The sequence below is a fragment of the Ptychodera flava genome, unplaced genomic scaffold (genome assembly GCF_041260155.1).
Source record: "Ptychodera flava strain L36383 unplaced genomic scaffold, AS_Pfla_20210202 Scaffold_155__1_contigs__length_80287_pilon, whole genome shotgun sequence".
Taxonomy (NCBI): Eukaryota; Metazoa; Hemichordata; class Enteropneusta; family Ptychoderidae; genus Ptychodera; species Ptychodera flava.
The window spans coordinates 18,363-80,309 of NW_027248337.1; the positions used below are offsets into that span (position 1 = coordinate 18,363).

The window sequence follows — 61,947 nt, forward strand, 5'->3', positions numbered from 1 at the left end:
GATCCAGAGTAAATACAATAGGGGACAAGCCCCATAGGGCTTTGTCCCCTAAAAAGTAGAACTTCAGCAATACCAATGAGGGCGCTCTGCCCCTAAAAAGCCAATGAAAGCAATAGGGTAAAGCTGTAGGCATATGGGCCATGGTACACATAGACAGGGATATGCTGTTGAGATGCTTAGGTCAAAGGTAGAGCTACTAGGTCAAAGGTCATCCGTTACCCACGAAGATAGTCCGGTTCAAAAAATAGTGCGTGTCTCTATGTTTGAATAGGAGCTGATCAGCACTCAGCTAGTGGCTTACAAAGATAGAGCATGGGTTGTAAGCTGATTTTAGAGCCAACATGAGATTCATTCCAAAATCAGATCAGTGTTTCAGAATGTGAAGCAAGCGAGCTTCATCTCTTAGAGTTACGAGGCCAGCCTATAGCTTATGAATAGGGAATATGCTCAGCCAGCATTACTGCACAGGGGCTGCTAATGCCAATGCTGGGCAAGCCAATAGAGCTAGGGTCTGATTTTTGGTACATGGGGAGACGTGTGGAAGCCACGATTTTGGGCAAAATGTCACGTGACCAGGATGACCTTTGACCTCGATTTCACGAATAGGCCTGTAAATCAGTAACCACAAGTGCTACGCCTTGATATTTGGTAGGATGGAAGACAATATAGTACCACATCATGTAGCTCATTAATTATGCGCATATCTAATTCCGGGCTAGCCAATAGAGCTAGGGATCTGATTTTTGGTACACAGGGAGAAGTATAGGAGCAAAGTGTGTTGACAAAATGTCACGTGACCAGGATGACCTTTGACCTCGATTTCACGAATAGGCCTGTAAATCAGTAACCACAAGTGCTACTGCCTTGATATTTGGTAGGATGGAAGACAATATAGTACCACATCATGTAGCTCATTAATTATGCGCATATCTAATTCCGGGCTAGCCAACAGAGCTAGGGATCTGATTTTTGGTACACAGGGAGAAGTATAGGAGAAAAGTGTGTTGACAAAATGTCACGTGACCAGGATGACCTTTTACCTAAAAAACTTTGTTTGCCTCATTATAGCAAAAATCAGACCTCTTGCTGTATCTGGTACTCCAGAATTGCATACGTGCATGTTTAATAATGTGCTAAATGATGCCAAGTTCAAATGTCAAGGGGCATCCCCAAAATTTCGGTGTTCAATGTGGTCCCCAAAAAGGTCATTGTTCAAGACACGCTAGCCTATTGGGCCCCTTACATAGGCCAGAATAAGCCATTGGTATAGCTTAGCTGCAGAGGTATAGGGGCGGTCAAAGGTTATTGAAAAATCAGAAAAATAATACTTTAAAAATCTTCTTCTCATAAACGGCAAGGTGAAAATTCCTGAAATTTGGTATGTAGCATCTAGGTAGTATGGTCTAAAAAGTTTCTTAACAGATTTTCGATTTTTCAATTTTTATGCAAATTAGGTGAAATTAAAATTTTTAATAATTAATAACAGCCAGGTCATGTATCAAATCAAAATATGAAGGGTCAGGTGCACCAGTACTCAGTATGCTTAATATGCCCTGCAAATTTGAAAGGCTGCGCGCAACGGTTTTGGAGATCTAGCTTTGCAAAGAATTGTCGGAAGAAGAGGAAAAAGAAGAAGAAGAAGAAGTGATCCAGAGTAAATACAATAGGGGACAAGCCCCATAGGGCTTTGTCCCCTAAAAAGTAGAACTTCAGCAATACCAATGAGGGCGCTCTGCCCCTAAAAAGCCAATGAAAGCAATAGGGTAAAGCTGTAGGCATATGGGCCATGGTACACATAGACAGGGATATGCTGTTGAGATGCTTAGGTCAAAGGTAGAGCTACTAGGTCAAAGGTCATCCGTTACCCACGAAGATAGTCCGGTTCAAAAAATAGTGCGTGTCTCTATGTTTGAATAGGAGCTGATCAGCACTCAGCTAGTGGCTTACAAAGATAGAGCATGGGTTGTAAGCTGATTTTAGAGCCAACATGAGATTCATTCCAAAATCAGATCAGTGTTTCAGAATGTGAAGCAAGCGAGCTTCATCTCTTAGAGTTACGAGGCCAGCCTATAGCTTATGAATAGGGAATATGCTCAGCCAGCATTACTGCACAGGGGCTGCTAATGCCAATGCTGGGCAAGCCAATAGAGCTAGGGGTCTGATTTTTGGTACATGGGGAGACGTGTGGAAGCCACGATTTTGGGCAAAATGTCACGTGACCAGGATGACCTTTGACCTCGATTTCACGAATAGGCCTGTAAATCAGTAACCACAAGTGCTACTGCCTTGATATTTGGTAGGATGGAAGACAATATAGTACCACATCATGTAGCTCATTAATTATGCGCATATCTAATTCCGGGCTAGCCAATAGAGCTAGGGATCTGATTTTTGGTACACAGGGAGAAGTATAGGAGCAAAGTGTGTTGACAAAATGTCACGTGACCAGGATGACCTTTGACCTCAAAAACTTTGTTTGCCTCCTTATAGCAAAAATCAGACCTCTTGCTGTATCTGGTACACTCCAGAATTGCATACGTGCATGTTTAATAATGTGCTAAATGATGCCAAGGTCAAAGGTCAAGGGGCATCCCCAAAATTTCGGTGTTCAATGTGGTCCGCAAAAAGGTCATTGTTCAAGACACGCTAGCCTATTGGGCCCCTTACATAGGCCAGAATAAGCCATTGATATAGCTTAGCTGCAGAGGTATAGGGGAGGTCAAAGGTCATTGAAAAATCAGAAAAATAATACTTTAAAAATCTTCTTCTCATAAACGGCAAGGTGAAAATTCCTGAAATTTGGTATGTTGCATCTAGGTTGTATGGTCTAAAAAGTTTCTTAACAGATTTTCGATTTTTCGATTTTTATGCAAATTAGGTGAAATTAATTTTTTAATATTTAATAACAGCCAGGTCATGTATCAAATCAAAATATGAGGGTCAGGTGCACCAGTACTCAGTATGCTTAATATGCCCTGCAAATTTGAAAAGGCTGCGCGCAACGGTTTTGGAGATCTAGCTTTGCAAAGAATTGTCGGAAGAAGAGGAAAAAGAAGAAGAAGAAGAAGTGATCCAGAGTAAATACAATAGGGGACAAGCCCCATAGGGCTTTGTCCCCTAAAAAGTAGAACTTCAGCAATACCAATGAGGGCGCTCTGCCCCTAAAAAGCCAATGAAAGCAATAGGGTAAAGCTGTAGGCATATGGGCCATGGTACACATAGACAGGGATATGCTGTTGAGATGCTTAGGTCAAAGGTAGAGCTACTAGGTCAAAGGTCATCCGTTACCCACGAAGATAGTCCGGTTCAAAAAATAGTGCGTGTCTCTATGTTTGAATAGGAGCTGATCAGCACTCAGCTAGTGGCTTACAAAGATAGAGCATGGGTTGTAAGCTGATTTTAGAGCCAACATGAGATTCATTCCAAAATCAGATCAGTGTTTCAGAATGTGAAGCAAGCGAGCTTCATCTCTTAGAGTTACGAGGCCAGCCTATAGCTTATGAATAGGGAATATGCTCAGCCAGCATTACTGCACAGGGGCTGCTAATGCCAATGCTGGGCAAGCCAATAGAGCTAGGGGTCTGATTTTTGGTACATGGGGAGACGTGTGGAAGCCACGATTTTGGGCAAAATGTCACGTGACCAGGATGACCTTTGACCTCGATTTCACGAATAGGCCTGTAAATCAGTAACCACAAGTGCTACTGCCTTGATATTTGGTAGGATGGAAGACAATATAGTACCACATCATGTAGCTCATTATTATGCGCATATCTAATTCCGGGCTAGCCAATAGAGCTAGGGATCTGATTTTTGGTACACAGGGAGAAGTATAGGAGCAAAGTGTGTTGACAAAATGTCACGTGACCAGGATGACCTTTGACCTCAAAAACTTTGTTTGCCTCCTTATAGCAAAAATCAGACCTCTTGCTGTATCTGGTACTCCAGAATTGCATACGTGCATGTTTAATAATGTGCTACATGATGCCAAGGTCAAAGGTCAAGGGGCATCCCCAAAATTTCGGTGTTCAATGTGGTCCGCAAAAAGGTCATTGTTCAAGACACGCTAGCCTATTGGGCCCCTTACATAGGCCAGAATAAGCCATTGATATAGCTTAGCTGCAGAGGTATAGGGAGGTCAAAGGTCATTGAAAAATCAGAAAAATAATACTTTAAAAATCTTCTTCTCATAAACGGCAAGGTGAAAATTCCTGAAATTTGGTATGTTGCATCTAGGTTGTATGGTCTAAAAAGTTTCTTACAGATTTTCGATTTTTCGATTTTTATGCAAATTAGGTGAAATTAATTTTTTTAATATTTATAATAACAGCCAGGTCATGTATCAAATCAAAATATGAAGGGTCAGGTGCACCAGTACTCAGTATGCTTAATATGCCCTGCAAATTTGAAAAGGCTGCGCGCAACGGTTTTGGAGATCTAGCTTTGCAAAGAATTGTCGGAAGAAGAGGAAAAGAAGAAGAAGAAGAAGTGATCCAGAGTAAATACAATAGGGGACAAGCCCCATAGGGCTTTGTCCCCTAAAAAGTAGAACTTCAGCAATACCAATGAGGGCGCTCTGCCCTAAAAAGCCAATGAAAGCAATAGGGTAAAGCTGTAGGCATATGGGCCATGGTACACATAGACAGGGATATGCTGTTGAGATGCTTAGGTCAAAGGTAGAGCTACTAGGTCAAAGGTCATCCGTTACCCACGAAGATAGTCCGGTTCAAAAAATAGTGCGTGTCTCTATGTTTGAATAGGAGCTGATCAGCACTCAGCTAGTGGCTTACAAAAGATAGAGCATGGGTTGTAAGCTGATTTTAGAGCCAACATGAGATTCATTCCAAAATCAGATCAGTGTTTCAGAATGTGAAGCAAGCGAGCTTCATCTCTTAGAGTTACGAGGCCAGCCTATAGCTTATGAATAGGGAATATGCTCAGCCAGCATTACTGCACAGGGGCTGCTAATGCCAATGCTGGGCAAGCCAATAGAGCTAGGGGTCTGATTTTTGGTACATGGGGAGACGTGTGGAAGCCACGATTTTGGGCAAAATGTCACGTGACCAGGATGACCTTTGACCTCGATTTCACGAATAGGCCTGTAAATCAGTAACCACAAGTGCTACTGCCTTGATATTTGGTAGGATGGAAGACAATATAGTACCACATCATGTAGCTCATTAATTATGCGCATATCTAATTCCGGGCTAGCCAATAGAGCTAGGGATCTGATTTTTGGTACACAGGGAGAAGTATAGGAGCAAAGTGTGTTGACAAAATGTCACGTGACCAGGATGACCTTTGACCTCAAAAACTTTGTTTGCCTCCTTATAGCAAAAATCAGACCTCTTGCTGTATCTGGTACTCCAGAATTGCATACGTGCATGTTTAATAATGTGCTAAATGATGCCAAGGTCAAAGGTCAAGGGGCATCCCCAAAATTTCGGTGTTCAATGTGGTCCGCAAAAAGGTCATTGTTCAAGACACGCTAGCCTATTGGGCCCCTTACATAGGCCAGAATAAGCCATTGATATAGCTTAGCTGCAGAGGTATAGGGGAGGTCAAAGGTCATTGAAAAATCAGAAAAAATAATACTTTAAAAATCTTCTTCTCATAAACGGCAAGGTGAAAATTCCTGAAATTTGGTATGTTGCATCTAGGTTGTATGGTCTAAAAGTTTCTTAACAGATTTTCGATTTTTCGATTTTTATGCAAATTAGGTGAAATTAATTTTTTTAATATTTAATAACAGCCAGGTCATGTATCAAATCAAAATATGAAGGGTCAGGTGCACCAGTACTCAGTATGCTTAATATGCCCTGCAAATTTGAAAAGGCTGCGCGCAACGGTTTTGGAGATCTAGCTTTGCAAAGAATTGTCGGAAGAAGAGGAAAAAGAAGAAGAAGAAGAAGTGATCCAGAGTAAATACAATAGGGGACAAGCCCCATAGGGCTTTGTCCCCTAAAAAGTAGAACTTCAGCAATACCAATGAGGGCGCTCTGCCCCTAAAAAGCCAATGAAAGCAATAGGGTAAAGCTGTAGGCATATGGGCCATGGTACACATAGACAGGGATATGCTGTTGAGATGCTTAGGTCAAAGGTAGAGCTACTAGGTCAAAGGTCATCCGTTACCCACGAAGATAGTCCGGTTCAAAAAATAGTGCGTGTCTCTATGTTTGAATAGGAGCTGATCAGCACTCAGCTAGTGGCTTACAAAGATAGAGCATGGGTTGTAAGCTGATTTTAGAGCCAACATGAGATTCATTCCAAAATCAGATCAGTGTTTCAGAATGTGAAGCAAGCGAGCTTCATCTCTTAGAGTTACGAGGCCAGCCTATAGCTTATGAATAGGGAATATGCTCAGCCAGCATTACTGCACAGGGGCTGCTAATGCCAATGCTGGGCAAGCCAATAGAGCTAGGGGTCTGATTTTTGGTACATGGGGAGACGTGTGGAAGCCACGATTTTGGGCAAAATGTCACGTGACCAGGATGACCTTTGACCTCGATTTCACGAATAGGCCTGTAAAATCAGTAACCACAAGTGCTACTGCCTTGATATTTGGTAGGATGGAAGACAATATAGTACCACATCATGTAGCTCATTAATTATGCGCATATCTAATTCCGGGCTAGCCAATAGAGCTAGGGATCTGATTTTTGGTACACAGGGAGAAGTATAGGAGCAAAGTGTGTTGACAAAATGTCACGTGACCAGGATGACCTTTGACCTCGATTTCACGAATAGGCCTGTAAATCAGTAACCACAAGTGCTACTGCCTTGATATTTGGTAGGATGGAAGACAATATAGTACCACATCATGTAGCTCATTAATTATGCGCATATCTAATTCCGGGCTAGCCAATAGAGCTAGGGATCTGATTTTTGGTACACAGGGAGAAGTATAGGAGCAAAGTGTGTTGACAAAATGTCACGTGACCAGGATGACCTTTGACCTCAAAAACTTTGTTTGCCTCCTTATAGCAAAAATCAGACCTCTTGCTGTATCTGGTACTCCAGAATTGCATACGTGCATGTTTAATAATGTGCTACATGATGCCAAGGTCAAAGGTCAAGGGGCATCCCCAAATTTTCGGTGTTCAATGTGGTCCGCAAAAAGGTCATTGTTCAAGACACGCTAGCCTATTGGGCCCTTACATAGGCCAGAATAAGCCATTGATATAGCTTAGCTGCAGAGGTATAGGGGAGGTCAAAGGTCATTGAAAAATCAGAAAAATAATACTTTAAAAATCTTCTTCTCATAAACGGCAAGGTGAAAATTCCTGAAATTTGGTATGTAGCATCTAGGTTGTATGGTCTAAAAAGTTTCTTAACAGATTTTCGATTTTTCGATTTTTATGCAAATTAGGTGAAATTAATTTTTTAATATTTAATAACAGCCAGGTCATGTATCAAATCAAAATATGAAGGGTCAGGTGCACCAGTACTCAGTATGCTTAATATGCCCTGCAAATTTGAAAAGGCTGCGCGCAACGGTTTTGGAGATCTAGCTTTGCAAAGAATTGTCGGAAGAAGAGGAAAAAGAAGAAGAAGAAGAAGTGATCCAGAGTAAATACAATAGGGGACAAGCCCCATAGGGCTTTGTCCCTAAAAAGTAGAACTTCAGCAATACCAATGAGGGCGCTCTGCCCCTAAAAGCCAATGAAAGCAATAGGGTAAAGCTGTAGGCATATGGGCCATGGTACACATAGACAGGGATATGCTGTTGAGATGCTTAGGTCAAAGGTAGAGCTACTAGGTCAAAGGTCATCCGTTACCCACGAAGATAGTCCGTTCAAAAAATAGTGCGTGTCTCTATGTTTGAATAGGAGCTGATCAGCACTCAGCTAGTGGCTTACAAAGATAGAGCATGGGTTGTAAGCTGATTTTAGAGCCAACATGAGATTCATTCCAAAATCAGATCAGTGTTTCAGAATGTGAAGCAAGCGAGCTTCATCTCTTAGAGTTACGAGGCCAGCCTATAGCTTATGAATAGGGAATATGCTCAGCCAGCATTACTGCACAGGGGCTGCTAATGCCAATGCTGGGCAAGCCAATAGAGCTAGGGGTCTGATTTTTGGTACATGGGGAGACGTGTGGAAGCCACGATTTTGGGCAAAATGTCACGTGACCAGGATGACCTTTGACCTCGATTTCACGAATAGGCCTGTAAATCAGTAACCACAAGTGCTACTGCCTTGATATTTGGTAAGGATGGAAGACAATGTGGTACCACATCATGTAGCTCATTAATTATGCGCATATCTAATTCCGGGCTAGCCAATAGAGCTAGGGATCTGATTTTTGGTACACAGGGAGAAGTATAGGAGCAAAGTGTGTTGACAAAATGTCACGTGACCAGGATGACCTTTGACCTCGATTTCACGAATAGGCCTGTAATCAGTAACCACAAGTGCTACTGCCTTGATATTGGTAGGATGGAAGACAATATAGTACCACATCATGTAGCTCATTAATTATGCGCATATCTAATTCCGGGCTAGCCAATAGAGCTAGGGATCTGATTTTTGGTACACAGGGAGAAGTATAGGAGCAAAGTGTGTTGACAAAATGTCACGTGACCAGGATGACCTTTGACCTCAAAAACTTTGTTTGCCTCCTTATAGCAAAAATCAGACCTCTTGCTGTATCTGGTACTCCAGAATTGCATACGTGCATGTTTAATAATGTGCTAATGATGCCAAGGTCAAAGGTCAAGGGGCATCCCCAAAATTTCGGTGTTCAATGTGGTCCGCAAAAAGGTCATTGTTCAAGACACGCTAGCCTATTGGGCCCCTTACATAGGCCAGAATAAGCCATTGATATAGCTTAGCTGCAGAGGTATAGGGGAGGTCAAAGGTCATTGAAAAATCAGAAAAAATAATACTTTAAAAATCTTCTTCTCATAAACGGCAAGGTGAAAATTCCTGAAATTGGTATGTAGCATCTAGGTTGTATGGTCTAAAAAGTTTCTTAACAGATTTTCGATTTTCGATTTTTATGCAAATTAGGTGAAATTAATTTTTTTAATATTTAATAACAGCCAGGTCATGTATCAAATCAAAATATGAAGGGTCAGGTGCACCAGTACTCAGTATGCTTAATATGCCCTGCAAATTTGAAAAGGCTGCGCGCAACGGTTTTGGAGATCTAGCTTTGCAAAGAATTGTCGGAAGAAGAGGAAAAAGAAGAAGAAGAAGAAGTGATCCAGAGTAAATACAATAGGGGACAAGCCCCATAGGGCTTTGTCCCCTAAAAAGTAGAACTTCAGCAATACCAATGAGGGCGCTCTGCCCCTAAAAAGCCAATGAAAGCAATAGGGTAAAGCTGTAGGCATATGGGCCATGGTACACATAGACAGGGATATGCTGTTGAGATGCTTAGGTCAAAGGTAGAGCTACTAGGTCAAAGGTCATCCGTTACCCACGAAGATAGTCCGGTTCAAAAAATAGTGCGTGTCTCTATGTTTGAATAGGAGCTGATCAGCACTCAGCTAGTGGCTTACAAAGATAGAGCATGGGTTGTAAGCTGATTTTAGAGCCAACATGAGATTCATTCCAAAATCAGATCAGTGTTTCAGAATGTGAAGCAAGCGAGCTTCATCTCTTAGAGTTACGAGGCCAGCCTATAGCTTATGAATAGGGAATATGCTCAGCCAGCATTACTGCACAGGGGCTGCTAATGCCAATGCTGGGCAAGCCAATAGAGCTAGGGGTCTGATTTTTGGTACATGGGGAGACGTGTGGAAGCCACGATTTTGGGCAAAATGTCACGTGACCAGGATGACCTTTGACCTCGATTTCACGAATAGGCCTGTAAATCAGTAACCACAAGTGCTACTGCCTTGATATTTGGTAGGATGGAAGACAATATGGTACCACATCATGTAGCTCATTAATTATGCGCATATCTAATTCCGGGCTAGCCAATAGAGCTAGGGATCTGATTTTTGGTACACAGGGAGAAGTATAGGAGCAAAGTGTGTTGACAAAATGTCACGTGACCAGGATGACCTTTGACCTCGATTTCACGAATAGGCCTGTAAATCAGTAACCACAAGTGCTACTGCCTTGATATTTGGTAGGATGGAAGACAATATAGTACCACATCATGTAGCTCATTAATTATGCGCATATCTAATTCCGGGCTAGCCAATAGAGCTAGGGATCTGATTTTTGGTACACAGGGAGAAGTATAGGAGCAAAGTGTGTTGACAAAATGTCACGTGACCAGGATGACCTTTGACCTCAAAAACTTTGTTTGCCTCCTTATAGCAAAAATCAGACCTCTTGCTGTATCTGGTACTCCAGAATTGCATACGTGCATGTTTAATAATGTGCTAAATGATGCCAAGGTCAAAGGTCAAGGGGCATCCCCAAAATTTCGGTGTTCAATGTGGTCCGCAAAAAGGTCATTGTTCAAGACACGCTAGCCTATTGGGCCCCTTACATAGGCCAGAATAAGCCATTGATATAGCTTAGCTGCAGAGGTATAGGGGAGGTCAAAGGTCATTGAAAAATCAGAAAAAATAATACTTTAAAAATCTTCTTCTCATAAACGGCAAGGTGAAAATTCCTGAAATTTGGTATGTAGCATCTAGGTTGTATGGTCTAAAAGTTTCTTAACAGATTTTCGATTTTTCGATTTTTATGCAAATTAGGTGAAATTAATTTTTTTAATATTTAATAACAGCCAGGTCATGTATCCAATCAAAATATGAAGGGTCAGGTGCACCAGTACTCAGTATGCTTAATATGCCCTGCAAATTTGAAAAGGCTGCGCGCAACGGTTTTGGAGATCTAGCTTTGCAAAGAATTGTCGGAAGAAGAGGAAAAAGAAGAAGAAGAAGAAGAAGTGATCCAGAGTAAATACAATAGGGGACAAGCCCCATAGGGCTTTGTCCCCTAAAAAGTAGAACTTCAGCAATACCAATGAGGGCGCTCTGCCCCTAAAAAGCCAATGAAAGCAATAGGGTAAAGCTGTAGGCATATGGGCCATGGTACACATAGACAGGGATATGCTGTTGAGATGCTTAGGTCAAAGGTAGAGCTACTAGGTCAAAGGTCATCCGTTACCCACGAAGATAGTCCGGTTCAAAAAATAGTGCGTGTCTCTATGTTTGAATAGGAGCTGATCAGCACTCAGCTAGTGGCTTACAAAGATAGAGCATGGGTTGTAAGCTGATTTTAGAGCCAACATGAGATTCATTCCAAAATCAGATCAGTGTTTCAGAATGTGAAGCAAGCGAGCTTCATCTCTTAGAGTTACGAGGCCAGCCTATAGCTTATGAATAGGGAATATGCTCAGCCAGCATTACTGCACAGGGGCTGCTAATGCCAATGCTGGGCAAGCCAATAGAGCTAGGGGTCTGATTTTTGGTACATGGGGAGACGTGTGGAAGCCACGATTTTGGGCAAAATGTCACGTGACCAGGATGACCTTTGACCTCGATTTCACGAATAGGCCTGTAAATCAGTAACCACAAGTGCTACTGCCTTGATATTTGGTAGGATGGAAGACAATATAGTACCACATCATGTAGCTCATTAATTATGCGCATATCTAATTCCGGGCTAGCCAATAGAGCTAGGGATCTGATTTTTGGTACACAGGGAGAAGTATAGGAGCAAAGTGTGTTGACAAAATGTCACGTGACCAGGATGACCTTTGACCTCAAAAACTTTGTTTGCCTCCTTATAGCAAAAATCAGACCTCTTGCTGTATCTGGTACTCCAGAATTGCATACGTGCATGTTTAATAATGTGCTAAATGATGCCAAGGTCAAAGGTCAAGGGGCATCCCCAAAATTTCGGTGTTCAATGTGGTCCCCAAAAAGGTCATTGTTCAAGACACGCTAGCCTATTGGGCCCCTTACATAGGCCAGAATAAGCCATTGGTATAGCTTAGCTGCAGAGGTATAGGGGAGGTCAAAGGTCATTGAAAAATCAGAAAAATAATACTTTAAAAATCTTCTTCTCATAAACGGCAAGGTGAAAATTCCTGAAATTTGGTATGTAGCATCTAGGTTGTATGGTCTAAAAAGTTTCTTAAACAGATTTTCGATTTTTCGATTTTTATGCAAATTAGGTGAAATTAATTTTTTTAATATTTAATAACAGCCAGGTCATGTATCCAATCAAAATATGAAGGGTCAGGTGCACCAGTACTCAGTATGCTTAATATGCCCTGCAAATTTGAAAAGGCTGCGCGCAACGGTTTTGGAGATCTAGCTTTGCAAAGAATTGTCGGAAGAAGAGGAAAAAGAAGAAGAAGAAGAAGTGATCCAGAGTAAATACAATAGGGGACAAGCCCCATAGGGCTTTGTCCCCTAAAAGAGGAAGTGGAGGAAGTAGTAGAACTTGAGCAATAACAATAGGGTCCCAGCCGGTCGGCTTGGGCCCCTAATGAGTTGAGCTTCAAAGGTAATCTAGGGAGTCCGATTCAAATAAGTCGCAGCGCAAAGCGAATGCATTTCAAGAGAGTTGCATGAGGTTCGAGCGAGTTGCATGCAGGTTCGCGAGTTGCATGTAGCTTCGTGAGTTGCATGCAAGTTCGTGAGTTGCATGCACGTTCGTTAGAGTTGCATGTAGCTTGGTGAGTTGCATGCACGTTCGTGAGAGTTGCATGTAGCTTGGTGAGTCGCATGCAGCTTCGTGAGAGTTGCATGTAGGTTGGCTCAAAATGCAAGTTCGTGAGTTGCATGTAGCCTCGTGAGTTGCATGCACGTTCGCGAGAGTTGCGTGTAGCTTTGTGAATCGCATGCAGTTTCGTGAGAGTTGCATGTACCTTCGTGAGAGTTGCATGTAGGTTGGCTCAAAATGTAAGGTGTTAATTTTGGCATGGATTACACGCCATAGTTTACATGTTATAGTTATATCCGCTTTTATGTCATGCACACTCATGCAAACATGTGTGTGAAAGTCAAAAACGTACTCGGCCATATTTTACGTTTATCTTATCATTCACAAATCACGAATGATTTAATTACAACAAAACCAATCTGCAACAAACGCGGCTCATGAAGTGTTAAATCTCAACACAATGATACAGAAAATCCATGTATTCTCGATAAGGTACAGGTAATTGTTTCATATAGGTAAAACTGACTCATGCATCTCCATAAAACATTGAAGAAATTAACATAGGATCATCTGAACTGAAAATTAAACTAATCTGACAGACATATCACAATAGAGGGCTGATATGAGAACCGGGACGACTCAAATGTTATTTAGTTAAGACTTGTCAAAGGCAGGATAGACAATATATAGCAAAATATTGAAATGAGATCTGAGCATAATGCGTCTGACTAAGCCTAGGCTCACCCATACTATAATAGAATGTTCCAAATGTCTTATGGGAACTCTACCCAGTTGCTTACGTGTGTCGTGTCTGTCACAAATTTCCTGAATTACTAGGACAACTAGTTAAAAATGTGGCTGGTCGCGGTTTTGGCTCTTTAATCATCACTAAAAAATCGTCTTGCCAATAGTTCAACGCGTTTTCGATATAGAGAAAGAACAGCACATGTGATATGCCATCGGGTCACATAAGGTCATGCACGTCCCACCTTTGCTTGCAAAAGTCTCTTGTTCGGGTAGCATGGATGTGGGAAGGTAACGGACCCTGCGAGCGATCGATGTGCACATCTGAGCACACTGTGTAAATAACGGTTACAAATTTATCTCTTGTACTTTGACATGTAGGTTTGAATTGTGCGGATTAATGGTACAAATTTATTACCAACTTACACGACAATATTAAAAACATCATGCGTGACTATAGCAGAATGGTCTGACTTCCTTTTTATGCAAACATACAATTTCTGCCGAACACAGTCGCAGTCTCGCATGCCAGACTTCTCACATGCGGTCTTGATTTGCGCATACACCCGCATGGCCGCAGGTTTCGACCAAATGTGGGTGCGGCTGCTCAAATTTCCTCAATTCAGTGGACTGTTTTCTACGGTTATTGATTGCTGACAGGTGAAAAGTGCGAAGTGCAAGTACATGAACTCATCTGTCTCAATTATCAGCATAAAGGGATAAATTAGAATCATCAGCCTGAAAGTTTGCCATTTTAGCCATTCTTAGAGAACGGGATAAAATAGTTAGCTACACTCCCGTGTCAATAATTTGGTAGCCGACTCTGCCGTCAAGATCTTTCAGATAACTAACAGTCTCTTTTGTGAACTCTGTACAGCATGGTGAAACATGTCCTGAATCGTTAATTGTACAAACTGTATGTCACGATTCTTCTAAGACACACCGAGTCTCCAACTCACCTTTTATCAATTGAGGCATTTGATATAATATGGGACAGAACTGCACTGATCACAGTTCATTCAAGCATGGATGTTTACATCCATGATTCAAGTGTATTCACTTTATGGAGACACCTGTAATAAGTAGTGAGAACATCATTGTAATTGATGGTCACGCAGTGCTGCGCTGAGAATTTTCAAAAAGCAAAATGCACCCTGCCAAAATCTTTTCAAGTGTACAATATAATCGGAGATAGACTCTCTCACAGCTGGCTTCACCTCTGATCATAATACCGCCACAGGCGCTCCTTAGCTGGGTAGTCTGCTAAGTAGATCGATTTTCGGATCGATCTATTGATCCCGTAGTCGATATGCCCGCCACTGCAACCTAAATACTCACAGGTTGCAGTGGCGGGCATATCGACTACGGGATCAATAGATCGATCCGAAAATCGATCTACTTAGCAGACTACCCAGCTAAGGAGCGCCTGTGAATACCGCCCCGGCAGTTGAGCTGATGAAAGCTCAGCTCAGCGAGCCGGCGGTGCCGCTACGCTGTAGTATGGTTGGCTCAGGCGCTGCACAAATCAACTGCGCAAAGTTGTGCGCATTCTTGGACAATTGTTCGTCGATTGTAATAGTAGGGGTGGTCAATCTGTATGAATTACCGTTGAAATCAAAATAAGAGTCATCATATGGAATAAAATCACAACTTTTCTTCGATAAAAAGTATATGGTGCATTCAATGGTGAAAAGATTTATATAAGTCACTTTTGCTAAATTATCACTTTTTATCAAAAATTCGTACAGTTACTTTCGTCCCTCCTTTTTACACCATAAGGTTCTCTTCTTTACATGCCCTTAGTTTTTACGATTTCCTGATCCCAAATCAAATTTCTTGATCATATTACTTCTCCAGTTTGAAGAATATTACATGACTCAAAGCCGTTTTTATGCCCCCATAAAACTTCGAATGCCCCGGTATGTTTCGTTTCACTCATCTGAACATCACCATAGCAGATCATGCGATGATTTGGCGTAACCATTCTGCACGCAGCCAAATTATGCGACGTGATTTTAATTTTCATAGACAATTTCACATAAAATATTAATTTTGAGACCTAACTCAAGTTTTTAAAACAGAATACACGCCGTAATTGTAAGTAAACCAACGGCATTTCGAGATATGCGGGTTACTTCGTTGGTATAGGGTGACCTCGGATTTTTTGGGTCATATTGCGGGTTGTCGCATCAGGTTACGTTCGATAAACACTGAAGGTCATGAACGTAGTCGTATGGAAATCCGGTCACGACATGCGACATGCGACCTGCGACTTCAAAACTGCGACCTGCGTCCTGCGAGTGTGAAACATGCGACCTGCGACGGGCATTTAGACCTAGCCCTGACGTACGATGCTGTGTGTTCCGCTACAGGTAACCGCCCCGCTCACCACAGCGGTTAGCTGTAGCGGAACACACAGCATCGTACGCACCACAGCGGTTAGCTGCAGCGGAACACACAGCATCGTACGCAGGGCTAATTTAGACCTTGGTGTAACCTGCGACTTCACAACAGCGACCTGCGTCCTGCGTGTTCGTCAACTGCGACCTGCGACTTATGCGATGTAATAAAGGGAAAGTGGCTTCACACATCAGCCATCTCGCCTTGTATGTGCTTTGGTGTTTAGTGTCTGAGTTGTGTTTTGGCTGTTAGTGTGAAAATTAACAAACGAATCGTTAATTTTAAAATAAGCCATGGCGAGACGTGGGCGTAGTCGAGTGTGTCTTAGACAACCGTGATCCTTTGACCCCACGTTTCGAAACCAGTTTGGTCTCTTCTCTTATTTTTATATATTGTGTCTATGATGTTGATCTCTTGTTTTTATAGCAGGGAAACTAGAATATCATGTTTCGATCGTTTTGTGTATATTTGTTTCTTGCCTTGTTCCAAATGCCGTGGACGTTGGCCTGTACCAGTATATCGCTAATCATTCTTTTGTATGCGATGATCGGTTGTTGTGAAAATATTTCATTCGGGCTATAGTGTTTCGTCCTTGTCTATGTGTTCCAGTTTTCGCTCATTGCTGTTTTTATAGCTTGTGTTCTTATATATATTGTTGCTATAGTTTTCGTTGTGAAGACTAGTGTTTTCTTTGTTTCTTCATTTGTTCGCTTGTGTTCTAGTTGCGTAATTCGTGCGGCGAACTGTGCTTGCGATGTGACTGGACATTTCCTGTTGTTTTAGCCACGTTCGATTAATCTTGCATTAAGGCTGGGTGGGGTGCATGGTCACCGAATCGAAGTACACCAACCACAGAATACTTCTTTAGGCCTAAACAAGGTCATTTCGATCTGTGAAATAGCCACCACTTTAGGAAACAACATATATAACAACATGCTTGTTGAAGTAGGCCTATCAAAACAAATTTTATTCATGAAAATTGGTGATCAGTTGAGCATTGTCCCTTTGAAACCGGACTTTGAAATCATGGATCAGGTTGTGATCTCGCAGGTCGCAGTTTCAAACTCGCAGGTGGCAGCTAGGCCAGAGCACCCGGAAGTCGTAGCTCTGCATGGCAGGGGAAAAGAGGCCCATAACGCCGGTAACACACAGCCCTGCCACGCAGAGCTACAGTACCATTAGCAATGTCTGTCATTGAGAATAAACTTTACAGCACAGCTGGCTGGGGTTACATTGAGTGACAGAAAATGCGGCAAACAATGAAATATTTCCAACCATTAAAGATTGTCTCTGTAAAAATGCTTGTAATTATATTTTCCTGAAAATTTAATATCTACTTGATCTGTCATGAAAATTTATTTTCGTGACGTTGTAATAACAAAAGTGCAATTTTATTGAGTTACACAAGTATATGCTAGAGTACAGCATTATGTCATGGATATTGCCTCTTGATAACTTTTCCGAGGTGTTAAAAAATAGCTGTGATGATTTGCCAGTGTTGCAACATCTTTGAAAACAATCATTACATTTGTTTTTGTGTGCAATAAAATGATTAATTTTTGCCTTTTAAAACCTGCAATAATCTCTTATTTGTACTAAGGTACAGTGTACAGGGAAGTGATAAAGCAATCAAAATTAGCATAATTAGTGACTTGCAATTTGGGAAAATTGCATTCAAATACATCATACAACCAGTATTGTGACTTATACATGACAAAACAGTGCTCAATGGCTATTCTTTTTTTTATTGAAAACTGAAGGTCAGTGTGCAAAATGTGAAAGAACTTTAGATTCTCTTCTTTTTTCCACTGTATAAAGTGTCAATTCATGAGAAATTAAGCTGTTCTCTGGAATCAAATACTAAGTAGAAAAACATACAGTCTGGAGTCATTCACTTTCTTCTCAAGTTGGTAAACATTTCTTGCACTTTCTTACGTCACATAGATTTTGAAATGCTCACACAGTACAAGAATGCAATTTTCAAGATTTCCACAATGCAAATAAACTATGCAGTAGAGCCAGTTTCATGAATAAAACATTTTAAACTCTAAACTCAAGTTTTCATTCATTCATCATTGACTGTATTATAAAGAACGCCAATTGCAAATCAATATTATTAAGAATTTCTAATAAATCAAATTTTCATATTAAGATGTAAAAATGTAATCTATGGTCTCATGATTTTCAACAAAGTAGCACTTTCATAGTTACATTTCTTGGCGATGAGCTCTAATAAAATTCTAACCAAGAACAAATCTTTGAAAACAATCTTTACATTTGTTTTTGTGTGTAATAAAATGATTTGACCACATCACCAGTTACATAGCGCTGCCAAAGGGTTTTGCTTTCTATTTATCTTTAGGTGTTTCATGCAATATAGATTCATTTCTCTGTAAAATGATGGCATAGATGAGAGCTGGTTTGAGGCAAGTATGTTTGTTTTATTTTCTTTACATAATTGCATAATGGACTCAATAAGGGTGTATATTACATCTAGGTTGATGTCACAAAGATATCCAACTTGGTTGCAGATAATCCATACTCTGGTTGTTCTTAAGTAAATGTTTTGAGTAAGAAAAGGGAATTTTTAAAGGCCTTTGCCAGCGTCAGATTTTTCTCACAGGGAAGGCTACTTATTAGATTACAATTTCAATGGGAAACAAAAAGGCTATGACACTCAAAAATCCTCTTATAGACTAAAACAAACTTGATCCCGGGGATCAAGTCCCTGGCCTTTATTAAAGATATATGAAAAAAGTTATATTGTACTATATAGCTCTCTTATGCTTGTACTTTGTTTCTTATACATGATGCCTGATATACATGATGAACAGCTACACTGGTATATATATATATATAGTACTATTGTTGTTAACAATTTGAAGTTGATCCATTGTCCCTCAGATGTTGTGTATGTGACCAAATTATTTGATAATGAAAGTACCCAGTAACATGTCATGTAAAATCATCAGTACTGACTAGCTTATAAGTCTGAAACACTCTGTAATTTTACAGAATATTACCAAAGTTGACCAAAAAAATCCACATATTTTACAAAATTAAAATACCATGGTACATCATTAATATGACAGCACAGTGACATATTTGAAAAAAATATTTTATTTCACAAACTGAGGTGTATATGAGTAAAGATTATCTTGTTAACAAATAGGGATTACAAAAGTGGATAAAGTCTGAAACAAATAATTACTGTTACTTTCAGCAATATGCAACGTCCAATCTCAGTGACATGTGTTGCATGTATGAATTCTCACGAAAATTAATGAATGCATGGCATCAAATCTAAATTTTGTTTGCTTTAAGCATGAATTTCAAAGCTTAGACTCTTTCTCACCATCTTCATATATAATACTGGAACATGATCTTCTCCTTATTATTCCATCATAGCATAAGTCTCTGTAGAAGAGAAAAAAATTGACAAAAAGCTCTAATGTAAGGGATGATTAATAAGAGGACCAAGCTTCACATCTAAGGATTAACTTTATGCCATAGCCTACAATGTACTTGAAACACTTTTGTTCAGAAAGACCAAAAGACTTGACACATATATTCTACCAGTTTAGCGGGTATATTTTTAAATTTTATTACTTGTAAATTTTCTGTTTCACTGATCAAAAACTGAATTAGACTAATGACCTACTTCAATATCTATCATTTTTATGTGGATACATAATTATAATTTCAGCAAAATCAAAATTATGTACATTAAATGTACACGCAATATTCATTCATCTTTCTCTGCTAACCAAATCACGCTCATATATTATTTACTCTACCAACTCTGTTCTCATGTGTCATGTTGTCAGTTATCTTTTGAGGCAAAAATACTCTCATAACTTTGTCAACATAATCATATAAACAGTTTTCATATAAAATTGATGAACAGTTTTTCAGTTTGCTCTTTTTAAATCCTTTGTGTGAACATTGATTAGTACAAATTGAGTTGATTGAATCATATTTTACTATTATTTCAAGTATTTCTTCTACAACATATGGCCAATTTTAAATATTTTTTTCTTAATTTAATGTATTTTGTTTTCTATGCTTCTGTTAAACATGAAAACACGATTTGTTATTCTATGGGATAAAAAACAATGCTTTTGAAAATAAAACCAATGAATTCAAACTATTTCACCTAACTGCAATTTGTTAACACTGGTTTAAAAATCACCAGTAAACCTTATTGATTTTAAGTTTATTTCAACAGTTCACACTTATGGAAATAATAAAATATGGAAAACAATATCCTAAAAATATGCAGAAAGCATTGATATGTAAAAATTGTGTTATGCAATATTTTTCTTAGGTGTAAAAATGTTATAATGCCAGTGTTTCTGCATAAAATATCACGACTTTAAATATATACCGTTGTACTATAAAGTTGTCTCATCCAATCGGAAATGATATTAAAGAAATGTCTCGACAAAGGATCTGGTATGAATAGATAGCCGACTTTCCCTCGGTATAATGAAGTGTCTGCAAAGCAGAGGGTATCTCAGGCCAAGCAGACCTAACAGCACACTCGCTGCAGTGCTGTAACTCGAGGTTTTGTCTGGGTTATCTGGGTCGGGCGACAAAACCGTCCGATCCACATCCCAGACAAAACCTCGAGCGACAGCACTGCAGCAGACAAAACAGACCTGCCACACACTGCACTATAAAATACTCACATAGCGTAATCTCGGGCGGTCGTGCTCTTCTGGGTTTCATCACAACTACCTTGACTGGTAAATCCCATGCGAAACATTATGGCAACGTGATAGAAGAGGGACAGCGGTTATAGACAGGGCGAGATCGACGGACAGGGGGCACTAAAAGTAAAACATGTGTAAACACACTGAAAGCCAGCGAACAGAATCAAAGAATACAAAACACACATCAGGCCAAATAAAAAAGTATTTTGTTTCCGTAACCCGACCTATCCTATTTAGAACCTCTCCGATACTGACGTGTATTTAAATTTTCTCATTCAAGAAAAAAGCATGCATGATTTTGCCGAATTTTGCTGTATGAGTCATACTGAAATAAGGAAATTAAAGAAATAAAGTTCCCGACTGACCGCACACTGTTTCCAGAGGGCTTGTGAACGAAAAGCTCCATTTTTTGTTCCTTACGCCTGGATTTTCAAATCTAGACTGCCAGTTTCAGAAGACAAACTCGGAGTTGAAGAAAGACATACATTGTATAGAAAATATAACAAGACTGAATTTCTTTGATTTGTCATTATTTCAAGTTTTTGGGACGTTATTTGTCTACACCTTAATCCAATGGAAGTTCCTAAGTACAATGCTGGTTTAGTGGTATTATTTTCATAGCACTTCGACTTGAAATAGATCACAATATATTCCGCCAACGCCGTATGATGTGTTCGATGTGTTGCATATCACAAAAAGTTTACGAAAACTGACGAAGTGGGTGAAAAACAGTGGGTTTGCTGGTATTTGTCTATTTATGGCAGAGGAAGTCACGTGAACCAATTTTAGCATTTGCGCCCATCATGTGCACATGGATAAGGACACCAGTTGCTGTGCATGTTGGCAGCAAAGGCGCCCTCTTCAGTTGCGGGCATACTTTTTCTTGGAAATAATTTTAACTCTTGAATATGCGCCCTGCATAAAAAAACTGAACTGTATTCTGAAATTGTCTACAATGATGAAAACATGAATACAAATGTGCATTCTTACAGAAGCTGCATAAGCTGGAGTGTAGATCAATGGAGACTCAAGACACCACGTTCCGTTGTGAATAGTGATTTTTGCCTTGTTTCTGGCTGTAATTGTAATTTAGGGGCCTAATTTTTTTCTATAAGTTGGGGTGGAAATGAGGGGATTGAGTTTTAAAAAAACTGTGATGGAGACCGGGGGAGGGTCAAATTTTACAACAGATATTTTTGGGGAGTTGGGTCTATATTTGACAATAGATTTGTATTACCAAAGTAGAACCAAATATTCTAACTTAAAGCTTATAATATAGGGGAACAATATTCCAAGGTAAAGTGTTCGCACGTACACGGTTTTACGTCGGTCTGGGTTGCCCAGTGGACATCTTGTTGGCAATGGGGAATCCCAGTTGTAGGGGTAGGGCAATGGGGAGTTTTAACTGTTTTGGGGACTGGGGAGCGGGTTTCAGACCATAGATACTGGAGGGCAGTGGGCATCAAACTTCCTGGCAAACTCACAAAGGGGAGGGTATATTTTTGTCGTATATCATCAGTGGGAAGGCAGTTACGAATAGCTCTACTTTCCCCTCCAAATTTTAGTTCAAGGTCAAAAATAAGTAAAATTGATATATCAGCCTTCAAAGCATGTTTTGTGATGATTTTTCGAAATCGATTAACTTTTGCGGCACCTGCTACGCGCATGAGGTGATAGCTGGACTAGGTCCGTTCACGTCCGGGGCTCAGAGTGTTTGAAGTTACCCACAATGCCTCATCAGCTGATTCCAGCAAAAAGCGGAAGTCGGTCTGAAGTCGAATGGATACGTCGCCCAATCAACATCTTTTTCGCAGTCAGCTGGTACAAACACAACAGCGACCCACGATTATTTCTTCAGTTCAAGGTTATCTCGCCGAAAGGCGTCGACTGTGATGGTGTAGCACAGGTAATGTTGAAATCTTTGCAGTCTGGTCTCTATCACGGCCCGGTCCCTCCACAAATTCGGAGTAGTTTACATAATCACGGTCCCTCGCAGGCGGCAGAAGTTGCAACTGAAAAATGACCTGAGGGCAGGGCTGCCCCAAGGGCAGCTCAGCAGAGTGGAGGAAACATGTGCACAACATTCAATGACGTCACTGATGAACTGTATATCTGCCCTGAGGGCAGCTCAGATATATTGCTGCCCTCAGGGCAGATTGGCAGATAGGATAGGAAATGTATGTCTGCCCTAAGGACAGCTCAGATATATTGCTGCCCTCAGGGCAGATTGGTAGATGGGATAGGAAATGTATGTCTGCCCTGAGGGCAGCTCTGATATATTGCTGCCCTCAGGGCAGATTAATAGATATACAATTATGCAATGATGTGTGAGCATAGCAAATGTGTGTCTGCCCTGAGGGCAGCTCAGATATATTGCTGCCCTCGGGGCAGATTGGTAGATAGTATAGGAAATGTATGTCTGCCCTCAGGGCAGATTGATAGATATACAATTATGCAATGATGTGTGAGCATAGGAAATGTATGTCTGCCCTGAGGGCAGCTCAGATATATTGCTGCCCTCAGGGCAGATTGGTAGATATACCCTATGCAATACTTTCGGGATAGGAAATGTATGTCTGCCCTGAGGGCAGCTCAGACATATTGCTGCCCTCAGGGCAGACATATATATATATCCCATCCTTAAAGTATTGCATAGTGTAATCTACCAATCTGGACTTACAGCAGCAATAAGTTTTGCATAGTGTATATCTACCTATCTGCCCTGAGGGCAGCAATATATTAGAGCTGCCCTTAGGGCAGACATACATTTCCTATCCTTAAAGTATTACATAGTGTATATCTACCGATCTGCCCTGAGGGCAGCAATTTATTAGAGCTGCCCTTAGGGCAGACATACATTTCCTATCCTATCTGCCAATCTGCCCTGAGGGCAGCAATATCTGAGCTGCCCTCAGGGCAGACATACAGTTCCTCAGTGACGTCATTGGATGTTGTGCACATGTCTACTCCGCTCTGAACTGCCCTAAGGGCAGCGCTGCCCTAAGGTCATTTTTCAGTTGCAACTTCTGCCGCCTGCACTGTCCCTCTGCTCATACAGAGCTGGACGCCGTACGCCCCATCCATTCATGCCATATGTTGCCATCGTGGAGCTACCAAAACGGTTGCCATAGACACAGGTCGAGTAGACATTATTTGTGATGATTTTTCCTATTATTATCATAACAATGATTATGAATATTAATAAATTATTAATATGAATGTTACAGAATATTAAAACTTTTTTACAAACAATGTCGTCTACTTTGTGTAAATACCGTCTGGAAACCCATTGTTGTGATAATTATGATTGTTCATAAATTACAATTTAATTATGATAAATAAAATCATATTTTACACATTGTAATCTGCTTATGTGAACAGCCCTCTGTAAAAACCCTTATATAATTTCACAATCTATGCCAAAATGTACAAGTGACACCATTGCCCAGGTTCAGTCTACGGCGAGAGTTACCATTGCCCAGGTTTAGTCTACGGCGAGAGTTACTACACAGTGTATATAATGAGAAGGTAGCCAGCTCCACTCGACAGTAAACTGACATACCCATGAATTACTCCGTTTTCTTCACTTCTGCATGTTGATTCTCAAAATTTCTCCCGGTGTTGGCAAGTCCATAAATCAGCCATCAAATCTACCCAGTTTTGACCACTTAGACGGAAAATTTGTGAAGTTTGGGGCTGCGAAAAGGTATATATCGCCAAAATAATGATGCAGTCCTCACGGAATCGACAGCATCTTCATGCTCTGACTGATCGTAGTAAATAAAATAAATGGCTATATAGCCTAATCTAGCCTCTTGACTCTTTATTTATTTTACACCCCATTACAAGGACGTTTATCTCTCATATACACACATCTTATAATTAATTAGTCAACACAACTAATTATGCTAATCCGTGAACTTATCAGGGATTTTATGGGTTGGTCGAATTCGCGGGTAACAATGATAGCGTTGCGGTGAGATCGAAAGGGTTGCGGGATTGAACAATAGCGTCGCGGGCCGCGACGCTGTTTAGGGCTGGGGAGAACCCTCAGCTGCCATGAATGTGTTTCTCCTGGTATATACACAATGATACTTGCCATTCATCTTGAAGGTAATACATGGATGGATTTACTACAAGCTTGTGGTACATCTATCAGTCACGGACAATCATATAGCATGACGTACCACACATAGAACATACCATCACACTGTGCACAGTCATTAAGGATGTACGATCGGAAAAAGTAAAAGTAATATCAACTTTTTCAAATGGGTTTTTGAATACCTACATATGAGAGTAGTCCAAAACTAGGAAAAAAGATGGGGTCACCGCGCTTGTTTTTTTAAAAAATGACATTAAAAATTCACGGTTTTTCACAAAATCACTAAAAATAAAAAAAACAGGTCATCATTTTCATATATATATCATGATTACATTTTCACGTTTACACTGTAAAAGAACAAACAAATGATAAATTTAAGCTACTTTGAAGATTTTACTTACATTGAAATTGAGTTAAAAAGTCACGATATTTATTTTTTAACCAAAATTGCAACAAATATGCCCCAAATTTTAGGAATGGGAGAGGGTAATTTATTAATTATTGATAGTTTCTACTAATGTCAATTTTCTCAAACTTCGCTAAATAATAGCCCTTTTTGTGAATTTTTCAAAACCACATTTGTTTAGTAGGTCACCGAGCTCGATTTTCCACAATTTTGCAAAATGTAACTAGGATTTATAGGTTCTGGCGATAAACCATGCTCTCCCGGATTCGTCGCGCGAGGGCGCTCTTCAAATGCTGCTGACCTGCAGTGGCCCTGTCCACGCATCATACTTTATTTAATGAGAGGGAAATGACAGAACAAAGCAATGACTTTCAGATTCTTCTACTTTTTAGAGTCTATATATTAATACAGCATACAAAAAATCACGTAATATTTATTGCCGTGACGCTTATCGGTGGGGATTAGGTTGACTTCGCTGCAGGCTAAGTTGTCACACACTACGTGGAGCCAGGAGCCGAGGCCGTGAATCGTTTCCCCAATACACGATGACAATCGTAAGGCAAGCCCACAACTGACACAAGTGTCAAGATTTTCGGCTAGTACACTCAAATCGACAATGCGACGGCCATTCTTCCATTCTCCGGTAGGTCTACTAGCGACACTATCATTGGGATTATAATACTCGTCTTTCACATTGTCCACTACCTCCTCTTGTATAGCGAATCGGACGTCACACTTCTGACTTACGCTGTACAGGCTATGGTCATGTTGCATTTTTTATCTCTTTGCTGAATTCTCGTACCTTCCAGCGTGTTTTGAGGGCACGCTGAACATTTTCTCGTCGCGATTTTTCTCCGCGAGATAGAAATTTTCCTTTACCTGCAGACGACATTTTGTACAACGCAAAAACGTTCGGAACGTCACTATGCGCGCGTGGTTACTATGGATACATTTCTGCGCGGAAATCCGCGCAGTACGCTAATATTTTTCCGATCGGACATCCTTAAGAGGACAAAAACCAAGATCACCCTGCAGTGTAGGAGATTCTTGCAAAAATAAATATTCAATACTGGCAGGCAACTTTGGAAATTTGTCCATTGGAGTAAACTTTTGGTACCCAGCCCTGATAAATTATCGTTTACACAATGCTCTAGGTGTTCCTCTCATCTGTAGGCAAACCAAAAATCAGCATTAACAAACTCAAACTGGAACTGGAACTACAGGGTGACAGAACTTTTGACACCCGGCTGCTTGAGGATGTGCCGGCCTCTAAAGCAGACAGTCAGTTATTTCCAATAGCGACACAATCATAACATTCACCCAGCCAGCGCTATAAATTTGTTCTCCCTGGTCGTCATTGCCAACATTTCTTTTTCTGTAGAATTGTCAGGCATACAGTACTTATACCGTAGTCTCTCTCATTGCCCCAGCTTTTATCTCTGACCTCCACTGATGTGCCCTAAACACCAGGTCTTGGAAAGCCAATGCTGACACGTAGAAAATTTGCCCACTAGTTGCTTGGTCGGCACTTTTATGTAACTTTGCTCCAACGCATACATGGTAGATGCTCGCTTGCCATGGTTTGCGGTAATGCCAACATCTACTCAACAATGTGCTTAAGTTTATTCCTCAATTTTGATATGATATTAATATTCCACAGGCATGGGGCAAGTCTACCTGTCTAGCTGAACCAGGCTGCTACTTGCCGAACCAGCTGCATGAACTTGAAATCAGGCCAGGAGAGTGCTGTACTGCATTGAGCCAGCAAGGGTAAAACAACAACATTACTGATAGGTGATATAAACCTGACATGTTTTATGTTTTTTCATTTTTAGAAGAAGACAGATGATGAGAGACAAGGTACCTTGAGGCAGAAACGAGGAACTCTGCAAGGAGAATGGATTTTGATAAAATACTCAAGAGTATCGGTGAATTTGGAAAACAGCAGCGGCAACAGTTTGTTATTGTTGCAGCAATATGTTCAATGTGGACAGTGGTACACATGCTGTGCCTTGCATTTGTTGGCTTAATACCCGAATTCCACTGTGTGGATCAGAAAGTGAACACGAAAACTGATGATGTCATCAGCAATGTGTGTGCCAAGCCATGCAAGAAGTATGTGTATAATATGTACAGAATTTACATCCATAGCAACAACGGTAGGTGTAAACAGCAAAAATCATTTCATTGGAACATTTGTAATCCAGCCCTTTAAAATTCATTATGTAGCAAATCACATGACAACTTCATCAACATATCATAAAGCATTTTCTAGACTGTCGACAGTCTGGTGGGCCTTGTCTTTTCTATTCTTGGTATAGTCTCTCGCACATACAGGGATGGGGCGTTGGGGTTTGCAAGCATAGCGTAGAAGGCACAAATTGAGAATGCCAAAGGAATGACTGTGATTGATTGCTAGACAGTCTATCATAAGGACCATTTTGCAAGTTACCATGACATAAATATCTTACAGTCTACGGTATCTTTAGGGAATGTATGTTGCTTTCTTCATTGTTCAAATCACAGCATTATAAGTATTTAGCCCAGACACAAGTGTGCTATGTAGCAACGCTGCTTAGTTTGTTTGATGAAAACAATATTTCAAATTGGTTTTACATAGATCAATGAACTTATATTTATTGCCTTAATTCAGTGGTACTTTTTCATTGCAAATTAATAAATAGTAAACAATCAATTTGATGCAATATAGTATTGCTATTAAAAAGGCATTAGTTGAGCCAGAATAACCTTCAGATATTCAAGTCTTGCTCAGTGTTCAATATCATACTTCCCAATGCAACATGAAAGGCTCATTTCCTGTAATGGGAATTTTAGAACTGTGAAAATTGCTTTAGATCATTTTAATCATGTGGTCTTTCCAATTATGACCTATTGATGTGAAATCCAGGGGAATGAAATTATGATAAAGGTAAATTTTTATTGATGTTAGCCATTCCTTTTATAAATATCTGCTTGGAGTTTTGAAACATGCTCCTCAAGCAGGCATTTGTGTGAAGTTGGTAAATATCCAATAAAAAGTTTTTTATTAGTCAATCACATGTTAAAATATTGGCATAGTTTAGTAATGACCGATAACATTCTGTTTCGTTCAGCATTTGCAAGATGTCATTCAAAGTGGTTTGGATTCATTCAATACATTCTAGATACTTAAGGTGAAAGAAATAAATTTTAGCCATGTGTCTGTAAGCACTAATCTCACTATTAAAACAGTCCAGAATAACTTTTCAAAGCGTTTATGATTATCATGTTTCTTGGTACAGAGACTTACACAATGATGATAAGTCTGATGGGAAGGGAATGAATGAGCTAAAAACTTATCAGTAAAATAACAGTGTTTATATTGGCATGTGATTGAAGGGCAATGAATGGACCATAGTGTAATGTAACCACTGTGTTGACAACATTGTCCAATGTTGTTCTCATCTTGCAGTGGGACCTGGTTTGCAGTGAGAGTTACAAAATTGGACTGGCACAGTCTATCTACTTGTCAGGTGTACTGGTCAGCAGCTATATCTTCAGCAGTTTGTCAGACAGCTATGGACGTAGAATTTCCTTCTTTTTATCAGTGGGACTGCTGACAGCGTTTTCACTGGGGAGCGCTGCAGCAACTTCATATAACATGTTTTGTATCCTCAGGTGAGTTGCTGTAGAAGTATTAATTACTAACCAGGATTTAATTTCAATATTTTTCACTAGTAATATATGAAATCTGCAGTATTAAATCCCAGTGAAATATCGATAGCAACAATCAGTGAATTAAAATACTGTGAAAATAATAACAAAATCTGTGCTCTCGCTGTCTCACGTAACGCTCGTAAATTACGGACAAAAATGAAAATTTAAGAAAAAAAATAAATGCCCGATCGGCCATTTACGAATAATTTTGTTATTTTTGAAGCCTGATTTTCGGTTAAGATTATGAACTCTGGGGAAATACTGTCATATCTCGTCTTTAAACAACTACTCTGTCCCTATCATCGGCGCATCGACACATGGTGATAGCTTTGGACTTTGACCTGTGCTAACATGAGCATGCGCGAAAAGGTTTCAAGATCCCCGGGTCGTGTACTCTGATACTGGTGTGCCATGCATTACGGTAGTTTCGAGACACCCAAACACTCACACGCTGTCAACTTTCCGAATGGACGGTTGAAGCGGATCGAGGGAAGCGGGCAGTTACAAATGCTTTAGATGGATAGTATCCTCAGCTGGGAAAGAAAGTTAGGGATAAAAACGGCAACTGATATGAAAAAATTGGAAACAATGAAACCGCCGAAAAGAGATCAAGAACAGTCAGCCTGAAAGACAGTCGAACTGCAGTCCGGACCGCGCATGGTTGAACGACGTACCGCAAAGTGTTTGTCTGTGCATGGAGGCACTAAAGCGAGCCGGAAATCTTGGCCGGAAATCTTAGTTGTCATAGATTTGTCATTTGACGATATGCAGATTGAATTTTTCTGTGAACTTTCCAATTTTAATAGGTTTCCTTCAAAATATTTTACAAGAAACTGTCTCAGCAAATGTTTTGAATACTGATAGTTTTCTCTGATGCTCCAGAGACAATGCTGTGCACAGTCGCACGACGAAAGCTTTTCCAGACAAAAAAATGACGATCATCTGCAGCGTTTTAAAAATGTGACACTCTCTGTGAAAACATTAGCAGTATCACCAGTTTTAGTTTGCGCACTTAAATTTGCAATTATAACTAGACAAAATTTGTGCGAAACCACAGACTGCCAAATGTTCTGATCAGTGGTTGTCTTAAAGAAATTAGAGCTGAACATGGCATATATGACTGCAACTTACAGAAGTAGTAAAGTAAACGTGGACAACTGGGATTAAGTAAGAATTTTACACCCATTTTATTCATTTATCTACATGAAGCGAAGGAAAAATTAACCATCCATGTAACTAAAGTATAACCCTGACCTATATACGAACTCACGCACGCGCAACAGTGCATTGTCCTGAACTAAGCAGGGAAATTCCCTGCTGAGCATGTTTATACACGTTCCGAAGGTGTACGGGAAATTCCGTGTGAGTCATCACCATCAAACTAGCCTATATAAAGGACCCCCGTTGTCAGTCCGGCCGGTCGCGGAGTCTAGCTGATGTTGAACACGAGAGTTCCTATCGGTACGAACTAACTTTCATATCCATTCAATCCATAATATCGTAGATATCGCTCCAGCGGCGGACTAAATCCTTCTTGTTTTTGTATTTCTAGCGCCTGATGAAATATGTTCTGAATAAGTTCTGACCCCGGAGCCTCCTCGTTCCGAAGGGTTGCAGCTTTTTCTTGTATTTGTGTAAGCAGCTGTTTATATTGAACATAATAATGTTTATATTTCTCTCGTCTCTTTGCTACACCCGTTTTCCCTTGTATCACATCAATAACAACACCTGGTATAGGAGTTAAGGCTAACAGTACCGGAACTGTCGGAATTGCTGCTATGACAGCAGAACTTACAAGAATTCCTTTAGTAATATTAAGAGCCATATCAATTCGACCCATTAATTTATAACTTCGTCGATATGCAGCACTTGTTCTTTCTATGTAATCAGCCAATTGTTCAACGCTTTCAACAACTGAGATGTGCATTTTTTACTGTATATGTAAGGGATGATAAAAAATAATTGTAGTAATATAGAAAGACAATATGGCAGAAGGAGGAGAAGATATACCACTCCAGGATATCAATGATGCAAATTTGAATGATGATGATGATGATGCTGAAACATCTTTTATTGACAATAATACCCCTGCAGAAGACGATACTTTCCAGGCTAGCTTAAGCGACAGACCCGCAGGTGAGTTGTTGATTGGACAGAGAGGGCAAATTACAGAGATAATGGCTAACAAATACTTAGATAGTAATAGGATTACTGATGCGCATAAACGAGAATTAATGCATATGAATGCTAGTATTAGGGATGGAGAGCTGTATTATCGAGACGCCAGGCTGACATATAATAAAGGCACGAAGTCTTTAATGCCCTCCTCAATAAAAGGTAAGGGAGCTGCAGAATTTAAAAGAGATATATTAGAATATCCACCAGAAATGGTAACACAATTGACTGATAATGAAGCGAAAAACATTAATGAACAGGCAGGCCGATAGACTGAAACCCTACGACATTGGACGACTCAGAGATAGAATAACAGATTTACGAGAAAATTTTAGCGATAATGCCGATGAAATACATACTATCGAAAATAAAATCGATGAATGGAATAATCTAAACCTGACTACAGAGCTTTTGTTGATGAATTAAAGATGGCAAATATGCGTCTTAATGAGCTTTACAGTGAAAGAGATAAAATTATGTCAGAACAGACAGAACTTACACCTGAACTCAGAACAAGACTAGCTAAAATTAATAATCGAATTGAAGTACAACATGATATGATCAGTGGGGCACGTGAAAGACTGGCGTCGACTAGGTCTCTTCGTGATGTAATTTCCGATCCAGAATTGTCACTCAGGCTGAAGCTAACAGAGTTATTTAAACGAAATGGTATAACAATCGCTGCAATACTGACTGCCCTTGGAATGACAATATCAACAATTGCCCTGGCTGTAACTAAAGGAGGAGGAGGAGGAGGAGCGGGAGCAGGAACTGGCGGGTCTGGTTCAGGTCCGCCCAAAGTATATACAAAAGCGAAAGAAATTGTAAAGCAATTTGGTGAATGGTTAAAAACCTTGGCCGCAAAAAGTGCTGCTGCAATACCCGGTCTAATCGGTTCCTCGTCAGTTTTCTATTAAAAACAGCAGGATCGGTTGTCGGATTTGTTGGAGAACAGCTATGGATATTTTTAACTGGATTAACATTAGTCATTATAAATAAAATTAGTATTAATATATGACACTCCTACGGCATCAACATGTTTGGTGAAAAGAATATTGCAAAGTTTCTTTCTAAAAATAAAGACCTGTTTGGTTTCTCTGTCGAATTGGAATGGTGCAAACTCCGGCGGGTAAATCGACATATACTTCGAGCAAATCCAGGTGTCCGACTCAAAGATGATAATCTATATCATAACATTTTAGCTTTCGTGAAGGAATGTCAAAAGACTAACTCTTTAAGCGACTAGAATTCATAGCTGTATTCCAGGATACTGAGGATGACCAAGAGGCTCATCATCTCCAAGAATATTGGGTTCTTCGATTGATTCGCGACACAGGCAATCGATTTATCTTTCAGTCAGACGGAAATATTTATGTAAAGATGTGATTTGAATTTTTTTTCTTCTAAGTAATTTATATACACGAAGTGAAACTTAAGATGTGATTAATTTTCTTTTTTCTTCTACTATATACATTACACGAAAATGGGGTACGATAGAACATTATCACCGACTTTCACCAACCGAATACCGAATGGAACGAAGTCAGAAAGAACTCATCATGTGATTGCTCATAATCCAAGTGAGGCAGATCCAGACCAGACACTTATCATACGATGTCCGAAGTTAGAAAGCGGAGTACTCTTAGTTCCAGATACTTCGACCTGGTTTTTGATCTCGAAGTAATGGGAGGTGGAACTACCCGTGTAGTACAAAATGTTGCAAAAAATTTGGTGGAGCGTATGAAACTCACATTTGAGGGTCAGACACTTTTCGATTTGAATAAATATAACCTTATTGAATGCTATCGTGATCTCTTCAAACATAAAAAGGAGAGATCGAACATGACACTGTACGGAATTCAGAACGAAAATCTAAGAAAATTGAGAAGTGGCGCGGCCGATGCAGATGCCGCCGTCGTGGGCGATAATTTACTTTTCGACACATATAAAACAAAATATGCTATTCGTCTCACTCATCCCCTCATAACAGGCCATGGAGTTGCATATCCATCAGCGTTAGGGAGTCATATCGAATGGGAAATTACGTTGGCACCCGCCCCCCAATTAATTGTCAGTAATAAACTGATTACAACCAATTATAAATTAAAAAACATTCAAATGGAATACGAGACAATTTCTGACCTCAATCTCGCGAGGTCAACTGCTGGTTATTACAACGGTGGAAAAAGTTACCTTTACGAGCATATACATTATTTTAGAACAATCCCATTCAAAGAATCGGACACGGTTATCAATGAAAATATAATGTACCACGACGTAGCATTAGAGGTATCGCTATACTCTTCACTAAAAATCAGAATCAGTCAGAACTGAACAGTGAACTTTTCTTTAACCCCTCCATTGAATCTGTGTCTGTATCAATCGAAGGCATTGCAAATAAAGTGTACGCTCAGAAGATGATACCAAGACAATTTTGGCGAGAGGTGCGACGGTATTTTGCTGAAGATAAAGATTGGTGTGAAATTGATATAGATGAGGCCGATTATTTGAAGAATAAATTCTGTCTGTTTTCATTGGTGTTTATCGATCTGCGTAGTTTTAAAGATATTGAGTTTCATGGAAATGGTTTAAAAGTAATGAACACAAAGGACGGAATTCAACTTGAGATCCTGAAGAAAGATACCGCGTGGGGTGGCGATGACGCTCACAATGATAATATATTTGCCCACATTTATGTTATCAGTGATGCCCTGGTCTCTATTGAAAATAGTAGATTAAAGTCTTTACAATTTTAAACCCGTCGTCCGTCCTATCGGCCATGTTTCTGCCAGCCATTCGCCCGTGTCTGGATTGTATAACTGCACACGCTTGATATCATTTGGCGCCATCATGATTTTACTACGCTTTTCACTACGGATTTCTCCAGCCTTTTTCCGTACAAACTGTACAAACTGTGCCGGCTCCGGCTTCTTCCCAGTTTCAAACAGATCTTTATAATCTTCAAAGTTCAAATGTTTTCTAACACAAACATCTTTCACCCCTTTATTTTTTTTCGTCTCCGAAGTTGGAGTTCGAAAAGCATACACTTTTGAGCGTATGCCGACAAATCAAGAATAGGTTCACCATTCAACTCATCTTTAAATTTACCTATCACCTTTTTATTAATCTTCGGAAAGTTGGGTCCACTCATCCCACTAGTATCATATATAGACTTCTCACCATTCTTTTCCACATCTTCCCGAACTATATCATTGAAAGTTACGTCCGGGGAGGGTATTGGTACACTGTAAACAAAACTGTCAGTATCCATGTAGGCTAATCGTATTCCAGGGAACTGGGCCCGAAAGTAATTGTAATGCGTCTCATACATAAGCAGCTTAGAAAGTTCCAGTACTGCGGCGCCGATGAAAACTGGTTTTACATATCTATGCTCATCCGTTTTCAGTTCCAGTAGGGCACTGTCGCAGGAATCGCCATCCTCTTCGGAAGTTATGAAAGTTATATGTTTCATCTTTGGATTATACTTCTGAATCTTTTTACGTCCACTATCCGTGCCGTTCCAGTCCGAAACAAATTTAAAGTCTCTGTACTTTCGAACATCTTCTATTGTCTTACCGAACATTGCATTATTCATCAGCTTATAGAAATTCTTTTCGAAATCTGTCCTCCCCTTTGCCCTCATTTTAGTGTTAAAGTCGATATATTCGCGAGACATGGAGCTTCATCGAAAGCAAGCACCCGATGAATATTTTTCAATCTCATTCCCATCCGAAGATAGAATTCCAGCAACTTGTAGTGTAAGACATAGGACTCTCTATCCATCACACTTGTAATCAGTCGACCGCCCTGCCTCGGAAATTCATAGTGATGCGGTGCTAATGGCAAATCGCTGTGTTCTTCATGTAATTCGGTGGGTATTCTAAGTCTACTTCTAGAAAACTTGGTGGAAAGGTGGAACCAGGTCCCCACGCTCCGCCCTCGGCTCCGGCTCCGCCCCCTTCTTCCCATTCTATCTTCATCCAATGAAGTCCGCCCGTAGGCATTGCCTGACTCATTGCCCAGCCGTAGAGATTGTTTGCATCGAGATATTTATTTCGGTCACCGGTTTCTCTGGATCGTAATTCCCGCCGGCGGAGCCAGCGTAAGCCGGATGATTTGTCTGTAAATAATGAATATTACACTGGCTGATGCCGCCTCGAATTCCCGTTGTACGAAAGTCATCTGCTCAGCATCTTGAATGAGTTTAAACTTATTACCCGTGTAAAGTAACATAGCATCCCATGTCAAGCCGGGGGCTGACATGTAATGGGCTGGATCTAACTTGTACGCTTCTAAACATGTGTCACGGAAATTTTCAAATATATTTGCAAGAAGTAGAACGTCAGTCTCACAATAGAATTCCATATAATCACGAATCGTCTTACATCCAACTTCGTCCCATACTCGCAAAGCATGTTCGTAATCGGACTCTGAAATCCCCTCTTCCGTCAATTCGCTATAAAATTCCCCCCTCTCCGGGAGCTCCTCCTCTCCCAGTCTGTCAACCGAGTCTAAATATTCGTAGGGGAAGAAACCTTTCGCCCTTTGAATGTCCGGGTACGTAAGTGGTACTGCCGTCCATCCGTGGTCCGGCACAGTCGTTGCCAACTTCGCCAATGACCCCATCATCAACTGAGCACTGTCCATAAACTTTATAGAAAAGAAACGTCTCTTTATCTCCCTCTTCCCTCCGGAAACAACAATTGAGGCGTGAAAAATAAATGTTTTCGAGAGACCCATAATTCCTCCATTGCTCGTCTTAGCTATGATTTTAGGCTCTGGTCCCACCCCTCTCTCCTTCGTCGATTTCATGTAATTCTTTCAAAATAAAAGAACCATCGTATCCCTTGAGGTTGTGAAAGTAGATAGGAATGGTTCTCGAGGCCGGCATCCTTCGCAATAGAAGGTCGCCTCCTCCTTCACTACTCGGTATCCTGCCGGCTCTCCACATGCAATACAGACTGGATCACATCCGTCGCGCCGGTAATTAGAAGGATCCCTCATCGGTATTATTTTCCAATAATACGATTTAGAATAATACTCGGCCCGTTCTTTCATATCCTTTAGAAATTCTGTAACACAGGAGAGACCTGTGAATGTTCTTTTACCATAAACAGTGGGTCGGCCTCGTTCCGAAGAGGTCCACCCCCGTTCACCATAACATACGAAAGACAAATTGGAATGTGTCGGCCGGTCCCCTTCTCAATAATTGCCTCAGTATCTGCATAGACGACGTAGGGACAGGGCACCTTTTTCCGATGTCCTTCGAATTGACACACTTCCTTAGGAAAAACCTGGCTGGGCAGTGTCTGTTCCACAGTATACCTGATGTTTTTCTAATTCTTCTGTTGACTTAAAACCTCTTTTACAAACCATACAAATACACTTCCGTCTGCGCTCATTCTTTCGATTAGTACGAGAATTACGAAGGCGATTTTCCGCAGTAATTGGTACGAAGTGAGAACGGCCGCCGTCTTCGCCAACTATCAGTAAGATATTTGCTATTTGATTCCTATCACCTTCGGAATGGGCTCCGCCTTCGGAACGGGCTTCACCTTCCCCTATCGGAACGGTTCCGTCAGGGGCTCCGCTACAGCTACTATAAACACAGTTATGTCGGACGGGGGAGCGGGATCATTTTCGTAGATCTGAAATACTTGAAGTTTGACGCTCGGATTTTGCTGCTCGAAGCGCCTGAATACAGTCAGATCGGCGGGCGTAGGAAAGGGAATACCTTCCCAACAGTAGTCAGCCATAAATGGGGCGTACGTATTCCATTTTCTCCTTACCTGACCACATTTCTTTTCACGAAACTCGGGGTCGGCCAACTTTAAACTTGCTACGATGGCGTATTGAAAACAGTTCTCAGCACTACCGTTAGGGCCCGAAGGTAGCACCAGATCGCTAACACAATGCTTATTTTTAGCCATCTGGGAAGTTGGACTCGTTCCGTTCCCCCTTCGGAACGCGGGCCAGCCCCGAGTAAAACTTCTACTAGAATTACTTCAAAATTAAGTATCTCCTCGAGAACGAGACCAGAACCCTCAACATTTTCAATTGTATCAAGCATAAGGTCGTAGCGATCTATTAATTGTTGCCCCACATCCGATCCCGATCCTCTTACATCTTTGTGTATGTATCTTTTAATTAACATACAATGTACGCGGTTGTGTATTACCAGTTTTCGGATCCGATAATTTGACTTCCATTTCGGTATAAACAGAGTACATCTTTCGTTCCGTTTCTTTGACCATACCTTCAATATCCACCAGCTCCCCGATATCCTTGACTCGCTTGACTTCAGGAAATTTTTTTTGTAAAACTGCTCCCTTGAATGCTGTATATAATTGACGGGACATAATAATCTTTATGATATATACTATCCTAAAAAATTTTAAAATGAAAAAATAATTATTCTATGATAGGTCATCAAAATCCACTATAATATTTTTGGCAGCATTTATTTGTTTATATATCTCGCCTAATCTTTCTAAGTCGACTAGTTCTTCCACATCTTGAATTTCTGGTTTATTAGGCGCAGCACAAAATATTAATCTCTCAACAGTGAAAGAAAGAGCACGCTTACTTAAGCGCGGTTTAAATGCTAAGAATTCTATCTTACTACCTTTTCGGATATTACGAGGTACAATAGCAGGATTTTCTCGGACGACAATGGACTCACTGTTTTAAAACCGCAGACAATTTCTTGAACCATATCAATACATGTAGCGAAATCGTGATTTCTCCCTCTCCCTCTCCCTCTTTTAAACTGAAATTTAAAATACGCAACTGGCTGAGGCCCCTCGCTCCCTCGCTTCTGATACACTTTAGATGGATTGTAAAATCTGGTAGTATTCTTGGAGTGAGCAGCCAGGCTTGCAGCATAACTTTTAGCAGTGCTTGCATCGAAACTTTCACCTAGGGTACGGAATATTATTAAATCAGTAAACTTTTGAAGACTCGGTTGCCAACGGACACACACCCCATCGCATGTAGCAGGATCTCTAGAACCATATTTAGGTCCGATGTTGAAAACTACTTCTAGCTCACTGTCTACGTATATGAAAGGATCTACATATTCACCAAATACTAATTTGCCTCCATCATCAATTTTGATGTTTTCTCCGGTTTCAAGTATTTTTATTGCATCTGAAATAGAAAGGATTGTCATTGTCTTATCGTATATATCTTAATAAAAAAAAAAATTTTTAAAAAATTTCTATGATATAGTATCCCCAAAATGTCATACATATTCATAAATGGACCAACTGGAAGTGGTAAGAGTTACGATGCAGTAAATTTGGATCCGTATCACGTACCAGAATTTGACATTAGTTTTTCCAGCAACATTGCCGACTTTTATAATGGGCGCACGTTTCGATTGCCGATTTTCAGAACCAGTTTATAGAACATACGCTTAGTTTACAATGTCAGGCTGGGAGGAGGAGGGAGGAAACCCCCCTCCCTCAGAACGCTACATTATTTGTGACTCTTCCATAATTCAACATCTGACTTTTCTCGAATCCGGGGCGTGGCAACGGAAGAAAAAAAGATTGTTTCTAGAGCATTTGACCATTTACCCAGTTTCATTATCATATTCAAAGATATGCCTTGGGATTATTGCAGGCGGAATGTGTTGACTCGAGCCAGGTCGTACGAAATAGCCGCCTTAGAAGAACTAGAAGAGATTCACAATAAGTTCAAACAGACTTTCTTAGAAATTTGCCACGACTACAGACTTCCATGTTTGGTAATTCGGAACGCTCTTACCCCCTCGTTCTCAAGAATATACTTAATCCAACAATTGATACTGAGACAGTCGGACCAGTAGAATATCCACGAGCTTTTGACTTTGGAATTGCATGGGGCAGCTCACGCGATAGCTGTGGCCAAGGATTTTTAATAGACGGTTTCAAGGAGGAGGAACTTGAAAAAGCGTACTTCCCACCTGGTCAAGAACAACTAGAACAACCTCGAGTCTCACTAAAGAACCTACACAAACTTCTTAACGCTTGTGAATCTGTGTGTGCTTATAATGCTTCGTTTGACCTACGAGCACTTGACATTATGAAACCCTACGGTTCTGTAACACCGGACTTTGAAGTTACTTGTCTATGGCTCATGTCAGTTGTGTACATTATACTTCAACCAGAACTTATAAATAAAGCTGAAAAAGGGGGACTCGAAAGAACGGACTGTGGTAACATGAGAAGTCGTTTTGAAGATCTTGCAAACTTAATATGTGCCTCCGGAGGAACTGAGGGGGTACCACCTCATCCACATACGGCCAGAAAAAGATGCAGTAAGTGAACATTACTTACGACAGTACATGATAAATACTTGGCCAGGTGGGGGGTGGAAGTGGGGTGGTAAACTGACACTTTCGGCTTTCAAGAAATTAAGACTTTTTCCATGGTACTTATTGAATAACTTTCGTAAATACTTACGTTAGTACTTACGTAGTACTTGACAAGTACCATGGACAGGAACTTACGAAGTACTTACGTAGTACTTGACAAGTACCAGCACAGGAACTTACGAAGTACTTACGTAGTACTAATAACATTTTCCTCCGGCTCCCAACTATTGAAACTTTCTGGATAACCTTTCCATTTTATCAGATAATATTTCTTTCCCCTAATTTTTTTCGTCTTCAAAATTCGTTCTACTCTGTACAGCTCGTCAGCACCACGTTCTGAAGGTGCGCTCTGAAGTTCATCGGAGTAGAAAGTGCCAAGTATTTCCTCTCCATTCAGATCTTTTATTTTGTAAACTGGTGGTGTTCCCAAGCCAGCTGCGTACACAACTTTTGAAACTACGAAAATCTCCTCTGTCCAATTTGGTAAATATCCTTTCTTGAAAGTGGTCTTGTATTTTGTAATTCGAACCCGTTCTCCCGGCTTGAATTCAGGGTCAACTCCCCGGCTGCCAACTCAGGACCGAATAGTGTATAAAATGCTGCCAATCGTTCTCCTCTGTTACGTCCCTGGGTTTCATTTTGATACTTCCGTGAACGGTGTTATTGTAATTCTCGAGAAGTTGTGGTAGAATGGGGAGCCAGGAACGTGTCTGTTTATATGTAAAGTATTTCCACATCATCGTCTTAAGAGTCCGATTAAAACGTTCAACGACGCTAGCTTTTTTATCACTGTAGGTGTGAAACCAGTGAATTCCCACCTCCTCCAACCACCCCTGCATTTTTCGATTAGTAAATTCCCGTCCCTCATCTGTCTGAAGTTTGTCGGGCCTTCTCCCAGATTTCTTAATCACGTCTTGTAGCGCCTGTAACGTATCATCAGCCGTTTTGACTGTATCGGCCTAGCCCATGCGTATTTACTGAGCACATCGATTACTGTTAGCATGTATCGAATGTTACGGTTCTCTTTTGCGAACGGGGGAGGGAATTCCACGAGATCCGCTTGCCATTGAGAGTCTATCGATGTTACAAAAACGCGCCGGCCCCTTCGGAACGCGCCACGAGTACGAGGTACCGGTTTATGTAGATTATAAGTTAGCTGAGTTTTTAACCAGTCCTGTACCTCTTTCTTAGTAACGTGGAGTCCGCTGGCCCGTGCTGCGTCATACAATTTTTGTACACCTCCAAAACCAGTTTTCGGGTTGTAATATAATTCTCTAAGAGTTCCTTCGGTGTTGTCACCTTCGGCTTCAGCTTCCATAATTGTTATATTATACGAATAATTTTATGTCGTACGGAGGGCATCTATATAGTACCAAAATCGGCGGCCACCGGACCCTCTATAAATCTCATACTATACGGATGCCGTAAACGAAATACTAGTTTACTGAATGGTCTACTTTTCAATTGCTTGATTAGGTCCACGGCTTCCCGTTCTGACACCTCCATTCCATATTCTTTTATAATAGTTTTGTTGTCTATCTTGTTCGGTGTGTAAAATAGTACTAACATTTGTATGTTTTCCCTGAATGGTTTACTAATACTAGTATATTGTTGAGTAAGAACCCAGACAGATAATCCGTCGTGCCTTGCGCTGAAACCAAGTTGGACTAAAACGTTACTGCGCTTCTTCATATCTTTGGACGAGGCGCAGTCGTCGAGGATTATTAAAGTGTTCGTTCCAGCCCATTCTTTATGTACGTAGGTTAATGTATCATCCACTGCATCGAGTCCGACTGGAAATATAAACACATTATCATCGGTGAAAATGAATCTTCTATTATACGCTTTATTATTCATGAATGTTGGGCAAATGAATATCACATATTCGAATTTCCTTAAGTACGGACCGGTGAGGAGGTCCAACATAAATTCTGTTTTGCCAGAATATGTCGGTCCAGTTATAATCATGTTGAATGGTGGGGTTACGTATATTGACATTTCCTCTGGATCTATATAGTTAGTGACTTTATTCCAGTACCTACAATAGTAATGAATATTGCTAAAGATAACAAACCAATTTTACCATATTCGTGAATAGGGTCTACGCTGGTCGTAGATGCTGCCCGTTCCGGGGAGGGGAGGGGAGGGGACCGAATCCGAGTCGTGTCATTGTGAGATGGTGGTGATCCTCCGGGCTCGTCCTGCCACTTCACAGGATCCGCCTCCCCCTCCATCTCGTGTACAGCACTTTCTCGAACTTCCGTGTTTATATCACCGTTCACCCCGAAGACCATAGATTCTGTTGCGTATTGCAATTCATTATTATAACCTGAGATCGCCGGGCCCGAAAGGATGACCATCTCAGACGGTAAGAGAAGTAAATTTGGTGAGACTGCCATATCAAGTTTGACACCAGTATTCATTATTGTGTCTTGATATCGCCTATAACTAATTACTTTGTCGGTATTGCGAATTTCATCTTCGAGGAGAACGCCGAATTCTTTTCGGACTTGCTGTGCACTGCCAGTATCACCCACTATGGTACTACGAATATTTGCTTGTGCGCCAAGTATGCAATAAACGTAGGCTTCAAGGCTTTCATTGAGGCGAGCGAGACCGGCCTTTGTTAGTCCCGAGTCTCCTGTCAGAGGAATGAAACTATTGTATTGTCCCTCCGATCCATCATTTCGGAAGAAATAGTAGTGTGGTCTGTCTTTGTCGGGCAGTACATGTTTTTTCTTTCCAAAAATTGTATGTGTATAGAAAACGCCTCCGTCGGAGGAGAGGAAAAAGTCCCGACCGTTGTATATCGCTTTTGGCTGTCTAACGGGCCCACGATTAGTGTAATATTCATATCCATAACCAAGACCCTTATTTTGACCTTTTCGATAACGAAAGTCGGACTTCGTTGGACTTATATTTCCAAATTCTGTACATAGAAGTTCATATTGGACGAGATTGTATGGATTGTCGCCCGCTTTGAAGGTGGGGAGGGGGTCGTCTGGAAGTGCAACCTGCATTTCGTGAAGGATACGACGTATTGTAAAGTATACATGGAAACGGCAGAATGATCGTATTTGCGGAGGAAATTTCTTATCGAAGAGATGGGCGAATGATATACCACAACCAGTAGTGCTACACCATACGGCGAAATTTAATTGCTGGTCCCAGTATTTCATGTTTGGACCGCTCAGCCAGACATTACTTTCTTTTGCTGTTCTATGAGTGATTACGTTATCTTTAAATATATCCCGTGGATGAAAAGTAAATTTATCTGTCGGCGTTACATATATTTCTAAGTCCATGAGAATAGGTTTTATTCCTCCATTCGGTTTGGAAGGGGGGGTATCAGCATGCTGTACTGTCGGTACGCTCGTCTTATTCAATTGAAAAGCAACTGGGAATAAGTCTGTACTCATTATTCGTGTTTCTATATACATATAGATTTAAATGGAGGAGAATTTTCCCGGAATCCCTGTCGGAATCCCTGTCGGTACGGTTCTGTTAGGGGTACTAACATTCCAGACTATGTTAATACTTTATTTCGGATTCAGGTTTAAACGAATTTTTTATTTTTACTAAGAATAGATAACATACTGCAAACAATGGAGAATTTAATAAAGTCATCGGCAGCGGCAAATATGGCAGCGCCCTACCGGAACGGTTCCCCTATCGGAACGGAAGGGGCTTCGGCGCCTTCGGACAATAATCAATCCATAATAGAGACAAAACGTGAAAAAATACTCTGTGTCATCGCAAGTGGTCAAAGTAAGTTATTTTTTGGTAAGGAGTTTACAGTTAGAGAAGTGGAAACGTGGAACGATAAATTCATAACACGAGCCTTTAAAGTCTATGAAGCGAAATACAGTTCTCTTATAAGTGATACCATCACTCAAAGTTTCATAGATCTAGGAGCCCGTGCAATAAGTCAGGTAGTTCCAATCGATGATCGAGATAACTATGCCACTGATCTTAAAAAGGATTTTATTCTAAACAGTGAAATAAAACGATTATCAGGACGGATAGCGTACACGTGGGGGCCCCTGATTGCTCTAATTTCCACCGGTTTAATTACGGGTAAACATTTAAATTTTAAAAAAATCGGGCTTAATATAGTACCTGAAATAAATGGATTCAACTTCGCCGACTCAGCAAACGGCTCCGCCAGGGACTCCGTCAGAAGCCCCGCCGACGGAGCCCACACCGCAAACGACTCCGTCAGGGACGACCTTCCCTACGCCACAGCGCAACATAGAGAAAGTGACGTTACCGCCGAAGCATCCAGGGAGAGTTGCTGCGGGCAAGAAATTAGCGGAATGGAACAGGAAAAACAAGGAGAAGAAACTAAAAGCAATGATTCATGATAGCGATGCGGTAGCGACAAACTGTATAAGCCTACCGCCTACAATGAAAGAACAGTGTGATAATAAATCACGCGATAGCTCACGCTGGTATAATAAATGTTATCTTGTTTTAGGAATTGTGGGAGTTTCATTGACTGCATTAGGACTATATTGGGGGCGTGCTCGACATACCCCCTGTCCCCTCGGAAAGATCCTCCCAGAAAGCGAAAAAAAACAGAGCACGTAGCAGCTCCCTCCGGAACAGTTCCGACAGGGGAGGGGGAGGGGGAGGGGGAGGGAGAGGGGGAGGGAGAGGGGAACCCAGCTCCTCTACATTGTATGAGATGGATTAACTCCCCATATTTTTATTTTATTTTTTATTTTATATACTAGTCAGCAATCATGGATATTAAAACAGTTGTAAACACAATGTACGATGGTATTGTAATCGCAGGACTTGCGATGGGATATCTTATGATCTCCAGCAAATTTCTGAAAATAGAGGTTGGCGATCCAAGTCGACCAAATTTAACTCGCTTGGCAAAATTAGGCGGTGCGACTGCTGCCGCGGTTGCGACCAAAGATCTCCTTGAACAGAAAAATATTATTCCTGCAGAACCTTATACTTCGTAATAATAATATTCATCGAACATTTATACTTAGTAATATATACATACAACGTACAACGATGATCATTTGGATTGAAAGCAAAACAGGTGAACCTGTTACTGTTAATTTTTACCCTTGCATTGACACGACGCAGTTTACGAAGATAAGACTGCTAGAGTGCGGACTATATAATTCATGGCATAACATAACATCGACAAATAATGTAATAAAATATCAAGAAGGTGACCAACCGAAGAAGACTAAATCAATACGTCCAGGTAACTACAATATCGATACGTTAAACAAAGCAATCGGGTTGAAGCAAAAAATTAATTTTGAAAAAACATCTGCCGACAAACCACGTTCTTCTAACTTTGGCTAAAGATGTTAAAGTTTATTTCAATGCTACAGGTAGCTTTGCCAACGTAGTTGGTTTTTCAGATAAACCTGAGGACAACCCAGTTATAAAAAGTACTATGAGTCCGAAGAAAGTGGATTTCTTAACAGTCACTAAATATATAGTTCATTCAGATGTAGTCGATGTTACTGGAATTATGTTTCATTTGGTTCGGGTGCCTCCGGAGGATACATACAGGGGAAAGTATCGAACTGTTTACAAATACTTCCCATCCGGGATACGAGAGAAATAAGTGAAAAGGTTACTTACGATTTTAAAAAACGGAGCAATTTCTATGCCATTGAGAAAAGGGGGAGATTACATGAATTCAATGCGTATCTGGATAAACAGATCAGGATGGGAACATGATCGATTTCAATAACTGGCCAATTAGCTTTTGTATTGAATTATTGTAGTCCCGAAGCGGGGCGGTGTAACCCTATCGGAAGATAAACCATCCCACGACCAATCCTCCAGCAATATAGATCATCTCATATTTCTTTTGCTCAGGACTGGGCTGATAATAATCTGAGAATTGAACTGCTCCTTCGGAACGGCTTTGCACCGCTTCTGCTTCTTCCAGGATTTCTGCATCTGTATCTCTTAATTCTGCCGCAGCATGCACGTCCTTTGCCTGATTTTCTCTTTCCCAGTCAGCCTGTAGTAATCTTTTTTCTGACCAGACGTTGCGATCATGTTCAAATTTTTCTAATGCTTTATCATGTCGGACCTTTTCTTCAATAAGAGCGTCACCATTCCCAGAAAGCTTTTGTCCGATAATATTTCCTCCTGTGAATGCCGTTGCATTTAATACAGCACCGAGAACTGTCATTCCTATAGCTGAAGCCATGACTGTGTATATTACAAGGTATTATTTTAATTTTCACTGTATATAGGTCCCTACGGAGTATGTCTGATCCAAGTGGCTTCGGTCTAGGTACAATTCGTATGCAAAATCTTGAGCTTGAAGATCTGAGTGATGTTAAAGTTAACAATAATACTAAGATGGCTGCTAATCATAATAAGGATTACGTCCTTCGTTATAAAGACCGGCGAAAATATTTCGTTTTAGCCAATGCCGCGGTGCAATCCCACGAGCATGCTGTAGAATTTTCCGAACTTAAAGACATTGATGAAACTGTAATTGACGCCACAAAGGCTTCGAATGATCCTACTCCTTTTGCTCTGACATGGGATGGGGATAGTCAGAAATTCATGCCTTATAATGTGCCGCGTAACATCTTAGATATATTGGATAGTGAAATTGCAGGAGGTGTTGCTGAACCACCAGGAACTCCGAATGTGATTTATTTTGATAGCAATGTAAACAATATAAATTGTTAGATTTTCGTAGTTGGCTTACTCCTACAAATCCATACATTGCACTTCTTGGTATACCGATTCACCTTAAAATTAGTCCTCTTAATACAATAATGAAGGCAGATAATACACTAAGAAGGTGGATAAACGAGGGGGAGAATTATTGCTCGTATACAGCTAGCGGAGTTCCAGTTAGATTATTTTGGGACACAACTTTAAAGAAACTGGGCTTAAAAGTGTCGGTGGACGAGGCAGCTGTTCTCACTTTACAGACAGTAAATCAACAGATGACTGATAATATGAAAATACTTCAACATGGTACAGTTCTCATTAGATGTGTAAAGTTAGCTACTGGAGATGAATTTGACGATTTGGTTGGATATTATGCTATGAAAACAGATAACAGAACAACTTGTGATATTATCATAAGTATTGATAAAGATCGGGGAGGGGAAATGAGTATTGAATGTTTTGTTGGTGGGAATAGAATAGAGAACGACTTAGGAACTACATTTGTACGTAGAGATAAAAGAGTGAACACTTTAGATATCAGTACCATTCATCTGAAACGTCTCATATTATTTGAAGTAATGGTCTTCCGACATATTTTAAGTTCAGAGGAAATTACTAAAATTTTATCTATCAGGTGAACAAGTTCGCCCCGATAGGAACTCTCGTGTTCAACATCAGCTAGACTCCGCGACCGGCCGGACTGACAACGGGGGTCCTTTATATAGGCTAGTTTGATGGTGATGACTCACACGGAATTTCCCGTACACCTTCGGAACGTGTATAAACATGCTCAGCAGGGAAATTCCCTGCTTAGTTCAGGACAATGCACTGTTGCGCGTGCGTGAGTTCGTATATAGGTCAGGGTTATACTTTAGTTACATGGATGGTTAATTTTTCCTTCGCTTCATGTAGATAAATGAATAAAATGGGTGTAAAATTCTTACTTAATCCCAGTTGTCCACGTTTACTTTACTACTTACAGAGGCACCACCTAGTACCCATACTTTCAAAGTAACAGAGCTTTCCAATTATGAAAAACGGGGCAGATTTTCTAGCATCTAAAACTTGTGCAAACACTGATAATATTAATGACCACTTCATATATTAATATGCCGGTATATAATCACCAACCACTGAGAAATTAAATAATAATAAGCTTAAAGATCGATTAATTGAATAACATTCATGGGCCGCCGGTTGACCAAAATGACGCACTTCATTGAGACAAGGAAGAAAGTTCAATGTTACAAGCATTTATGACCCATGCTTTACTGTGTTATGCGATGGATCTTTTGAAAATGCGTATCAAAATATAAATGTTAATTGTCAAAAAAAGCTAAAAAGGAATTTTTTGTTTGCCTTTGTCTCTCATGAAATCATCATTTCTATCCCCTTAAATCATTCATCGGGAAACAGAAGTGCTTCTTGAAAATTGGCAAGCTCGGCATTACATAATTTGTGCTTACTAATATTTTTTGAACCGAATTCGTAAATTTACTAACCAATTTTGAAAGGCCAGAGAGAGCACAGACAATATTCCATTGTCGTACTGATAAATAAAGTGAATTTAAATCCCAGTGGAAATGTCCTAAACATCTAAACAGTGAAATGAAATCTGTGTCAAAATGATTGATTTTACAGTACAAAACATTCCTTTGTAATTTCACAGAACACAGGAACAACTTGAATATTAGAGCAACTCATCGTCGTTCTTTGGTGACCATAGATTATAGATTATAGATGGCAAAGTTTCACCTCGGCAATCCGTCAAATATTTCTCTGTTCATTCCTTTTTCACCAGGTTTTTAACAGCCATGTGTAATGGTGGTGCTGGTTTGACCGGTTTTATTTTAGCCACAGAAACTGTTGGTCCAGCATATCGAGCCTTGGCTGGTACCCTAGTCCAAGCATATTTTGCAATTGGCATTGTGGTAAGTATATACTTTTGTAAATATCACAATAGGGATGGGACCCTGAATTGTTGGTACAGGGTTTTCTCTTGACTGCACGGTTGTGCAAATTGCGCATTTCGAGCCATTGCCTGGCCTGTAAAACTTACTGATGGCACAAAAATTCTGCATGAAACACTTAGCAAAAATGATGACGACCCAAGTGGGCTGTTATTAAAGATTTTTTAATTCGCATTCCGTGGCAAATAAACATGCTTTTTAAAGCATTTGAATATTTTTATGTCATTGTACCAACTTCATAGATAGCAAACCACAGTCAAGCAATACAATAAAGAAATACTGTGCATGTGATAGGCACAAAGCATTCCTGGAATAGCAAATTATGCAAAGCATTATAGAAAAGTGGAAGAGACTTGCAAAGCATTATAGAAATATTGCAGAGACTTTGTATGTCACAGAAAAAAGCTGTATAGGCTTTTATGCGTCACACTAGAATAGCTGCATATCTGCTGTGTCTAGTCTAGCTGTCAATGGGGAGGGGGCTGAGCTATTGCTATGTACAGCTGTCTACTGTGTGCCAGGGATATTATGATCTATCTGCTTGGTCTGTTACCTTCAGAGAGGGGCGTAGCTACAGCTGTTGCATAGCTGTTTATCTGCTGGCAGGGCTAGCAGTCTATAGAGAGGGGCTTATAGGTACGGCTATTGTTGGCCAAGTTTTCTGATTGCCAAATAATTCACTCCAGTCAGTGAATTTTCCATTTCACTAGTTGAACAGAACAGTGAACAGTGAATGGTGTGGTGAATGACTTAAACTTTTGCTCAAACTTCCTCAATGGAATTTTCAACCATTCCCTTAACAAATCAACAATTATATCGGGCATTTTGTACTAGAGAAGCAAATCAGCTAACAATTACCGATATTTGAAATTCAAAATGGTCGCCGCTCCTTAGTTAACTCTATGGGGAAAAATAAAATTTTTGATTTTCAAAAAACTAAGATGATGAAAATTTCTTACTTCAAGAGCTTTAAAATGAGCCCCCACAAATGGTAAATCAGAAAACAATGGTAAAAATTTGAGGGCCCAAATAGCTGTGCCCGAGACGCGTTCTGCCTTGGTGTACTTGTATGATACATGTAAATAATGTATGCAGGGCCAAGAGGACTAATGAGGTATGTAGTGTAAGAATAACCAAATCCAGAAAGTCATTCTTGATGACATTGTATTTCCTTTACATTTCAGATATATGGTGGTATTGCATACCTTTTACAGGATTGGAGGTACCTCATTGCTGTCACGTCACTGCCCGGGATATTATTTACAATGGCCTATTGGTGAGTCAAATGCTTTTATAAAGACCCATTACCCTGTAACTTTAGACAAATTTCTCTGGTTTGTGTTGCATGTTTCAGTTACAGTGTCTTGATAAAATACCAGCACCAACGGAGCTCTTGTAACCGTTTAGCAGTGAACGTGCAGACGCAGCTGCAGAATGCTCTGCGTAAAGGGTCAGGTAAGGACGCCTGGAAACGGTATATGTTATTGAACGCATGGAAAATTGTACTTTTCTCAATAGTACTAGTAGATGAATAATGGTGTTGAAATATATTGATTTTGTGATAATAATTATTGTGGCTGTCACATGTCGTTGCTGGCATATAGAGCATTTACAAATGTTGGGCTTGACTACTCATTGACCTTTAACCCTTGACCCTTCAACCCTAGGATAATCCCAGAATCCCCTAGGTGGTTGATAACCCGTGGCAGAGTTCATGAAGCTGAGGATATCCTGCACTATATTGCAAATAAAAATGGTATGAGAGTCACAAAAGACATGCTGCAGTTAGAGTCTTCAGATAAGTCTTCAAACTCTTCGAAATCTTCTCCCATGGCTGGAAAAACTTATTGCTTCCTGGACTTATTCCGGCATTGGGAATTACGGAAGAGGATGTTGATTTTAACTTATACATGGTATGTACATTGGATTTTATTGTAGACCTTTGTCTGTAACTAACTTATGGAATGTTATTGTGCAGTAAATTTCTGTACCGGTGGATGTTTGTCTTCTAAGATGGAAAACTAAATATATATCAATGCAGACATATAGCAAGGTATACTAGTTCAAGTCACATTCAAACAGCTGTGTTTGTATCTTTTGATAGGTTTACATGTAGTATGGTGTACTATGGATTAACTATGAATGCCAGTAGTCTTGGAGGAGATAGATATCTGAATTTTATACTCTCTGGTATTGTGGAATTACCTGCATATCTTGTATGCATGATGTTTATTAACAGGTAAGTAGCAATCAATTTCCTTTCAAATACATATCCTTATATGCTTTCAGCAAGACTTCTTTCTTTGCTTAGCCAAACGTGAAATCAATGTAGGTTGGGGAACTTCCATCCAGGAAACACATCAAATCCAAATGTATGTCCTTAAATGCTTTCAGCAAGAGTTCTTTATTGGGTTGGCCAACCTGAAATCATAAAAATAACATTGGGGGCCTTCCATTGAGGAAACACCTCAAACTTTGAAGGGGTTTAGAATTAGAGTTTATAGTTGTAAGGCTGGTGTTAAGGTAGTATAGCGTCTCGAAATGAAAGACTTAAACTTTTGCTTAAACTTTAAACTTTCGGGGGTCACCGTGCAAACTTTGGAACTTGCGAAACAAATCGCCAAACATTTTGCGATTTTTGAAATTCAAAATAGCCACCATTCCTGTGTTAACTCTATGGGGGAAAAATTAAATTTTGGATTTTCGATAAACTAAGACAGTGAAAGGTTTTCTTTCTCTGAGAGCTTTAAAATGAGCCGCCACAAGTGGTAGATCAGAAAGAATTGTGGGAATTTGAGAGTCCAGCTAGCTTACCCGAGGTGCGTTCTAGCTTAATCAAATGCCCATATGTAGTTTATTTTAGTTAAACAAGGAGGGGGAAGTGGTCTCTATATGAAGTCTTTGCATGATTTCCTCCTAATATGATGAATGTTATATTTGTCAATTTTCGCACATGATGACAGTGACTCTGTTTATTGTCCTTCAGATCTGGAAGACAGAAAACTTTATTTTGGTCCATGATGGTGGGAGGCATTGCATGTCTGTCATTAATCATTATTCCATCAAACACAAGTACGTATTTCTATTTTACATCAGTTTTGGAGGCCCTGATTAGAATTAGATGAGGTTTTAAATGATGTAGTCCTAAAAATTTTTATGAGATTTAGTGAACAATAATGAGTAAATACAGTGTTACATGTAAAAAAGACAATTGAAACACATGTCTTTTATAGCAATATGCATACATTATGTGAACAGTGACTAATAATGTACATGTAGCTATTTCTGGACACTCAAAATATTCTGTTTGTAGACTTTATTGATAACTTTTTATTGGAAACAATAAACTTTTATGCTTGCCATCTCACAATTGTTTTTCATCCAGTTGTTGACATTTAATGTTCTCATTCACAGGTCACATTGATTCCATTAAAACTTCCTTGGCATTGCTTGGTAAGATGGGCATTGCCGCGGCTTTTAACATCATTTACATTTACACTGCAGAACTCTTGCCAACTGTACTGAGGTAAGAAATCTAGCTTTTCAGAAAGAATATGTTCTAATTGTTGCTGTATAGAATTTTCAGTTCATCTGTGCTATCCCTGTACAATTTTGTTTGTGGAAAGAATAATTTTGAATATTATTTTATTCAGGAACACTGGTATTGGAGTCTGTGCCATGGCAGCTCGTATTGGTGGAATACTTGCACCAGCAGTTGTACCATTGGTAAGTACATGTACAACCAAACCATTTAACTACAGTCAAACCTGTCTTAGTCGTCACCTCTTTATAATGGTCACCTTGCTGTGGTCCTGTGGCATTTTACATGTTAAAGGCCTTCTACAGAATAGACATCTCTCTTAGGCTGCAATTGCAAATACCTCTGGAGTGGGTAGGGGAGAGTTCTGGGGGGAGGGGAGCTTGAAAAATTTGCAACATGCCAGGGGGGTATTTAAAAAAATTGACGTCGCATAGTGGCGACATGAAAACTTATTGCATATAAAATTTTCTTTATATACCTTCTGGCACTTTCATTTCCTGCCATTTCAGTTTTTGGAGGGCAAGTTTTAGGGTATTATTTATTGATGATCCGAGCAGCCAACTTTCGGTAAAAGATTTAGGTTGTCATGATTTTTACTTACCCAACTTCTCTGTTTTTCACTGTTATTGTTCAAAACTCTCCTCTATAACGACTAAAAGTTTCAACTTAACCTTCTTGATAACATATTCCCATTGACAATACATTGGGTCTAGGTCATTGTTCCACGTTCACGTCACCGTATGTAAATTTTTAATTTTTGCGGATATTGACAGAATACAAACAATTTAGAATAGCGCGTAGTGTCACCAATAACAACTTGAAGCTTCAGGTCAAACAACTTTTAAATAACAGTTTGGGAGGATAATCTATGTGTCCAGATCCTTGTGAAATTGACTCCAGCTGGAAAAATGTATGACCACCGTCCTTCAATACAGAACCTTGACCCTTCAAAAGTGTTCGAAACAGTGACTCTCCCTTAGTGTCATAGTCAGTATCAGGAATATCTTAACTGACATATAATTTCTCAATTGACCTTTGAACTTTCATGGAATACTTTTTAACCTCTACAAATAGTCACTTTGGTGAAATTCCAACATCATATTTGTTATTCACATCTGCTCTTTCAAACACCCTATTTTCATCAAGTACATTTATATCAATAATCAAACATCAATAAATATAAAGATTAAAAAATTATTCATAAATTTCTGCATAGACTGCAATGTATAGTCAATCAATATTTCGGTGAAATTTCAAAATCAAATTTCTTGCACACACATGCACTTGTAACAACCTAGTCTAACACATACATTAATATCAATTATCAAACGTCTATACGTACATAAATTTATTTATCTTTGTTTTGTAAAAAAAATATTCATAGTTTCCTGATAGGCTACAAGGTATAGTGAATCAACATTTTCGGCGAAATTCCAAAATCAAATTTCTTGAACACATATGCGCTTGAAACCACCCATCTCTAATCAAGTACAATTATGTCAATTATTCAGGGTCCATATATGCACAAATATTGCAAGTTTTATATGGGGAAATAATTATTCACATTTTGTCATAGACTCCATGTATAGTGGATCAACATTTTGATAAAATTTCTAAATCAAAGCTATTTCCTTTACTACAGACATTCTTGTAGTTGTTACCAAATTGCCAGAAGAATGCATGCATTGGGTTCAAAGGTCATCATGTTAGATGCAGTCAAGCTCACTTGATATCCCCAATACAGTGTGTGGTATACATGTGTGTGCTCATTTAACCTTAGATTTGTGTATCTAGACATCTATAAATTGGTAAAATCAGCAGTTTTTCACCGCTTGTATACCTGTGGGTACATGGGATTCATTTTATTAAGCATAGAAGTAAGTATATTGGCAGGGTATTTTATGAGCGTCTTGACCTAGCAAAGCCCTCATAGTTCATGCACATGTTTAACGTTGTGCATTATATGTGATAGATTTCAAGGACAGGTTTTTCAAGTATCTTCGACCAGACAAATCCACAATGAAACATGTGGGTTTGTTGCGATGGTCCATGCAATCCCATGCTAAAAGACAACTTTTTACACCTTTATATTCATATACATCTTTAACATTGTACATTTATATCTTATGACTCAAGGGTGAGAGTTTAGCTTTCTTCATATTTGGTGGCACTGGATTCACAGCTGGAATGTTTGACTACCTTCTACCGGAAAGCCTTAACAAACCCTTGCCAGAGACCATAGCTGATCTGTCACAGAGCAGTTCAAAGGTCAACAACAAGGAAGCCATGGTGATGGACGAGCAGCGAGTCCAGGATGTTGAGAGGAAAATAGACAAACTGAGTAACCATGACGACACAGCATTTTCAGAAAATGATGATTAGGAAGGTTATCTGAAAAGAAGTGAATGAAATGTCAAAATATTCTTGTTAATATCTGCAAGACAGGGTATAGATAATTGATGTAATTGAATAAGTTTTTTATAAGGTGAAAAATATGATTGCATACAAGAGAAAAAACCAGACACCAACTTAATCTCTTTAAATAATTAACCCTTTGCAATTATGGCAAGGTAATTCTGTTGGTGTTTTGTTCTTATTTTGTTTGTTTTCTGGTTTGTCTTTTCTGTTGTCAAAAGAAAAGCAAGTGTTTATACACTGCAGTGTACACGTAGACAGGGTTCAGCTTGGATAAACAGAGGAGCGGCCACTTTACATAACAATGCATAATTTGAATATTCTTTTCTTGTGAAAATGTATCAATTTCTATGGTTATTAAGATATGAATAGACTGCTAGCAAAACTGGGAGTGGCCCATCCCTTGAAATCTTCTTGTGGAGAACTCTGAAGCGGAATATTATAGTGTACACATTTTTTTGTCCCAACAGTATTTCATTAACATGACAGGTAACATATCATGTTTTCCCCAACTTTATCAGTACAACTACTGGCATCTTTTTTCTTGTCATAAAATGTTGAAAGCAAATTGCACCATGTTACCACACTGACTTTCCAAAGGCGTCGATTTGACTTCCAATGAAACAGATATGAAAAGAAAGCCCTGTATTCAGAGATGAATTCATTTGGATTACAATGGAACACAAAACAATCTACCTCTGGCATCCAGGAAACAAGGCTTTTATTAAAATATTGTATTTTCAGCAATTTGATTCATAAAAATGCACCGACTTTCAAACTAATCTCAGGGTCTGCATTATCGCACGCCAAAGATGAGTCCCTGTAACGAGGAATGTACGTTAGGAATGACAATCTTTTGTGTGTTCTGAAGAGTTGGGAAAATATAACCTTGAAAATCATTCTTTTCCCAAAAATACAGGGTCTTAAAAGCAAAATATGAAGTTTTGAGACCATGGAGCCTCAAATGTGTATTTTTGCAAAATATATGAACTAAGAAATGGCAAAGTTCCAACAAAATATTAAGTACAGATCATTTGTATGTGATTCAAGTTAACGTGAGCTTTATATCTTTTAAACCGTTTTCCTGCCAGACAGTCTGCAGTATTACTACCAAATTTACTAAGTCAGGAAAAAGTGGTATTGAGTCAAACCATATGTATTTTTGACCTGGCTTGTTATGTTATAGAACCTTTGGTCCACAAAAACTATGTTAACAGTATCTCTGTTTTCAGGGGCCCTCACATCTTCAATTTACTTTTTATCAGTATTCACCAAAAATTCATCGTGATCATAACATTGGAGATTTTCTGTTATATAACTGTCCCTCATCCTTGACTTTCTGCTTTCCAAAAAAAAAATCCTTTCTGTAAAGTATTTTTCATAAACGATCCTTAATATTTTCACAAAATGCGAATGAAAGACATAAATGAACTAAAGACTATGATTTCATGTCTAGATACTTTCTGTAACTTGCCTTCCTTTAAGTAATAAAATAATTCAATATCTGCCAGATGTTTCAACTCAGTCTGTTTTGTAAAGGAATTTTTGTTCTGTTGCTTGTGTAAATATACTTTACAATTAATTCATACTTTTGTCAAGAAACTCTGTCTAAATCTGCATAGCCTGCATGTTTACTCTCTCACCGCCTGAAAATGACGCCCTAATGATTTGTATTTCCAAATTAAAACATTTTTCTCTGCTATTGTATTGTTAGTCTCTGCTGACTTTTTATGCGCCTAGTTATTCGAAGAGTGTCGTTTTAAAAGATACCAGAATGACTAAGTAGTGTGACTGTAGTTCGATGTTTGCGTGCAGTGCAGAGGGGCAGGAGATTTGGGTCACCTATCGACGTTGGGGGCGCCGTATCTCCGATATTAGAGAGGTTTAGTTACACGTAATTACGTTCGATCAGTATGCGCGCGTAGCGTCTTTGTCACGTGATAACCATACCCCGCGTACGTGTGAAAAGACGTTCGAACGGCAAACAACACTTCTACACGTAGTCATAATTACGTGTAGTATTTTTGGATTTTCTCAATGATTTCCACGAATTTAGACAAGTAAACTGAAAAGATATCATTGTAAATTAGCAAACATCTTTGATATCAGAATATTACGTAGAGTTTGCAACTGTACAAGGAGTACTTGCCATAATTTCCTTACATGAACGAAATGTTGTAGTCGCATTCCACTCTATGTCTAACGCCTCCAAAAAGAATTCTCTAAACCACATAAATAACTGTATCAAAGAAAATCGGTTAATTGAAGGTAGTTCGAGGGTACAACAAGCTACTATAAGAGTGGTCCTCACGTATCGAAATTCATGTTTCTTAAAAATTATGAAATACAATACAATACAATACAATACAATACTTTATTGCTCAACAACACACTCAAGGAGTGCGGTAAGGCAAAAATTACAAAACTCAGCAAACACTGGATGAAGCTGCTGCTGGGGGGAGGAACTAAAGTACAAGAAATAAATTTGGCAAGAAGTAGTTTATCTTTGTGAGTAAAGATATATATGAACTTTCTCTGTCATTCAAATCAAGAAAGCCTGGATTATACAAACTTGTGGATGAAAATAGACCATCTCGATACGTTCTGTATTTTGGACATTCTATAACAAAGTGAAATTCATCCTCAACTAAAGACTTACAAAACTTGCAGAATCTTTCATTGCAGGAACTTTAGGAGTTGACCTTCTCCCAGTTCTATTTGTAGGTTGTGATCCGAAATTCTTAGTTTTGTCAGCCACCTCCTATAGGTAAAAGATCTTATATCTAGCAAGTAACTTTCAAATTCAAATTTTGTCTTAAAAAATTCGCATGTTTCTGAGAACAATATGCATTCTGAGAACAATATGCAGCAAAATAATCGGGAACGCACAACTAAACCTCTCTATTCACACGTTAGCACGGATACTCGTACGCCACTGCACGCCGTCAGACGTACACGTAATTACGTGAAACTAAACCTCTCTATCATGACTTAACCCGATCCGGGAAACTACGCGATATAAAACTTTATATTACTGGCAAACCGGAAACTAAGCATTGTTTATTATTTGATGATGTGAAAAAATGTTGGCCCAATATCACATCACAGTAGTATTTGGCAGCACTCTGGCAATCTCGCGCGAAGCTTCTTATGGCCCCTCCCTGAAGACTACTCGTCCAGCCGTAGCTGTGATATCGCAGCGGTACTTGTGGCGTATATCGAACGCGCTCGGGTCATTGGGGTCATCGCCACAGTGGCGATGACCCCAATGACCCGAGCGCGTTCGATATACGCCACAAGTACCGCTGCGATATCACAGCTAGTCCATCCGGTGAGGTGCTAAAGGAAGGTGTACCCTAGGGCCCTGTGAACATGTGGATAACGCATAGATCATATAATTTAGAACAGTTAACTATATGTGACTACATGTTGTCCTGCTTAATTTCGGATAGTTTTGTCATGGCAAGTAGTGACATCACTACTGATGAAAGAGGATAAAAGACATTTTAGTATTGTGATTTGTCCGAAACGTACCTGGGGTTTTATTATTGGTACTTTGCACACCACCAGGTCCCGGCACCAGGTAGGCAAATTTGCACTAAACTACCTACTATTCCGAAGGTTTGGTTTGGATCTCAAGTTACAAGGAACATTATTTAATCATTACTTTATTTTCGGATTTTATACCGGCACAAGTAAAAACAGAATAGAAAAAGTAAAGTGGGAGCAACATTCTGTCTTTCATTACCTTTTGTCACGACTCGCACTTATGTGAAAAGGAGTTCGACGCAAAAAAATTATCCACAAACTTTTAATCAACGGCGAGAATAAATTTTATTCAGAAACAAAAAAACAAGCGAAATCCCTGAGTTAGGCAGTAGTTTTATTTATTTCAACACAATATTCCCAGAAAGTACATTTGTTGAGTTTACAATAAAAATATGAACGAAAAAACTTCAAAATTTAACATTAACACAGATTTCTTCCACTATGCATTTGAAATGTTTCCGCAATGTTTATCCACTCTTTCAAAACATGGTGGAAAACGATAATCACACTCTTTTGGTGCAAATTTTCTATATATTTATTCAATTCTATTTATTTCGACTGCCTAGTGCTCGGGTTCACGCTACACAGGAACAGCTTTCTTTGTATATGTACATACGGCCTCAGGGCCTCATTAACTATGTGTCATATTCGTGGTTCACTTGTCCGTAAAACGGGATTGGTTCTTGATGATAATGACTGCAGAAACTTAAGCTTTCCAAATTTTAAGTATTTACAATAATACAAAGAAAAAATATCAATAAAACAACAATGTAACATCATTAAAATCGACTGGCAAAAGTGCCCTTTCGGACATCAAGATCTGGCCCGGCCCTGCAGCAGCTGCCAAAATATACTCTCTGATAGCGATATTGTTCATACCGCCCTCTTGCGACAAGACATCTCGCTTACATTCGGTTGATGTGGTCATTCAGTTGAAGCATGGCGACCTATCAACAAGGTCGCCGCCCGCGATCGCTATGAAAATTCCTTAAAGTGCGGAAACTATACCTATACTAGAGCAATCAAGACACCTGTAAATACAAAACAGTCATCGGAATGTTCAGGTATGTTTTCGCACGCACATTTCAGTGAAAATCGTCGAGTTTTCCGGGAAGGTTTTACCAGCACGGATGCAACTATCAAACGACGTGAAATCTGCTGCTGTATAATTTTCTAAAACATGAAAAAAGTACAACTGTGAATAATTTTTCTCATTAATACCCAATATTTTGTTCATGTTAGGGGAAGAGCATAGTGTATAATCCAAAATTGACCAAAAATACCATAATTTTTACATTTACTGCTAAAATTCAACGTCTTCAGCCTGTCGTTTGCATCGTGTTGTGTAAAACTAGTCTGGAAAGTTGTGGATTTTCACCAGAAATATACCTGCAGACTTGACATGTTATATTGTCATGTCTGCTTCTGTGTATGTTTCTGTACACTCATGCACACATCTGTGAAAGTAAAAATAGCGTCAATGACACTGTAGCTCCCATCCTGGACTATTTAGTGTTTGTTCTCTGGTCAGATATTTGAACATGTGTGAAAGGGATAAAGTGAAGTGAAAATACTTAAATGTAATGTACTGGAGACAGTGAAATATGTTTAATGTATTTATTCAGAATATAAAATGGAAAAAATACAGAATTAGATATATCGAATACTGTGATACAACCATTAACTCAACAAGTCATTTACAATGACATAGTCCCCACTTGTACTAGGAGTATTAGTCTTGATGGGGCAGGAAAATGTGGTCATTAAGAAGTATCACTGGAGTGTATATGTTGAGATCTATGGGCACATAGGTCTATGTCGTTGTTCCCAATTTGAAACACATGAGGCATGTCTAAGTTATGGTTCTAAATCGGGAAAAAAGATCAGACCTCTAGCAGTATTGGCCAGCCAAGAAATACATATGCGCATTATAAATGAGGTACAAGATGTGACATCTTAAGGTCTAATATCCTATCAAAATTGGAGGGTATAGAACTTGTGGTTACTGAGATATGCATATATATGTATAATCAAAGGTCAAAGGTCATCGAGGTCACATGAAATTTTGAAAAAAAAAATTATATAGCTAATTATATGCCAAAAAATCAGATCTCTAGCTCTATTCGCTTGCCCAGAATTAGATGTGTACATAATTAATGAGGTAAAGCGTGTGTTGTCATAAGGTCTCCCATCCTACTAAATACAAAGGACATAGCACTTGTGGTTACTTATTTATTGACATAAACATATATTTAGGTAAAAGGTCATCGAGGTCACATGACATTTGGTCAAAAAATTTCTCTCCTATAGTTATCCCTGTATACCAAAAATCAGACATCCAGCTCAATTGGCTTGCTCAGAATGAGATATGTGCTAATTATTGAGGTACAGTATGTGGTGTCATAAGGTGTCCAATCATACCAAATATGAAGGGTGTAGCACTTGTATTTACTGAGTTATGGAAAAATATATATATTTGAGGTCAAAGGTCACGAGGTCACGTGACATTTTGTCAAAAAAATTGTTCTGCTAAGTTATCCCTATATACCGAAAATCAGACCTCTCGCTCTTTTGGCTCGCTCAAAATTAGATATGTGCATAATTAATGAGGTACAATATGTGGCGTCATGAGGTGTCCCATCATAAATACATGAAGGGTGTAGCACTTGTGGTTACTGAGTTACAGACAATATGTATATTTGAGGTCAAAGGTCACCGAGGTCACGTGACATTTTGTCAAAAAAATTGTATTGCTAAGTTATCCCTATATACCAAAAATCAGACCTCTAGCTCTATTGGCTCGCTCAAAATTAGATATGCACATAATAAATGAGGTACAATATGTGGCGTCATAAGGTGTCCCATCATACCATACATGAAGGGTGTAGCACTTGTGGTTACTGAGTTATGGACAAATATGTATATTTGAGGTCAAAGGTCACCGAGGTCACGTGACAATTTGTCAAAAAAATTGTATTGCTAAGTTATCCCTATATACCAAAAATCAGACCTCTAGCTCTATTGGCTCGCTCAAAATTAGATATGCGCATAATAATGAAGTACAATATGTGGCGTCCTAAGGTGTCCCATCATACCATACATGAAGTGTGTAGCACTTGTGGTTACTGAGTTATGGACAAATATGTATATTTGAGGTCAAAGGTCACCGAGGTCACGTGACATTTTGTCAAAAAAATTGTATTGCTAAGTTATCCCTATATACCAAAAATCAGACCTCTAGCTCTATTGGCTCGCTCAAAATTAGATATGCGCATAATTAATGAGGTACAATATGTGGCGTCATAAGGTGTCCCATCATACCATACATGAAGGCTGTAGCACTTGTGGTTACTGAGTTATGGACAAATATGTATATTTGAGGTCAAAGGTCACCGAGGTCACGTGACATTTTGTCAAAAAAAATTGTTTGCTAAGTTATCCCTATATACCAAAAATCAGACCTCTAGCTCTATTGGCTCGCTCAAAATTAGATATGCGCATAATTAATGAGGTACAATATGTGGCGTCATAAGGTGTCCCATCATACCATACATGAAGGGTGTAGCACTTGTGGTTACTGAGTTATGGACAAATATGTATATTTGAGGTCAAAGGTCACCGAGGTCACGTGACATTTTGTCAAAAAAATTGTATTGCTAAGTTATCCCTATATACCAAAAATCAGACCTCTAGCTCTATTGGCTCGCTCAAAATTAGATATGCGCATAATAATGAGGTACAATATGTGGCGTCATAAGCTGTCCCATCATACCATACATGAAGGCTGTAGCACTTGTGGTTACTGAGTTATGGACAAATATGTATATTTGAGGTCAAAGGTCACCGAGGTCACGTGACATTTTGTCAAAAAAATTGTATTGCTAAGTTATCCCTATATACCAAAAATCAGACCTCTAGCTCTATTGGCTCGCTCAAAATTAGATATGCGCATAATAAATGAGGTACAATATGTGGCGTCATAAGGTGTCCCATCATACCATACATGAAGCTGTAGCACTTGTGGTTACTGAGTTATGGACAAATATGTATATTTGAGGTCAAGGTCACCGAGGTCACGTGACATTTTGTCAAAAAAATTGTTTTGCTAAGTTATCCCTATATACCAAAAATCAGACCTCTAGCTCTATTGGCTCGCTCAAAATTAGATATGCGCATAATTAATGAGGTACAATATGTGGCGTCATAAGGTGTCCCATCATACCATACATGAAGGCTGTAGCACTTGTGGTTACTGAGTTATGGACAAATATGTATATTTGAGGTCAAAGGTCACCGAGGTCATGTGACATTTTGTCAAAAAAATTGTATTGCTAAGTTATCCCTATATACCAAAAATCAGACCTCTAGCTCTATTGGCTCGCTCAAAATTAGATATGCGCATAATTAATGAGGTACAATATGTGGCGTCATAAGCTGTCCCATCATACCATACATGAAGGCTGTAGCACTTGTGGTTACTGAGTTATGGACAAATATGTATATTTGAGGTCAAAGGTCACCGAGGTCACGTGACATTTTGTCAAAAAAATTTTTTGCTAAGTTATCCCTATATACCAAAAATCAGACCTCTAGCTCTATTGGCTCGCTCA

General features: G+C 39.6%; 1 protein-coding gene across 1 annotated transcript; it reads left to right on the forward strand.

Moving 5' to 3' along the window:
• Positions 1 to 22,204: 22,204 nt before the first annotated feature.
• On the forward strand, positions 22,205 to 54,924 carry LOC139126899 (solute carrier family 22 member 15-like). Its single transcript, XM_070692823.1, has 11 exons — positions 22,205 to 22,346; positions 26,787 to 27,110; positions 28,403 to 28,608; positions 47,664 to 47,793; positions 49,017 to 49,108; positions 49,500 to 49,745; positions 49,937 to 50,071; positions 50,819 to 50,904; positions 51,247 to 51,358; positions 51,486 to 51,558; positions 53,510 to 54,924. The coding sequence occupies exons 2-11, from the start codon at positions 27,027 to 27,029 to the stop codon at positions 53,753 to 53,755; spliced, it is 1,410 nt and encodes a 469-aa protein (XP_070548924.1). The 5' UTR covers positions 22,205 to 22,346; positions 26,787 to 27,026; the 3' UTR covers positions 53,756 to 54,924.
• Positions 54,925 to 61,947: the final 7,023 nt, after the last annotated feature.

What these genes read in the sequence shown, in the direction of transcription:
- LOC139126899 (XM_070692823.1), top strand. Translation starts at nt 27,027, where the DNA reads ATGATGTCATCAGCAATGTGTGTGCCAAGCCATGCAAGAAGTATGTGT. An exon ending in AACATGTTTTGTATCCTCAG is followed by an intron (nt 28,609 to 47,663) that starts GTGAGTTGCTGT and finishes CTTTTTCACCAG; the next exon opens with GTTTTTAACAGCCATGTGTA. An exon ending in TGCATGATGTTTATTAACAG is followed by an intron (nt 50,072 to 50,818) that starts GTAAGTAGCAAT and finishes ATTGTCCTTCAG; the next exon opens with ATCTGGAAGACAGAAAACTT.